Source organism: Vigna umbellata, chromosome 3 (genome assembly GCF_029865625.1).
Source record: "Vigna umbellata cultivar VRB3 chromosome 3, Vumbellata_1.0, whole genome shotgun sequence".
NCBI lineage: Eukaryota > Viridiplantae > Streptophyta > Magnoliopsida > Fabales > Fabaceae > Vigna > Vigna umbellata.
Genome location: NC_142167.1, coordinates 9,852,459 through 9,924,547, shown reverse-complemented (window position 1 = coordinate 9,924,547; position 72,089 = coordinate 9,852,459). Strand labels below are relative to the sequence as shown.

Genomic DNA, 72,089 nt, shown 5'->3' with positions numbered 1-72,089 from the left:
AAGCACTAACTAAATATGTAATTCAATTATATAATAGTATGTAGTAGATATTAGGATATAGTAAATTCTAACTTTATGCTTCTAAGTTGTTTTATGCTTTTGTACATTATTATTAGTTTAACTTTGTACATTGGATTGATTTATATTTCAAAGGTGATTTATGATTACATTGGATTGATTTATGCTTTAAGAAGTTGATTTATGATTACATTGAATGTATTTATGTTTTAATATAATTTTTATTTAAAATATATGCTTCTGGATTGTTCTGAACTGTCATGGCTGTAAAATTATATGCAGGTCTGTTTCTACAGTTGAGAATGTTGCAGAAACAGACCTGTTTATAAAAAAAACAGGGAAATATACCTCGGTTGTGGCCATAACCAAGGCAGAAAATCCACCTACGACATCGTTTCAGGTCCCAACCGAGACATAAAGGCTGGCGAAAAAAAGAAAAGACCATACTGTCTCGGTTTAGGTCCCAATCGAGGCAGTAGAGGTGGACGTACTGCCTCGGTTCAAAAGGAACTGAGGCATAAAGTCCTGCGAAAAAAAAATTGAAAAAAAAGACATACTGCTTTGGTTGACTTTGAACCGAAGAGAAATCGTCTACCTTTTTGCCTTGGTTAAAAACCGAGGCAAAAAGGTCTAAATTTTTTGTCTCGCTTATATATATCTCGGTTCAGGAATCGCTGCCAAAGCATAAAAATAATCGCTTGTTGTTTTCCTAACTGCTGGTAGCAATGGTAGCAATAACAATGAAGGTGTCAACACAGTGATGGTTGTTGTAATGATAACGGTGATGATGAAGTTTATGAGTATATTATAAACACAGAAGTTCTTAACAGCCTTCTACAGAGTAGATCGTTAGATTGTGCACAGCTGTCACTAAAGCAACTCTTATAAATAGATTTCTATAACTCTCATTAAGAAAAAATATAATTCAGTTAATCTCTTTTGTCCTTTTCCTGCTTTTCAGTTTTCTACATAGTATCAGTGCTTAGTGATTCTTATGGCTGACTCGAACCCTAATTCTATCTTATCAAAGATAGCAGCAACAGTAACTAAACCAATTTCACAAATATTTTTCCCTGTTTTTTGAAAATAAATGCAAAATAGATTCCTAATCAAGATAAAAACCATTCCAGCTGCTTTTTTTTGTTGAACACATTTTTGTTTTGAAAATTGCATTTTAAAACCAGAAACTCAACCACCCAAGACCGTCTCCTAACTTAAAGTATCTAGTCAGTAGAAAGAAAACTATAAGAAACTATAAAACATTTGAAATGATACAATATAGGAAATTATTTTCTATATTCAAACTACCTTGATATCAGTTTCACTCCATCATCAATGCTGAGCATAACTAGTTACAAAATAACAACCAAATGGTATATAGTTCAACATAAATGAAAATATGAGATATCAGAGTTCGAAATAATTAACAGATTTTGGGCTAAGAAGAAGGGAGTATTGCACATGCTAAAAATGTTGAACATTAATAATTTTAGCTGTACATACTTGCATGTAACTGTCGGGGTAATACCAAAAGCTATCATTAAACACAATACAGCTTTGAATGTTGGGATTCCTGAAACGCGCATAAGAAAAATAAAAATCAAGTTACTTATCCAAAACAACTATATCTAAACCAACAATTTTTATTACAATATACAAGACAAGCAAATGGAACCCACTTTGATATTTGAACCAAACAACCTTTACTTCATTACACCATATTTATTAGACAAGTACGCAAAAATGAATATCTTCTTTTTGTCAGTATCAATTTATATGCTTGTGTTATTAATAAAGAAAGTCCATTTTAATTTCAATTTGTTTCTTGTTTCTAAAATTTTGCAGAGGAGATGGAGAAACAAGATTTTGTTATTTTCACCATTTCCTTAGCAATTTCCTGAAAGTAGAAAACAAAGTGAAAAAAAAAAGTAAATAATTTTTTAGTAGTAATAAAAACATATAAACTGAAAATGAAAACTAAAAAATAGAGATGCACCCCACGTACTATTAAGTCTTACTAACCAAAGAATGATCTACTCAGAACTATTGATTTATGACACACAGATAAAAATACAACATGTTTATCTGATGAGAAGGAAGAGCTAAACTGCTCTAAAATACAAAAAATCTATAGTTAAAAAGAGTGAAAGGTAACGTTAACAGTTTTCCCCCTTTCCATAGGTAAGAAGAGAAAAAGATTGCATAATTGCATTTATATGACCTAAACATGTAATAAGGCTTAACAATACCCTTACTATTCCAATATATTTCCCGCAGCCTGACAAAATCAGTTCCCTCTAGTTGGGTTTTCAAATGACATCCTTTAAAACCTATCCTTTCTCATTATCTAGAAATCTTCATTTGCTCCTCTATAATAATAGATTTAGAATCTCCATATTTCGGGGATTGAACTTATCTTATAACCAAATTACAGCTACGATACTTGTGAGCATCAGAACATCTATATTTTTAAGTTTGAGAAGCAAGAGGTACTAGAAGAGAGTTAACATGGTACTGTTTGAAAGCACTGACACCCAATGCTGCTGGAATTGCCTGTATCCTCGAATTATTAGACAATAAATATTTAAAATATATTGATAAACAAACCAAGTGCATCAGAATTTGAACTCAAAATATGAAATGCCAAAATAACTCACCTTGAACATAAGCCCATTTGTATCTTGGAAAAATAGAACCCATTTCAGAGTATTCTTTAAATTATTTAGAAACATGTATTGAAAAGATTTTCAAATGTACAATATAGAAAATAAGAAATTGACACATAAGATGATCCTAAAAGATAAATGTACTCTTTTAGTCATACCATACTTTTAGAATCCCGTTTGAATAAAGAAGTGAATGCACGTCACCATGCCCATGACGTTTTGTCTACATAAAGAGAAATGGTCCTTAAATTAATATTAGTTTCAAAATATAACTAAGAGGTTAATAGAATGTACTACATTCATTACTTTTTGCTAAATAAACTTCCGAGTCACAATCATACTAGTACCATGTATACTACTACCTAAATCACTACAAAAAAAGGGCATTATCGAAGGCCAAAATCCTTCGGTAACATCCAAAAGCTATCGATAATGACAATTTATCGAGGGATTAGCGACAGTTATTAAATCATCGGTAAACATGTTGTCGCTAACCATTACCAACGGTCTATGACCCTCGGTAATTACCAAAAGACAGAAGCTTTCGGTAAGCCTTCGCTAATTACCAAAGGGCATAAACCTTCGGTAATTACCGAAGGGTATAAGCCTTCGATAAAGCTTTCAGTAAGTTCCACGCAAATATCAAGCAAAATTGGATTGGTTATCAAACCAAACAAACCTGTATAAATTTTTTCAGAACACAAACAGACCTGCATAACATTTTCTAACAACATACAGACATGCATAATGTGCATCTCAATCATCCAATCATTGATTAAAAAAACAATATAACATCTTAATCATCCAATTATCCATAGAACATGTATTTATAAATAAAACATAAAACAAAAAACAATATAACATAATGTTCTAACATCCAATTGATCTAAGATCCAAATGATCTAGCATCCAAATGTTCTAATATCCAAATGATCTAACATCCAAATGTTCTAATATACAAATCTTTCTGTAACAAATATGTTCAATAACAAAATAAAACTAATAATGTACATAGTTATCATCAGAATGATCTTCATCATCCTGTTCCTCTTATAGATGGCTGGACTGGTGTGGGTTGGACTGATGTGGGCTGCTGAGGGACGGTGGGTGACAAGGAGGGTCGTGGCTGGGTCGCAGGCATAATGAACGAATCTTGTGAAGTTTCAGGTAACAGTCTCATGACCAGGGTCTTAAAGTTTCTAAACTCTGATCTTAATCAGTGATTTTCGGGTCATGTTGCTACACTGCCTACGCAAGGCGGACAACGGCCTCGTCAACAATAGTGGTGGAAGAAGAAGATTGGTGCTTCAGAGTACCTCCTCTCGATGTTGTATAGTTTGCAGCAAGTTGACCTGCACCGTACACTCGTTCCTTTTTCTTTCCACCAACGATGTCGACCCAGCACTGTATCCTACGGATGTTGTCTTTTGCACTACTCGCATCATCCGGTATATGAGCTGACCCATGTTCAAATCTAACCAGTGAAAGTCTCGTAGAAAATTCTTCCTAAACATAAAAATTTTATGAAAGTCATTTACATCAATTTATATATTTTTATGTCTTTTTCATATATTTTATATTATATTCATTTGTCTTTTTTATTAGTTTCTTATTAAGAGACATTGATGTAATTTATTTATTATTATAATTATTAGAATTTTTATTTATTTTATATGTTAATAATTAAATACAATAATAATTTTAATTTTAGTATTATAAATTATAACATTATATTTATTTAAAAATATTGTATCTATTATTTAATTATTTTTTATTACAATCGGCTCAATTATGATAAATAATTCAATAAAAACGATCTTTGTTGAATAAAGATTAGTATGATTTCAAAATATTAATTTAATCTAAAAGGTTAGAAAAAAAAAATCTGATTTTATAACCACTAGGATTACATATAGATCTTGTATACTAACATATATGATATTTATAAGAATTTTGTCTAACAAGGATTTTCACTAAAAAGTTAGTTATTTTATTATGTGAAATTAATTTTAAACTTTACAAAGTTTGTGGTTTAATTTTTTAATGTATATATATCTATACAAAACATTCAACAAAAAAATTTTATATGACAAACTATAAAAAATAAAAATTTTACACCGATATTAAAAATTCATCCAATCAGTAGATTTGAATTTAAAATCTATCCATAATTATATATTTCAAATATTTATATAGATATCAGAATTCAATTATTGAAAAATCGAATTTTCAACTGTGTTACTTTTATAACTTCTGTAACATCCCAAAATTATACAGTCAGCAAACTATATAATTAAATATTAACATGTATTAATATGACAAAACAGTCTTACAATTAAAGTGATAAAATTCATAAGTGGCCGAACGGCCTTAAGTATATACAAATAAACTTGCGAGCGTTCAGTGATAATAAGGACGAACGGTTTACAAAATAAATACCGAACGTCCAAATATTCAATATACAGCAAAAGGGCGCTCGTTCTAAAACGACCTGCTAGCCTAACTAAGCTAACATCTAACCGAACGTTCTACTGTTCGGTCTTCACTTCAACCTCTACAAGATTCTCTTCAGCAATGAGTCCTTCTTCAAGTGTTTCCTCCAGAGAAGCATTTCCCTCTGCTCACATCCACACCGATGATCATTTCAATTTCATTCAAGAGTCGTTCCTCCCTGGAACGCTCGTCCAAAATCCACAATCATAATTTCATCTCTTATATCGTTCGCACATTATAATCTTTCCTCTTAATCACATTTTCATTCTTAGTTCCACTTTCATAAAAAGACGAGCGTTCAATCCTCTTCATAACGAGGACGAACGTCAAGAGCGAGACTGAAGGAACTTCTTTTCCGAAGGAATAAAGCTGACCCATCTTTCATGACGAACGTTATTACAATTTGAATCAGTTAAATGAACTGATTCTAGAACAATTCAACTTATACTTAGAATAATTCACTTGACAAGATTTCAGATTCAATTCAACTGAATGAAGATAAAAATACGAGTACTAAATGTACTAAGTACAATTTAGTTGGAATAACCGACTGCCAGTAAATGACCGAACGCGGTACGAGAATTTACTGAAATTTAGGACGAACGCTATTTAAGTTTACGGACGAACGCTATTTCAGCTCGTTGGTAATTACGGGAAGAACGAACGTTCGGTATAGGACCGAGCGTTCCTTTATAACATACGCATTGGGACGAGCGTTCGGTATAAGACCGAGCGCCACTTAGGACGTACGCTTTTGGGTCGAGACTATTCGCTGATTCAAAATCATAGAAATTTGGGATTTATATAAGATGAGATACTTAAAGTTTATGTCTTAACAATTTGACTAAATGTCCAAAGGTAGATTTTCAAACTTCTCAATTTTTCACACAACACTCATGATGTCTACGTTTGGCCGAACGCTCAAACGTAAAGTTATGTATAAGAGGGCGTTCGTCCTCAAATGGAATCCTTTCCAAATGAAAGGGTTCAGCTATTTCAAAGAATTTACTGAGAATACCGAACGGTCAAAGACCGTTTCGATAACGAACGTTCATTATCATAGAATTTCATATTCAAATTCAACTTACAGTAACACATTTTTCAATATAAACTTTCATAAATTAAATTACTCATATCATAGTTCAATCCATACTTCTCATACATCAACTCATCATCAAAACCATATGCTAAAATCTGATACCATAAATCATAATTAACAAAATTCATAGAACATGCATCCAACACAGTACAACTTCACAGAACAATCATGCAATATAGTATAACTCAAGAATTAAATTTAATAAGCTTCCCTTACCTGGATTCGTGAACGAACGTCCTAACGTGTAAATCTGGATTTGCCCAACTACCACTTCTATCCTCAGATCACTCAACTCTTGTGAACTAAAACAATTTACAGAATCAAAATTTGATTCAGACAAAGCTAATATAGGTAACTAGGTTTGGTTTTTGCATGAAACCTAAGAACAAACGATTTATGGAAGAAACTTACCAGATTCAAAACTCGAACTTGATCGGTTTAATAGAAAGCTTAGGACGTCGGGATCTCTTCTACGTTCTCTAAAATTGGATCGGAGAAGAAGAAAGTGAGTTAAGGTAGAGAGAAGATGGAGGTTCTAGAGAGAAGGTAGAGAATTTGGAAATCAGAAATTTGGGGAAGAAGACGAAGCATGCAGAAGAGTGGGAAGAGAGTTTTTCATAAATTCATTTTCCCTTCCCAAGCAGGACGAGCGTCCATTCTCCTGCTGCCACATGTATTCCACTAACTATTTCGAATGTTCCAAAAGTGACACTTGGCAGTTGCATGCAGAGTGGGTGTGAGTGCGCTTTAATGGCACTGAACGCGTGGCACGGTGCATTAATGGAAGCAAGGAGGTGACTCAGCACCGTAATAAATGAGACGTGATAATCCCCCTAACTACAAAAATTTTCGTCCTCGAAAATTAAGACTTACCCGGAAATAGATGAGGGTATAAGTCCTTCATGGCATCCTCCACTTCCCATGTAGAGTCGCCTGTCTTTTCGTCCCACACCACTTTCACTAACCGAACGTCTTTCTCTTTATAGTACTTGGTGCGGACGTCTTCAACACGAACCGGCTTCATCTCCAACGTTCGGTCTTGACGAAGACGAACGTCCTCTAGCTCCAATATGTGCGAGGGATCCGCTATGTATTTCCGGAGTTGAGAGACGTGAAACACCGGATGAAGGTTGGACAATTGTGGAGGTAAAGCTAGCTCGTATGCAACTGGTCCAATCTTCCTTATGATCTGATACGGCCCCATGAACTTGGGAGATAATTTCTTTGAACGCATAGCTCTGCCTACTCCAGTAGTTGGATTCAGCCTCAGAAAAACGTGGTCACCAGCTTTGAACTCTAATGGTCTCCTTCTCTTGTTTGCATATGAGTTCTGCCGGCTCCTTGACGTCTTCAACCTCTCTTGAATTAACTTCACCTTTTCAGTCGTTTGTTGAATGAGCTTCGGTCCCGTTAATACGTTCTCTCCTTCTTGAAACCAGCAAAGTGGCGTGCGGCACTTACGTCCGTAAAGAGCTTCGAAGGGAGCCATCCCAATGCTGGACTGGAAGCTGTTGTTGTAGGTGAACTCCACTAACGGCAATACTTCATCCCAAACGCCCATGTGATCTAGCACGCACGTTCTTAATAAGTCTTCGAGCGTCTGGATGGTTCTCTCGGATTGACCGTCCGTCTGAGGATGGTACGCTAAACTCATTTGGAGTTTGCTGCCCATTTCACTTTGCAAAGACTGCCAAAATCGAGAGGTGAATCTTGTGTCTCGGTCAGAGATGATGCTGGACGGCACTCCATGTAGACGAACGATCTCTCTGATGTAAAGCTTTGCCAAGTTAGTCATTGACATCTTCAGGTTGACTGCTAGGAAGTGAGCATTCTTCGTTAGACGATCCACTATCACCCAAATGGAATCGTGATTCTTGACCGTGCGAGGCAAATGAGTCACGAAGTCCATTGAAATGCTGTCCCACTTCCATTCGGGAATCTCCAGAGGTTGCAGTAGGCCGCCCGGTCTTTGATACTCAGCTTTTGCACGTTGACAAGTTAGGCATGATGCCACAAAACGTGCGACATCATTCTTCATTCCTGGCCACCAAAACGATTGCTTGAGGTCTTGATACATCTTAGTCATGCCAGGATGCATGCTAAGACGGCTGTGATGTCCTTCTTCTAATATGATTCGTTTCAGATCTCCATCATTTGGAACGCACGTCCTACCCATATAACGTAATAGGTCGTCCGTCCCAGCGTTGAATTCTTTGGCTTGATCTGTGCCGAGCGCGCCTCTTATCTTCATCAACTCTTCGTCTTCTAATTGCTTCATTATAATCCGTTCAAACACGTTACTGGATATCCTAAGGTTACAGCATTTGATGCTGTCCGGTTCCAAGTTGAACTGTAACCTTAGGTCTCTAAAGCTTTCCACTAAGCTTAACTCTCGCACCATCATGGACGAGACATGCACCACCTTTCTGCTCAATGCATCCGCCACAACGTTCGCTTTTCCTGGATGGTAGAGTAACTTGAAGTCGTAGTCCTTTAAGAACTCAAGCCACCTCCTCTGCCTCATATTCAGCTCCTTCTGATCAAAGAGGTACTTGAGACTCTTGTGATCGCTGAAGACTTGGAAAACCGATCCATACAAATAGTGCCTCCAAATCTTCAGAGCAAAGACGACCGCTGCCAACTCCAGGTCGTGCGTTGGGTAATTCCTCTCATGTATTTTCAATTGCCGAGAGGCGTACGCCACTGCTCGTTTATCTTGCATAAGTACACAGCCCAAACCTTGGTGAGATGCGTCACAGTAGACTTCATTTTCCCTTGGGTGGGCCTCGCTTTGTTTCTAGCCACACGACGAAGCTCACGCAATGTAAAAGTAAGGAAGCTTACCTTGATGATGACCAAGAGCGGCGCCATAAACTTTCCATGGGCCTCCGGGACAGTTGGGTTGCTTGAGGGCTTGGGCTAGACTCAGCCCAGCCATCCCTGTGACACCAGCTACTAGTGCCACAAAAGCTTGAGATTCCATCACAGCTGTTCTCCACACCAGGAACAAATAATTTTGTTTTGTTGTGTTTTGGAACAGTTATCGGTTGAATTTAAAGAACCAGATTGGGTTGCAACATGAATACTGTTTTTTTCTCTTTTTTGGGAATGTTGTTCCTAAGTTTATCCAAAAGTAACAAGTTAGATGGAACAAAATTGGCGTTAACTTGGTTTATTTGCGGTATTATGATTAAAAAAAGTATTTTTGACAACATTTTTTATGACATTTTGATAGGTATACATGTTGTTTTTTTTATTAGTTTCTTATTTATTTATTATATGGTGATGTACTTGATGAAAAAATTATATATATATATATATATATATATATATATGTATTATATTATTAAAAAAATATATATTAAAACTATGATTAACCGTAAAAGATTTTCACATAAATAACGAGATAACTTTTGTGTGTGTTTGAGTGTCATTGAGGCGAAAGTTGGATAGATGTTTGATAAAGGAATATGATGTTCTGAAGAGAGTTTTTCAGAAATTCATTTTCCCTTCCCAAGCAGGACGAGCGTCCATTCTCCTCCTGCCACATGTATTCCACTAACTATTTCGAATGTTCCAAAAGTGACACTTGGCAGTTGCATGCAGAGTAGGTGTGAGTGCGCTTTAATGACACTGAACTCGTGGCACGGTGCATTAATGGAAGCAAGGAGGTGACTCAGCATCGTAATAAATGAGACGTGACAATTTCTTTTTTGAAACTTTTTTCATTTTATTTTAAATAAAAATAATAATAATACTTTTTTTTAACTTTCCAAAATAATAAAATTATATATTTAAAATGTACTTATAATTAAAAAATTATTTTAAATAAGTTTTTATAAAATCAATATTTATACATTTATATTTAATTAAAAAGATATTAAATATCATGTAAATTTTGAAAATTATTGAACTTGTAAAGTAAATAAAAGAAATAACTAAAAAAACATTAAAAGTGAATTAATTTAGTTTGGGGGCTAGCCCCATCCTAACCCTACCACAACCCACTTTATGTGGGGCTTTAGGGGTTGGGGCTTTTAAAAAGTCCTCTATTAAGTGGGATAGAAAATTAGAGCTTGATTTTAGAAGGGGTCAGGGTCAACCCATGGGTCAAGGGCTCAAATGACACTTCTAGTACTGCCTTTGGGCAGATGCGGTAGGGTGCTAACACCTTCCTTATGCGTAACTGATTCCTGAACCTAAAATCTAGTTTTCTTAGACCATGTCTTATTTTATGGTTTTCCATAGTTTTTCCATAATAAATTATGGTGATGACTTCCAAAATATTTTTTTAAATCCGTTTGTTTTTTGGCTCGCCATTCCGTCGTGATCCCAGTTGCGACATGATCTATATTTCTTGATTGTTTGTTTGCATTTTCGCAGGCAAACGATACAGTTATAACCAATGATTTTTCTCATAAGCTTCTACGAAAAAACGCAAAAAAGAAACGCATTAATTCCACTGCGAACCTCAGGATTCGAGTTTATATTTCTTGACTTTTGCTTACATTTTCGCAGCAATTTCTGCTTTCACTATTGAACACAGACTAAGAGTCATCTTGACTTGTTACGTCCTAAAACTATTTATCGTAGGATGTAATGATTAAGTTCATATTGATTAATGCTTCTCATTTCTCAATTTTGTTTTTTAGGTTTCATCTCTAAGACTTTGTTCACTTGAATAAAGTCGGAGGAGAGTGATTGAATGGATTTGAAGGTAAATTTTTTATTGTTTATTTGAGTGAATTTTGGAGGTAAGTGAGAGTGGATTTGAAAGTAAAGTTTGTAAGAATTAATGTAGGATTTGATTGATGTGATGGATTAAAAAAATTACTTCCAAATCCTGTCTCACTTACCTCCAAAATCCACTCAAATAAACAAAAAATTTACTTTCAAATTTTCTCAAATCGATTCAATCACTCTCTTCCAAATCCATTCAAGTGAACAAAGTGTAAATCTACTTTTTTTTTTTTAATATAGTCTCTCTATATAATGTAACATTCAAGTGAACAAAGTGTAAATCTACTTTTTTTTTTTTAATATAGTCTCTCTATATAGTGTAATTAGTGTTATCACCCCCCGTTCTACCTAATTTTGTTTACTTGTTAATTTTTATTACGAGTAAAAAAATTAAAATTACTAAAATTGAAAACAAAAGATACTTAAAGACTCAATAACCTGTTTTGTCCCATAACTTTTAATTTAATTTCAATATCGTTTTACTAATTTTAGAATTCTCTATTAAATTTCATTTCTTTTTGAAACGTAATAATTAATCTCTTTCATTAATTGATAAAAAGATAATCATGAAAAAATAGATGCCATAAGTATTCTTAATAAAGAAGTTTTATTATTTTATCTTTCATTTTCTTCTCTTACAAGTTATCATTATTAAGTGTATCCAAACAAAGCCTAAGACTCAAGACATAACACTTAGAAGGCAAAAAAGGAAAGGAAAACAACTTTGTTTTTTTCTTCAGATAAGAACAAGAGATTATTACATTAAGTTTATGCTAATTTATCATTATAGTTCTTTTTAAAAATGACCAAATTAAAGTATATCTACAAGAAATGAAAACGTTACCCTTCCTTACCCTCCAAAACTTAAGTCATATATATACCCAAAGTAACATATTCTCCAGCAATTTGATAATTATGTCTCTTTCATTGCTTTTGGATGTAGTTGACATCCATTGAGATTCTTCTCTCCAATTGAGGAACAAAAACCAGAAAACTATTCTATCAGTTAACAAATATCTTGAACAATCCAACATAAAGAAATCAACTAGTAACTCAGATATACCAAGAGTTTGATCCTGAACTAGCACTGCGGTTGTCAACTAAAAACATTCATTTAAATCCTAAAAGTTCATGATGCTAGCATTACAATTAAGGAAAAAGAAAATCTATATCTGCTACACAAGATCAGATACATATCAGAATAGATAAAGAGAGGAATCATCAGAAATGGGTCATCACATTAGCATGGGACACATACAGTGATTACTAGAAGATAGTGATCATAGTGCTAGCAGTAAGTGGTTATTCTTCTGTTACCATGAGCTTCCTGCAAAGGTGCATGTTATTTACCCTTCCTCATCATAATCTTCATCATCCTCTTCTAGTCTACTAGCGAGGGTTGCCAGTTGCATAGTGTCAATGGCCATCTTGTCGGCATCCGATAGGGACCAGCCTGGAATTTCTTCATGTTTAATGTCCATGTCAGCAGGCTCAGGCAATGGAGCTTCAACAGCTGCACTGGCATTTTTGTCTCCATTTTCGTTTAAGTTAGCATTCAGATCAATGTTACGGAAAGATTGAGCACTTTCCTCATGAGCTGCAGAAGTCTCCTTTGTATACTCCTTGGATTGCACACCATTATCTATTGGCAGACTTGTGTTAGGCATATCATTGCTAATTTGTTGAATAGAGGAGCAAGGCTCAGATTCAACCTGCTGATGAATGATGTCTCTTTCAACAGTTCGAACCCCTCGTCCTCGGCCTCTTCCTTTACCTCGGCCTCTTCCCCTACTAGGAGTGCTGGTGTGGCCCAACTCGCGCTGCAATGAACACAACAAATGTTATTGACCAAAACAATACAAGTCCAAGATTAGGCCGTTTTACACACAACACAACTTCCCTTCCTAACAAGAACAACTTCTAATGAAAAATATTACTCTAAAAACAAAGCAAAACAAATATATCCACTTGATAACACATGCTTTTGCTTTAAACATAAAAAAGATTTAGAATGAAGTGAAACTTCAACATGATAACTAGATATAATTCAATGGTAGAATTAACAAAATATTATGAGATAGTATAAATGTAACGACTTTTGCACCATTGTCAGTGTGTGTGACACTTTACCATTATTTAAGAAATATAATTATGTATTATCACGGATTTTCATGAAAACGCAATTACCATCTTACTCCTCTTGGCCTCTTCATCACTTTCATTGCCCTCAACACCAGCAGCTTTCCTGATAGATATAGCATTCTTAAATGTTTCAATTGCTAATATGGATGGTTAAATCAGACACCATAAGGAAAAATATAACGGTTACTGAACTTCAAACCTTCTCTTTGAAAGGGCACGATCATCAGCTCCAGTCTCGGAATGGCCATGTCCATGCCCATAGTCAGGAACCCTGCTGACAATGTCTCTCAGAAAGTCGAAGACGTTATAACTTTGTACACAATATTTCCTGCAATTTACATTTGCCATTGGTTAGACTAGACTTGTAATGTACTCAAGATATAATTCTGATGGACAAACTGGAAAGAGAAGTGGTATTATGTCATAAATAAACAGGACCTGACTCTTATATAGTTTAATTTAACAATTTGAAAGAGATATCAGAGAAAGAGAACTTGTAACTCCTAGGGTTGGTTACAGTGCTATCATATCATCTTATTCAGGGTTTTCAGTTTAAAAGGAGTTACAGACAAGTAAGTCAACTTATGTTCAAACATAGCAAAAGATACAAAAAAAAAGCACAAAATCTTAAGTATATTTGAAGTCTTAATGATGAAGTAACCAGTTTTACAAGGAAAGGACGTTATTTTTGTACTAGTGGACAGAGTAACAGATTTTGTACATTTTTCCCTTTACCTCATCCATGTTCAGCTGAGGAGGTGGTTCATTGGATGGATTTCCGTTCTCAGTTTTCTCTGATAATGACCCAATTTTCTTGAATCATTTTTGGAAAGAATTGTTTCGGTGATAATGGCCCCCTTCACTTAGCTGGGCTTAATTTTGGCTCACGAACTAAAATTTTTCAAGAAAACTGTCCACTTTTCATGCTATGTGTGGTCAAGAAAACTCCATTATTGCTAAAAGGAGCAACTATTCCATCCAAAGATGATTATGTTAATTGGTTGACCCAACAAAGGGTTGAATTGCTTCATGAGCTACGGCCTATGAGCCTATTTACTAAACACACAAAACCAAATGAGAAATTATGCTCATCAACATAGGACAAACATGTGATTTGTTTTTTGGTTGAACTAAAGGCTCGAGTTAAATGACTTTTTCCAGTCAAAAAGCAGATTTCAAAGGAGTTACAAAAATCAATAAATTATCACATGAAATCATTTAAGAGATATATAAATATATAGTATGATTTTATCATACGTAAAATGGAACTTGACCATCTTTAACCAAGTGATGAGGACTGGTATTTGCTACCTCAGGTGTTTAATAATTTAAACACACCTTAAAAAAATTAAAATAAATTTCAGCACAGGGTAAAATACGCCCAAAAATGAACACACTTCAGTTCAAAAGGTTCATTAATGTAGAAGAAACTTTAAATAAAAAATATTCATTGACTTACAAATGCAATGCATTCATGGTCTTAGCTCCTCTCTGAAGAGTTATTTCATAAGTGCGGTCACAGAGATCTTGCAAAAATAACTCCAGAGCTTTAGCTGTAAAAAAGCCAAGAGTGACATCAACAATGAGGAAAATGACGAAACTGTGGGAAGGTACTGACTAGGTAGTATGTAAAAGCAACTTACATACTAAAACAGGAACTGCCAATGCTATCTTTCCGACGTCCTCATCTGCTTGCATTATCTTCTTTATCCGAGCCTGAAAATTATAGTTTCCATCAGATAAAGCATTCTTTAAAAATATCTCTTTCCTTTAAATTAAATAATGGAACAGAAAAGTGGAAGAATTGAATCTGAATAACACTCCAATTTGTTAAGATAATTATAGTTCAACTGAAAACTTAGTTCCCATTTCATAGAATCTAATTCCCACCCCATCCCCTCCCCCTTCTACATGCTTCAAATTTGGTGATATGGAGATTGGTATCTCTGTCAGCTACCTAACAAAATAAAGGGTACAAGAAGAGAGAAAAATCATGTAAGGACAAGAAGCAAGGCAAGGTAAACAATACAAGTACCAGAGGCAAGGCAAACAATGTAATCAAAAGTATTATTAATCAGACATTACTTCTGTGTTGGGAAAGTATATGGTTAAAACTGATGGATAGAACTTAGCAGTAATGCTATTGTGTCTCTCCCTAATTATAATGACAAGTGTATTTCCTAAAACAATAATTGCATTATGATCATTGTTTTAAAAATTGACCAGTCGTCAACTCAGTAGAGGTACAAAGTTAATGGGTTACAGGTGAAACCAGTGGATAGTGGAACAGCAAGAACAGATGAAAGGCACATAATATTTGTATATAGTAGATATATTATTTGCACATTTTCCAAACAATTAGTGTCATGGTGGTAAATTGAGAAGTTGTAAATATCCCAGCTCTTTGGTTCGATACCTAAAGTGTGAAGTTTAGCCTTTATTTTCCTTAAAATTGAAGTAACAAGTGAGAAGCTGTTGGAGAAAGCTGCTGCCAGCTAGCCAGCATGAGAAGTTGTGCGGATAGGCACTCGAGAAAGCCATTCATGAAGTAGGTGCTCAAGGTTATATCCACAGATCAAGACCAGGTTATAACACAAAAGTAGTAAATTCAAATATGTTGTTCCATTAGACCAATTGTCTTCAAGTCGGGTTTTAAAACACTGATTATCATATATCATGTTATCAGAGGTTATCATATCAGCGTACACATTAAAAGCTTGAGAAATTAGCTAGGTAAGAAAAGTGAATCAAGACTTAAAATATCATGCTATATATTGAACAATAATGTACTTGTCACCTAATCCGAGAATTGAGAGATAAAACAGCAAATACATGGTAGCAGAAAACAATAAAAGGTATAAACATTTAGATAAATCTTCTAGAGCACTTAAAGTCGTTATGATTATAGAGAACATATCCATGGACGATCATTAACCTATAAATAGAGTATAAACTTGAAGTAAAAAATCATGTTCCTGTACATGTGTACAAATATACTTTACAGTCTATATAATATCTTTGCTTCAGCAAAAATCATCAAAGAAACTATCATATTTCTAAACCCATTCCATCAAAGATTCACAAAAAAGGTATTAAATTTCAGCTTCATAAGAACAATTCAAAGGGAAAGAACATTATAACCATCAAATCCAAACCCGCAACACATGAAATGAACCTTTCATCATAAATCTCCTCAACAGTCTCAACACATGCATCCATCAATAACTAAACACACAGAACCCAAATTACGCCAAGCACCCAAAATTAGCATCACAATCTCCAAACAACCCTCATGAGTATGAATCCATTTTTAGTACGTCGCCACGGGCATTCTCCACAAGAGACAATTCTGCTCAAGTCGTGTAGGAGTATTACAATCGACAAAACTCTCCCTCCTAGTTTTAAACACGACCACATGCCCAGAACTCCAACTCAAAGTATACTAAATTACCAACCACAAACAAACAACTTCCTAGAATTAAACCTGGCAGAACTCTTCCTCCAAGTATTAAACTCGGCTACATACCCAAAACTCCAACTCGAAGAGTACTGATTACCAAATCCAATTACCAACCACAAACAAAGAAATTCCCAGAAATTACACTGAATTACACTTTAACCAATGAATTCAACCCCCCTCCCCCGTCCCAGAAACTCCCAATAACCATAAACCCAAATGAGAAACACTCAATTAAAGTCGGAAAAAACATTCCTTTCACTTTCCACAGTTTTCTGAGACCCCAAATAGCAGAGTTACGCGCAAAGAATAAACTTTGATAGCTGAAAAACGAATTTTTACTTACAGCGGGGAAACGGGTGTCGAGCTTCTTCCTCATTGTATCGAATCAGGGGTCACACGAAGAGGAACGAAACTTCCAACAAAAAGAATGAGAAGAAGAAGAAAATCTGGAAGCTGAGAATAGGAAACTACGAAGCAGTAGACAAAATCAAAGGAAGCGAAACGATCTGGTCTCGTCTCAGATCCGAAGGTGGCTGTCTCTGATTCGGAATACCCGACCGTACGAGTTTGACGATTGAAGGAACCTGCAACGTCACACAGCTGTGAGGGAAGGGTTCCGATGGACCAATCGTTGCACAACACCTGACAACAAAAGTTATGATGCAAAACATCATAGGTTCTTAAAGAATGTTTTTTAAAAAAAAAAAACAACTATTCGAAATTTTTTTTATTTATTGAATTGAAAGTGGTCCTTTATATTTTTTAAAAAAGTTTAATAAGATTTTTATATTAATTTACTCTTATTCAAAAGAGGAATTAACATATCCTAATATAATAATCAATTCTTTTTATATATTTATTTTGTAATTTTTACATAAACAAAAAAAAATAACGTTGATTTAACCAAATAAATTATATTGAAGTTTTAAAAAAATATATAAGAATTACATTAAATTTAAAATAATAAATCATTATTATAAATATAAAAAAAAGATGTTAATATTTTTTTAACGACAATTGATTTTAAAGAATGCTACAAATTTATAATATAATAATAGTTATTATTATTATTATTATTATAGGCTTTATATTTATTCAATGTTTGAAACATCATTGGAATATGCTAAAAGTAATTATTGTAAAAATATGTATATTCTACATCCAATTATCATACTTATGTTTGATGTTTTCATAAGACAATCTAGTACAAAATAATGAGTTGTTTATACGACACCTATCACAAAGTAAATTTTATACTTTTTTTAATTTGAATTTGTGACCTAAACAAATCTTTAAAAAAATTGTAAAGGCATGGTTACTTATGTATATTAATTAATTCCATAATATTTTTAATTAACATAGAATCTTTAATATAAAAGTAATATTAGATAAAGTAGTTAGAATTATTTCAGAAAATATAGCCAGTTAATGAGCCTAATAATTTTATTTTCATGAGTAATTCGAATCAATAATTTTGTTACTCTAAAAAAAAATTGGAGTTGATCATGGAATAATTTGAAATATGGGAGTAATTAAATACATCATACAACCTAGTAAAAATTATATTTAAAATTAGTCTGTATAAACTTACTCGTAAGTCTTCAATCTTTATAACTTAATGAAAAATAACATTACAAAGAACGTGAATAATAATTTTTTTTAAATATTATTATATATATGTAACTTATTTTATAGAATAATAAATAAGAAAGAAATGATAACTTAATATAATATGCTTTATTTGAAGCTCATGGTAATTTTTAATGGCAGTTACATATGTTTATTAAAGAGTAAATCAATCAAAAGTTATATACAATTAAATTTAAAAGAGATACAGAAGATTTTAAATTTACAAAGTAAAAACAAAAAATATAAAGCTCTGTTTATTAAAGTTAATGTACTAAAACTACTTTTTCTTTTTTATTTTATTGCAATATAAACCAACTATATCAATATTGATTATAATGAACCAATTATATGTAAGAACAATTTTTTGTGTGATCATAACTTCTTCTTTTACGGTCATATAATATAAAATGATAGTTAACATGATAAACGGTTATTATATTGTCATTTAAGACATTTAAATTTATAGCTAGAATATTTTTTAATTATCTTAATCTTATCCATAATGTAAATTAGCGTCTATTTAAAAGTAACTAATCTCACAATCCTATATATTATTTTTGTATGCAATTTCAACACATTAAAATATATAATATTTAAATTGTTTCGCAATGAATTATTTTTATTTTTTAAATATTTTATTAAGATAAAATAATTAAAATATCTTACATTTTTTTTTATAAATTAGTAACACAAAATTTCATTTTGGAAACATTCATTTTAAAATTAAACTTTACAAAAGAATATTATAATAAAATTTAAATATTTAAATAATATTTAACAATTCTAGTTTTAATATATATATATATATATATATATATATATATATATATATATATATATATGAAGAAAATTTGACAAGTAGTGAAATTGTGATTTGTTTTCTTAACGACTTTTTAAATTTCATTGTTTTAATTTTTTGAAATACTTTTTAGATATTCCAAAATTTCAATCCTTTTTAATATTATCATCCAAGCAACTTATTTTAGTCCAAGAAGTTTTTAAATTCACCAATACATAAATTATTCTCTTAAAGTAACTCAACCAAAATAATCATTATTAGAATAAATTATGAAAAATAATAAGATATATTTTTAATTGTTGTAATTTTTATCCTTAAAATATTCATTATTCAATAGCGTAGTATTCATAATTAATGATTTGTATGCCTAACCCAAATCAATGTTATTAGTATAAATTGATAATGTAGTGAGTATTTAAAAAATATCATAATTATATTTTATGTAAACATTTTTTTAATCATAACCATCAATATTAAAATAAACTATGAATTAATATTTGGTAATATAATATTTAAAATACTTATTATAAAATTAAAACTTACCTTGTATATACGAACTTGTATGTGATCATATGAAAACATTTTATTGTAAATATATATATATATATATATATATATATATATATATATATATATATATATATATATATATATATTACTATTTATGCTAACAATATATAATAAAAAAAAGACATGTGCAATATTGGGTGTAAACCTAGCTATAAATAAAATTCACTTGTTGAATCATCTTTCAATTATTTCTCATTAAAAAAAAACTCTCCTTAGTTATCAGTACTTAAATAGAAAACATTCCTCAAGTTTTAGCATTATTTACTTGTGTGTTATACTTTATTAATTATACAAAATTTTACAAATTTCTATTGTCTCAATTTTTTAATGTTACAAAACTGTGCTCTTCATACAAAATGAACATCCACAAATGTAACTGAAATTAAAAAAAAAATGTGGATTATTTACAAATTAGACCCACTAAAATTGTCATAAGTTCTTCTTTGAAAATCAATGACATGAATATTATTGTAATTAAAATAGGAATTTGTGTGAGTCATTGGAACTAAAATCTACAAATTATTAGGACCATTGAAATTTTGTTCATTAGTCCTTAATAATGAACTTGACAAGAATTTTACTGATTTTTTTTTTAAAAAAAAGGGGGTTAATTCTTGAAACTAAGCCTAAGTAATTACATGTTATGAAATTGTGGTTTAATTGAAACTAAAACAAAAAGATGCATGTTTATTAAAATAATTAGTAGTATAATATGTTATTTAATAGTTTGATATATATGGCTTAGGTAATCATTCAAAATTATGTAAATTAGGGGTTACAAAAATATTTGAAATATTTAAACTTGCTAGGAAATCAAGGGATTGTGTTTATGACAATATCAAGCATTAATGAAGCTAAAATTACATCACAGAATTACTTCCATTAATTTCTCCACCAAAGGAGCTTTTTTGAATGCCCAAGTAATTTTAATTCAACAAGTAAATTCAAAGTTTCCATTTTTGCTTTGACATCAAATTTGAACTACATAGAAGTAGAGATGGTATATTATTTGAGTAATTAGCCACATTCTTGCCCCTAAAAGATTTGAACTATTTAAGTAATTATTCATCATATTAGACTGTGTAATTAAAATCATTAAGCCAAAATTATATCCCAAAATTTTTTCCATATATTCATCTCTTTAAATGGAAACTTCCCAAGTAATTTTATACTTTAAAACAAGTAATTTGCAATTTGGTTTGACTTAAAATTTGAACTACACTGAAGCTATTTCAACAATTAACCACATGTCAATTATATCCTGATTTAAACTACTTGAGTAAATAACACACTACAAGGTGCAGTTAAATCCAATTTAGGAATTTTCTGTGTGCAAAGATCATGCACAAATTACTCAAAACCTTGTTTAAACCTGTTCAAACTTTTTATGCTAAATAGTAACTGCAAAACACATGAGATCTCATTCCTTATTCATTAAAGATATTTGCATTAAGACATATATGTTTAAATAAATAACCATAGTCATGTTTCTCTCTATTCAATCACTTCCACAAATTTCAAAAAGATTCAAAAGAAATATTTCTTTTCCTATGGCATCTTCACGGGATTTGGAAGATTATTCATCCGAAGCCTCAAGCACCTCACAAGACATTCATAAATCTAATGCTGAAGAAGGGAAGAAGCATGAGGTGACAACAATGAAGGAGAAAGGTATCAAATTTGAAGAAAGTAAGGTTTCCAATTCCAAAACTCACATGGTGTTAGATTTTGTTAAGTTTTCCAATGATCAAACACTTTGTGGGTCAAAAGTGGAATTGGATTTTTTCAATGCCAAGGGTTCATCTTCTAGGGCAAATCACACTCAAGGAAGAGATGAACACAATAAAGAGGAGAAGCCATCATCAGAAACCAACAAGACCTTTTCCTGCAACTTCTGTCAGAAAGAGTTTTCTTCTTCACAAGCATTGGGAGGACACCAAAATGCCCATAAACAAGAACGTGCTCTAGCAAAACGAAGACAAGGGATTGATGGTGGTGCTTTTGGAAACCCTCATTTTCTCTATTACCCTTATAATCCCACACACTCTTTCTATGGATCTTACAATAGGGCACTTGGGGTTCGAATGGAGTCAATGATTCACAAGCCTATGTATCCTTCATCTTCTTCACTAGGTTTAAGGTTTGGTCAAGGGTTGTTGAGACAAGAGACGATGAACTCTTCTTCTTGTTCTTCTTCTGCTGTTGGTTTGCAAGCAAATGCTGGAATCAAGATTATGGGGAGTGACACAACTTTTAGGGCACAACGTGATCATGGTAATATCAGACACAGTATTCCATTCCTTGCAGAATCTTCTGCAAATGTTACTGCCAAAACAAATTTGACTCCATTGAATCACGTGGAAGACAATGATAATGATCGCACCAAGAAAGAAGGAACTTCAAATCCTAGCTCTTCAGATGAAATTGATTTGTCACTTAAACTTTAGTTTGATCTTATTTTATTGTGAGTAATCATGGGGGTTACTCTTTTATTTTAATTGCCTTAGTACTATGATGTTTTAGTGTCAAATTATATTTTTAAAAACTTTATAGATGGGTGTATGAGTTTATTGACTCATTAGTTATGATTTTGTGATTTTTCACAATGACTTTTGATCATTATTAAAAGGACCAAACACTCTTGAATTATGAAATTTTAATTTGTCATTTGAACATGTGATCATGGTTATGAAAGGAAAAAGTTGAAGTAATAAGGTCAATAATTCAATGAAAAATGGCAATTGGGTGGGAAGGAAGTAATTTATGTTAATTTTCTACTCTTCTTTTAGCCCCTTGTTAAAAATTCTTTTTAATTATTTTTAAAACGTTATAGTGACATATTTATATAATATCTCTTAATTAATTGAACAATATTCGTATGTATCATGTAAATATTATTGTTATAAAAATTAGAAAAAATCATGAGTATATATGCTATCTTAAAAACATTACTAGACACTAGTTTACTTATTTTACATATATTTTTACACGTAGGCAATGAGTATTCGTATATATTTGATAAAGTATACAATTTTAAACAGTTATTTCTTTTCCATTGTCAAATTTTTGGACATATTGTTTCCTATATTACTCTTTAATTTGTAAAGTTCAATATTACATTGATTATTTTTGTTTATTTACCAACGAAATCATACGTGAAAAATATATATGTATTTACATTTTCATTGCATAAAAAATATGTAATTTTATTACTTTTAAAATATATATAATTTTATGAAAAGAGTGTTAAAGAATTATGTGGCCGTTATTTTTGAAAAAATATTGAATTATTTTAAATTAAAGACAAGTTATTCAATAACTTATTTTAGTAATTAGTATATAAATTATTCTTTATTTATTTATGGGTTAAAATGTTCTATTAAAAAATGATACCAAAAGAAGTTATCAAATGATGTACTTTCTTTATATATTGGTATGAATTATATCTTTATATCTTTTTAAATATTCTATATATTTTCTGATCCGTAAATAATTTATATATTTAAAGAGGAGTCAAATAATAAATTCTGACTATTTTATTAAAATAAAAAACTTATTATATTTCTTAATTCATTCAAAGAAGATTATAAAAAGGAAGGAAAATATTAAAATATCGCACTTAATGGTTGTTCTCTTAATTAGCATTCATTTAATTATTTAGTTTTGTTTCGGGCAGTGTCGTCCAATGTCTCCACGTCCTCCTCTGCTCTTACCTAGTGTGTATAGTTTTCACTATGGGTTTGGGATTAGTGAAAAGTTAATCACGGCCCAAATTCAGCCCAATAGCTCTTAACCTCAACTTACCTTAAAACTGGTTAATTAGTGGTATGGCCTGTCGGTCTCCTGAGATTCGGCTTATGAACCAGCTAATCCCCATAAGCGGCATGTGTAGCAGACGGTACATCCGACCGGCCTTTTAACATATCCGGATGATGGGGTAAGGTCGCATGATCTCGGATGCTCAGGCGTCCGATTTGTTGTGTTGAACCTTTGATGACGAACCAGAGTAGCGTGTTTGGTCTAGTACAGACGTCCGGCCTATATGGCGTCCGGTCCCTACTGGTACAAGTTTTAACCTATGGAGGTTCTTTTTTACTTCCAGCCCTGGACCTCCTAAACTCAATTAACTATTAATCAAATTACTAAAGTTTGATTTGTTCGAATCTGACTGAAAACAGTTATTTTTATAAATTAAAAAATAACGCAAGACCAAATAAATGTCATGTACTCTTCTCATTCATTAATTTGTTTTGAAGAGTTCCTTTAGGAGGGAAAACTGAAAATATTCTGATTACTTTTTGTGATATATTAAATAAAGGATAATAACTACGTATCCTTTTATAAAATAAATGAGAAAATATTGGAAAAAATATAGAAACATATTTCATGAACTGTAAAAACATTAGTTTCACTTTAGGGTAATACTAACTCTCAGTTACTAGACATAAAAACATAAAAAAAATAATAAAAAATCATAATATCAAAAAATAAACACTACCATATAATTTATTGTTCATAATATTTACAAAAATTATTTTCAGTATACTCCATTAAAATAAAAATAGTTTTTAAAAAGTATACAAAGATATAAATATATGACAACTTTTCTATATATTCATTAATATTTTTACATTAGTAAAAAAAAAATTATAGCAACTATTTATACTATAATTCATCATATATAAAAAGTGATGCGGTGGCATAAGTGTAAATATGATAATATTTTTATATCAATTGTAACTATAAATCAGGATAGAAAGTGAATGTGGTGACATTTTTGTAATAAAGAAAAAAAATTTTTATACCAGTTTTAGATATAAACTGAATAGACGTGGTGAAATTTTGTAATAAAAATGAAAACTTTCTATACCAATTTAGAACCAGTATAAAAAGTGAACATGTTAATACTTTTGTAATAAATAAAAAAAACTTCATATACTGAATCTAATTATAACATATATAGAAAGTGAACAATGATATTTTAATAATAAAGAAAAAAACTTTCTATATTGATTTTAATTATAATTCTTATAAAAAAATTATTGCAGCGACATTTTTGTAATAAAGAGGAAAATTTATATATCGGTTCTAATTAATAGTTTCTTATTTTTTTATTTGTAAACAAAGGGATTCCAAAATCTTTAACCCTTATTCTCCACTTTTCCTTTTATCGGTCTCGCCTCCTTCATAATCATTTGCAAAAGTGTTCATCCAACACCATGGTCGTTTTGATCAAAGTAATGTAGTGGGAAGATTGAAGCTTTGTGCCATGCTAGCCACCAAAGGAACGAGAAGTGTAGACTACATGCATGAAAGGGTTTCCCTCAATAGTGGCGGGGACTATGAGTTTGGTCACAAAATTTAAGGTGTGACACTAGAGCTCGAATAGGTAAAGGTGGTGGTAATCAACAACGATGTTGTTGATAAGGAAGAAGTCGACGTCAACGCCGTCGAAGAAGGTGAGGTGACGAGTAGGAACGTGAATGTGGTAGATTTGGACCACCATCACTTTATTCTTCATCCATAATAACTAGCATATGCAAGTTTTTTATCCTATTCTACATTAAAGTAAATTGTAAAGAGGTTCTCGAACCTCATACCTCTACTCCTTGTTGATTTGTGGAAAGTATTTCATAGTGGCATTGAGTGATTCATGGATGGGTGAACCCCTGTAGTATCTGTGTTTGTTGTTTGAAAGATTGAGGAAGAATGTTTTCGCTAGAGCTGTCAAAACGGGTAACCCGGCTCAACCTAGCCCGACCCACCACGGGTTGATTACTCAATGAGCCAACCCAACCCGACTCACTTATTAGCAAGTTGAAAAAATTCGAACCCGGTCCGACCCACCACGAGTTGGTGGGTTAAATGGGTTGGCTCACTAGCTCACTTAATTTTAAGTTTTTTTTAAAATAAAAAGAATTATAATTTTTTTTAATTATCAAATCTAAATAAATTTCACTCTAAAATGGTGTTAAACTCCAAAGACAATTCAAAATATAAAAAAAATTCATACAATCCAAACATAATCTAAAAACAAGCACAAAAGGCAAACAAATAAGTTTTTAATATTGATAATTTTTGTATCACTTGTCCATTTATAATATTAGAGTCTTGAATAGATAAATCTATAATAGTTTTAACTCTTGAAACATCTTTTTTTTATCCCCATCTACAATATAATAAAAAAAATGTTAACTAATAATATTGAAACACAAAATAATAAATAATTAAATTAAATTAGGAGAGTTGGTGAGCCAACTCGGCTCACCACAGATTCAATCTGGTGAGCCGGGTTCTAAGTGAGCCGGGTTGAAAACTAACCCGCATAAAAAAATTACATTCTTTTCAAACTCAACCGACTCAAACCTGTGATGGGCTAGGTTGGTTCGCGAATTATAACCAATTTTAACAGCACTAGTTTTCGCTGTCTAAAATATTTTTTTATACTGGTTGTGTGTTTAACCAATATAAAATGTAGGTTTAATACCCAATTTTGTCCCTAGTTTGATTGGAAAATCTCAATTTAGTCTGTCGTTAGAAAAGTGTTTAAAATAGGTCCTTACTTGTAAATTTGTGAGTCAAGTTAGTCCCTTCTGTTAAATATAACCAAACGGAGTTAATGGGATGATGATGTGACAGTAGTTAGTGGTTACGTGGCAAAATGTAGTTGTGTGCATGCTTACGTGTTGGTTAATTAGAGAAGAAAGAGTTATTAAGAAATTGGGTTTTTTTTAATCGGGGATAAATTGGCAACAGTTAGGGTTTTTAACTAATTTTATGCAATTCAATAGAAACAAAGTTAGGGTAGCTAGAGTTCTTCACGTACTATGCGAACACGGTACAGTGGTGGGTGTTCTTCTTCTTCTTGGTCTTCTTCTCATTTTTGTTGTTGTTGTTGTTTATGGGTCCTGCTTAGCTTAGTGCTTGGTGGTGGTTCGTGCTTGGCGAGTTGGTCTTTCCTCTTTCGCAATTGCTTGGCTTAGTGCTTCGTGGTTCGTGGTTGTCTCGCTTTGGGCTTTGCTTTGAATTCGCAATGTCTTCGAATCAAGGTTGTTCGTCTTGCTCATGGGGGAGCTCTCGTGGTGGTTCATCCAGAGGATTGGTTGGAAGCCAAATATGCCATTGTGGGGAGATTGTTGTGTTGAGAGTGGCAAAAGCAGTTAAGAACGAGGGAAAGCAATTCTGCGGCTACCCTAATTACAAGGTTTGTAGTTTAATGTTTGTGATGAATATTTTTTGTTGATTAATGAAATTTTTACGGTTGGATACTTTGAACAACGGACAAGAAATGAAGAACTTCAAGGATGCAATTTCTTTAAATGGCGTAATGAAGATTATATAGATGATGCTGCTAGTACTATTGCTAGGCAAAGGAGAAAGATTAATAACCTAGAGAAATGTGTTATGGATTGTTAGAAAAGGGAGAAGATGTTAATATCGGTGATATGTTTTATAGGGTTCATTAACATCATTCTTGTATGTATTTTGTTTAAAAGTCTATGACGTGTTCTATTAGACAGTTTATGTGAAGAGAACTTTGGGCTTATTGTAATATGATGTTTTGAAATGAATGTGAAATCTGAATTGAAGCATCTGAAATCCTTTTCAAATCTTTTTTTAATCTTTGGGCAAAGACTACCTTCATATGTAGTTATTTTCTGTCTATTTGTTGCCCATCTCTTCGTAAGGTACATGCGAATGTCTTACATCATAGTGATGATGGACTTACCTCTTGCATGTAATATTACATTATTAAATGCTTCAGACATATTATTGACTAAGGTGTCACAAACAACATTACTCGTAAACCTTGACCGTGACCAAAATCTACTTAAACAAATAAGAAGTGGAATATATCAGCTACGAAAACACACAAAAGTAAATAAGAACAATGGATTTAAAGGCATATGGATTGACATACCTTGGTGGAATGGCTAGCAAGTATTTAAAGGCATCTGGATTCACATCTTTAATTTCTCTCATCACTGCCTCCCATGTTTGAGGGTGTGTTGATGCAGTTGCCTTCCATAATAGACGTTTTAGAATTTGGCCAGGAAACCTCTTCCTGAAATTAGCATAAATGTGGCGCACACAAAACCTTTGCTCCACACCAGGGATAAGTTCTTGTAATACTGGTAAAAGTCCCTATCCAAGTAAAACATAAAGGTTTACAAGTTAAAATAAAACACATGAAGGCTTAAAAGATAAATAAAAAAAGCAATGGGCTACGTTACTCACTTTTTGTTGATCTGAAATATATGTAATGTTGGAGAAAGCTCCACACCACCAAGATCATCAATGAGCAATTGTAAAAACCAACCTCAACTATCCTTATTCTCCACCTCCACAACAACATATGCTAAAGGACACATTTGGTCATTCTCATCTCTTGCTATTGTAGTTAACAACTCACCTCCATATTTTCCTTTTAAGAAACAACCATCCAAACCTATAATAGGCCTACATGACACGAAGTTGTCCTTACAAGCCTTCAAACACACATATAGTCTCTTGAATATTTGAGAGTCCTTACAAGCATTCCATGGACATTTCCCTTTTGCCCCACAACATCTGACACACACTCTTCTTTTGTCATTTTTATAAACTTTTAATTTTCTACCATTCTCTACTCCATACGATCTTATAGCTTTTGTAAAACCTTTTTTCTCAAGGAAGTACATGCCCACTTCCCATTTATATTGTTCCATACTTTTGGGCATTGAAAAAACAACAAAATCCCCATACCCATCCCTATCATCATCTGTGTTATCACTTTCCAGAACAATGTTCAAACTCTCGGATTCCCAATCACTGTCAGATAAACCCCTAGGTCCACTAAATTGGACTTGGTTAGTAGCTTCAAATATATCAAATCCCACTTCATCTCCATGGTCAGTCAATACATCCTCTTCGGACCCATTCCAACTTCTAACATCATACTCATCAGCTTCTGCATCACCCTCACCCTATCCCTACACACCATTACCCTCTACCTCACCCTCTACTTCTACCCGCCCCTCTACATCAACTTGCCCCTCTGCATCACCAACATGCATGTCTCCCTCACCATTTGACTCACTCTCTACCTGACCTTGTGCCTCCACACCATCATCCTCTACATTAACTTCTACCTGAGGATGTACATCAACCACTGCCTCTGTCTGTACTTTTACCACAACCTTTACATCAGCCATTATATCAACCTCAACTTCTATCTCACTTGGTACTTGTAATTTAGCTTCTACCTGAGGTTGTACATCAACCATTGTCTCTGTCTGAACTTCTACCACAGCCTCTACATCAACCTCAATTTCTATCTCACCTGCTACTTCTAATTCAGCTTCTTCTTGAGGCTCTACATGACCCACTATCTGAACCTCTGGTTCACCCATTGCCTCAACATCTGCTTCACCAACCTCTATCTCAACTTGTTTTTCAGCACTCTCTCTCTCAACTTGTCCTTCACCACTAGGTCTATCAATTTGGGGTTAAGAAAAGTATTCCAACTCTAGAAGATACTAAGGTTCACACACCATGTGTATAACATAAAGGTGAGTTTCACCATTCAACATAGCAATATTGATCAGATGACAAGCACCTTTGTCATCAAATAAAGGTTCCAAACAATCTTCAAATACAGGAGCACGACCCAATGAATACTGATGGGTGTCGCACCCCATACAAATTTGATTGCATTAAGAATGCAGTATAGACTAGGAAGTGACTCCTAGGTCGTCTCTCAAACACCAAATGTGGTTCGAGAATTAGGTCAAACACACAGTGGGAGGGTTTGAAAGTGTTTTTGTGATTAGAAATTAACTAAACTAAAACTGGAAATTAAATACAACCAAACATAATTGAAAACATTGACATAAATGAACAAAGCATGAAGACCGAACGGGCCTACAGATGACCGAACGGTTCTACATTCAGACCGAATGGTCTCTAAAGCAAGTGAGGAAATTGGAAATGCAGGAAGATAAAGAAGCCGAACATAATAGACAACATTAAAGTAAATGAAAACAGTAACTGAACGGTCTTAAAACAAGGTGTGTGAACTGATTTAAATGCACTAGAGAAATCTGAAAACTCATCTAACACTATTGAATTGCAAAGCGTCACCCTTTGAAGCCCAATGCAGCGGGAATAAAATGGAATGCTCAAGGTGTGTGACAAATTGAAATACAAGAAATAAATAACAAAATGCATCAATGCTAATGTTGAGCTAACAAATTAAATGCACATTAGAATAAAGCTGGAATAAGAAAGCAATGCGCCGTGCAACTCCAAAAATAAATCACCGTGAGCAACTTGAAGGCAATGAATAAGACAAGTATCCAATGCTATTAGCTTGCAACGTATGAGCTCAAAGTGATAGGAAGTGAAATGAAATGCATAAGGCGGGTGATTCAATTGAATGATAGTGGACAAATCAACACACGCATCTTCCCTTAAATAAAAGGGACGCGTCAGCATAATCACTATGCGGCTAGAATTAAAGAAGCAATGTAAAAGTGTACTTTCGTGATGATGAGCATTGAAAGACGCAAATGAAGAATCAGAAAAAATCAAATAAAAAGTGCTTCTAACATTCCATAAGGATCAGTGATGAGTCGTTATTTTTTGAATTATATTTAGTTTATTGCACTTAAATAAATCAGGGAATTGTGTTTAATTATTTGTTATTTCCCCGTTTTCCGAATTCTGCTTAATTTGGTCGGAAATTTATAATTGTGCTAATTTGGGTTTTCTAAGCTAATTAAATGCATTTTGGATTACAGGAAGAATTTTGGAGATACATTTTGGGACATCAGGAAGAATGCAATTAAATTCAAGACTCTCCACACAGACATTTTAGAATTAATTAAATTGTAATTCAGTAGTTTAGAATTTTTGAATCAACTCTTACAATTTGGGTCAATTTTTGGTAAACTAGATTAGACCCAAAAATTAGAGTTAGTGACTTGGACCCTAGGGTTTTGTTGTGTGGTCCCCACCATTATTAAAAACAGGACACACGGCCTTAGGGCAGCCGCCACTTGCCGCTCTTGGTCTTTTGAGTTTTGGGGGGAGACTCCTGTAGTTTTCGGAACTTTTTCTTAGGGGCTGAACGTTGTTTTTGAATGGAAGGAATGGAATGAATTTTTATCATCTTTATTGAATTCTCATTGCCGCTTCCATTTAGTTACAACACTTTGATTGAATGTTCTTTTTGTCTTTTAATTCCAATATGCTGACGGGTTGGTGATGATGGGATGAAGGGCCTGCTTTCATACGGAGATTGGTTTGGTTTTGGGAGAGACACGCTCAGCTTGCTGCACCCAGTTGGAGCTGCCACGTCCTTAGAGGGAGTTACGCGTCCAGGGGCTCTCGGTTGAAGAAAAAAAAATGGTTGTTGAATAGGGAGAGCTCCAGCCGCCACGCGTTATGAGAAGCACATCTTTCCTTTTCTTTTGAGAATGAAGAGGTGCTGGATGAGAGAAGAGGAGTGACACAACATCACGATTCTTTGGCTGACACGTCCCACAAAGAGGGGATTCCATTTTGGTTTTGATTTGGCTACTGTTATGTCCAGCATGAGGGAACTCTTTTGGACGCTTACGTCCAGCAGTGTGGTGTCACGGAAGGGGCAGCAACACGTTTAGCTTTAGGGAGCACAATGCTAATTCCTTTTTAAAAAGAAGTGCACACTCGGTGATGAAATTCTTGGAGCATCCACATCACGGCTGCTGGAAGAAAAGAGAACTGTCTTTTTCCAGAGAATGAAGAAGTGATTAGTACGGTGGTGATAATTTGGAGAGAAGAAATTTTATTCAATGGCATGGGAGGATGGTGGCTGGAAGAAAAAGCCGTGTAGATGTGACTTTGATTTTTGCATTAGAATAGAATATTTAATTTGGTTTCTAGAGTGAATTGGAGGAGAATGTTTGACCATAGTAGGTGAAGTGGGGCCTGCACCGTTACGTGTTGAAAGAAGTGAAGTGGTTATGTGTTAGGTGTTTGAGGTGTCACGGCCTGGCTGGAGGAAAAGGGGGATGATTCATTTTTCTAGAGAATAGGATGCAGTGGTTTATGGATAAAGGGGTGTGCACGGTGATGGAAGACGGTCAAGGCTAGAGAGTTTTATTTATTTTTTTAGTTAATCATTGAATGAAAACGATGCAGAGGTGTGGGGTTTTTATTTGGGAAAAGCAATGTAGCGAGGGAGAAAAGAACGAAGTGTTGTCACGGCATGGAGAGGTGCACACGGTTTGTTCCAGAAGGTTTCTTGATTTTCCTTCTTCTCCTTGCTTGAACTAAGATACCCAGTTTTTTTTATTCTACATATTAAGTTGCATTCAACATTGTTTTTATTTTATTTCCGCTGCATTGGGTCTCTAGTGTTAACGCATTGTGTTTTAATTTAAGTAGATGAGTTTTCTTATTTATTTATTGCATTGCACTTAGTTTATGCACTTTTACATTGAATGTTTTATTTTAGTGTTTTCATTTAATTTAGTTGTAATGTTAACTTTAGTGACCAATCGTTTTAATTATGTATTTACATTTGTGTTTATATTCGTGTTTTAATGTAGTTCATTTGCATTCACAACCCATTCACAACCCCCCCACTTCGTGTTTGACCTGATTCTCGAACCACATTTGGTCCTTGAGAGACGACTTAGGAGTCACTTCCTAGTACTATACTGCATTAATTTTGCAAACAACTTTTGTGTGAGGTGCGACCCTCTCAACAATCAGCCCGTAAACATTCAAAGAAAGCTCTTAAAATGAGTGTGGCGGCTGCTGCTAACAACGTGCTAGACGCAGCAACTCAAGCAAAGAAAAGGAAAATGAATCCCTAACCGTAACCCTCCATCATCCACGTCTGTTTGCTTCTTTCTTTCTCTCGACGTCAGCCTCCCCTCTCCGCCTGATTGCCCTAAAAAAATGAAGGATCAATCATCTCTTCACGTGCTGCTGGATGCTCCAAGAATGATTTACCCATGGGCCGCTTCCTCCTTCTGAACCAGCTGCTGCCTTTGCTGGACGTAGCACACTAAAGCTGCTCCCCCTTTTATATGAAGCCCCATGGACGCTACATTGTGGATTCCCTCTTCTCCACGTGCAGCAACTCCTTTTTCTTTTGGGTCGTGTGCTTTCCCTCCACCCCGGTCATGACAACACTTCTTCCTTCTCTCCGTGAGTTACATTCCTTTTATCCAAAAAAATGCTTCCTAGGTGGCTACTACTTAAAATCCCCATCCGCGCCTCTTTTCTCACGGATTAGTATAGAATTGTATTGGCGAGACAAATTAAAAAAATTTATTTCCAAATTCATTCTCATTTACTTCCAAATTCACTCAAATAAATGACAAAAAAATTTATCTTCAAATCCTCTCAAATCCCTTCAAATCCACTCCCTCAAATCCACTCAAAAGAACAGAGCCTAAGTATCGGAATACCTTCGATAAGTACATCCCACAACTTCGAAAATAAGTGTTAAGGACTTAGGAAAACTTTTATAACTGAAATGGTGAAAACAACCTTAGAAGACTTGGAAATAAATGTAAAATAAAATGTTTTGATTGTGATCCCAAACCCCACACCCAAAACAAGATTAGAACTAGATATAATATTTAGTTTATTATGACAATTGTATTCTAAACATACATAATACATAATTATATGTTAATTATAATATGAACTAACGTATTAAAATTAAAATTTATTACACAAGTATCATTCATTGCACAATTTATTATGACATGAATTAGGGTCTTCATAATAAAGTTGTAGTGTTCAGTGAACAATTATTTTTACAATATTGATCTCATTTGATAATGTAACATCCCAAAAATACAGTAATAACCATATAATAGAATTAATTACATTTCACAGTGAATAGTGCAGTCTTACACTAATAACAACGTTCAAAAGCCGAACGGCGTTGAGTACAGAGTTAATTACAATTTAACATAAATAAGAAGAGTCAGGATCGAACGGTTTTACAAAACCAATTACCGAACGATCAAAACAAAACAACTAACTTCTAAAATTAACCGAACGACCTAAGGCTCGGCTTTAACTTCAACGTCCACCAGATTCTCCTCTTCAATTACATCTTCCAACAATGCGTCTCCTTCCGCTCACATCCACACGGATGATCATTGCAATTGACAAGACGGACGTACAAATATAGGACAACACAATGAAAACACAGGGTAAGCTTATGTAATTTAATTCATACACCAACATATAAAATAAACATTTCAACACACAAAAGTAATTCCACAATTGTACCAATACGAAGCCTATCACTAGACTGACCGTCCGGCCTGTATGAATCTGCGTAGCTACGACGTTCGTGCACCCGGGTGATGTAGTAACTGGGATACCCTCAACAGTTGCCACCCGAGGTTAGCCCTATCAGTCCAAAGTACCCCTAAGGACTAGGACCTCCTGCCGTTCCCACACATGACCTACCCTCCTCTACGTGAGGATGAGTACTCACGGAACATCAGGATGAACTGTCAATGAAGCCTTGTCCACATTCATACTTTACAATTCTCATAATCATCCAAGAGTCGTTCCTCCCCGGAACGCTCGTTCAAAAGTCACAACGTTTTCCTTCATCTCTTATACTGTTCATTCTTTATAACCTTTCACTTTAATATCATTTTCGTCTTCAGTTCCAAGGACATAAAATACCGAACGTTCAGCCCTCTTCATAACGAGGACGAACGTAAGGAACGAGTTCGAGAATTCTCCCGTTCCAAAATAGAATAAAGTCGACTACAATGACACACCACAAATGACGAACGTCATTTACCACTTGAATTAGTTGAATGAACTGACTCTCGTGAATTCAGATCAATACTCAAAGAATAATTTAAGTACAGAGATTCTAGGCCGGATCCAATGGATATAGACACCTCAAAACGATTAAAGAACCATACTTAGAATAACTCAATTACAGAAACCGAATGCCAGTCAATGACCGAACACGGTAAAAGGAATTTTTACTAAATTTGGACGAACGCTATCTCAACAAGTATGATAATTAAAGACGAGGACGAGCGTTCGGTATAAGACCGAGCGCCACTCATCACTAACGCTTTGGGTCGAGACCTATTACTGATTTAAACTCGTGATAGAAATAAATATAATACTAGATGGTGAAGATAGGGTTTAAGAATGACTAAGTATCCAGATATATGTTTACAAAATTCTCAATTACTCACATAACACTCAGGACATCTACGCTTGGTCGAACGCTCAAACGTAGCCATATTACAAGAGAACATTCGTCCTCAACTAGAACTCTTTCCAAATGAAAGAATTCGCTCTCACAAGAGTTCATAAGAAACACCGAACGATCAAAGACCGTTCAATGACGAACGTTCAATATCATAGGGGTTTTATTATTTAGTATTCACATATATTCAAATTCATTCCTCACCATAATACTTCATAATTTCATACTTACTATTATAGTCCATTTCACATACTCATACATCAACTCAGTTATTTTCACATATCAAATAATCAATCATCACATAATCATGCTTCATACAACTCACGAACGTTCATGCAGTATAGTCAAAAACATAAGAATTAAATTGAATAAGCTCCCCTTACCTCTAGTGTGAATGTACGTCCTTCCGACTAAAACTCAGTTTGAAGAAATAGGATTTCTTCTACCCTCAACGCTAAACCAAACTCTTCAAACTAAAACAATTTACAGAAAACCAAGATTTGTTCAGATAAGGTGACTTCATGCAACCAGAGCTAGGCTTGCATGTTCATACGGACGAACAGCTAAAGACGAGAAACTTACCAGTTTCAGAATCCAGAACTGTTCGGTTTAAGTAGAAGCTTGGGACGCTGGAAATGCTCCTACGGTGCCTGAATGATGATCGGAGAAGAGGAAGGGTGAGTTTTCTTAGAGAGAAGATAGGGTTTCTAGAGAGAAGGAGGAGGAAGATGGAAGATCAGATTTTGGAAAGAGAGTGCATGCAGAGGAGAGTGGAGTGTTTTTCTGAAAATCAAAGTTTTGCTCCACAGTCGAGAACGAACGTCCCCTCTTTAGTCGACACCTGCTTTCCACTAACTGATTTCCGGTTCTCCTTTGCTTGACACCTGGCGTTCGTCATCTGAGTGTCAAGCTCCCCTCTTAACACGTGAATTCCACTAACGACACGTGCTTGGATTTTACTGGTTGCTGACTTTTGATTTTTCTGGTTCTGACATTCCCCCTAACTATAAAAATTTTCGTCCTCGAAAATCAAGGCATACTAAAGGATAGACGGGGGCACTTTGTCCCTGCTTGCAAATCTTCAACTTCCCTTGTAATGTCGTCATTCTTCTCGTTCCAGACCACTCTCACCCATCTGATGGATTTTCTCTTGAAACACTTGGTTGGGGTATCTCCAATACGTACTGGTTGGATCTATACAGATCGGTATCCTTAAATACGAACGTCTTCTAGCTCTAGCACATTAGACGAGTCTCCAATATACTTCCAGAGTGGTGATTCGTGAAAACTAGATGAAGATTAGGTAATTGAGGAAGCAATGATATCTCGTACGCTACCGGTCCAATGCGTCTCAGAATCTGGTACAGTCCAATGAATTTAGGTGATAGCTTCCTAGGACGAACGACTTTGCCCTCACGCACGTCCTTAGCAAATTTTCGATGTTGACCGGTTTCAACTATAACGAACGGTTATGTTTGGGTAAGGACTAAATGTTCATGGGAAGAGAGTAAGTTACAGGAGAACTCTGAAGTAAGGAAACAATTGATAACATTTAAATAAAGAGATAATGGCTTTGAAGGGTTAACAGATCGGTAACATAAATACCGAACGAGAAAATTACTATTAGGAAGAGTCACAAGTCTTCCAAGAGGAAAAGAATTAATATGGGAGTTTGTTACTATTGGATTCGAGGGTGAAGCAGAGAAACAGAAGAGACCAGAGAAACAGTGGAGAGAAAACACAGAAAGAATAATCTGAATATCATAGAATTATTATTGAAAACCAAGACAAGTTATAATATATACCTATATATAGCTAATCGAAATTAAGAACATAAGTGACGAATGCTAAGGAACGAACGAAACCTAGCAACCAAAAGATCCGAACGTTCGTTCATAACCGAACGCTTAGAAGAAAGAGAATGTTTGGCCACAATTGATCAGACAAAAACCGAACGATTAATCACAAGAAACCAAATGAATAAAATTAAAAGCTGAGTCTAACCGGTAGTTACTGTTTGAAGAAGAGAGTATAGGTAATTCTCGAGGGATTGAAAGAGAGTATCAAATGTCTTAGGTTTAGGCAGAGACTGGATTTTCTTGGTCATTGGAGAAAACAATACTTCACCTCTGACCCCAAATCGATTCTTAGCGCTCGTATGTCCAGGTCTTCATGTTTTTTGGTTGTCCTATAAGTCTGGCCGTTCGTTCTGGAGTAGTAAGTGGAACGATTCCTTTACACTAACTTATCAAATCAATGACCATAAAGTGAAAATTCTTGGTTAATCTACTATCAGTAACTCTAATAGTATCTTAGCCTTATGACCGATCGTGAAAGTTAGTGATGAATTTTATGGTAATGCTATAGTATTTCCGTTCGATGCTTGAGGCTCTTCCTTCACATTTTGAAGTGTTACACTATAACACATAAACCGAGCTACTTCGGTATATAAACTCAACTACTAAATTGATTGTGATGACCTTTCTAAAAATATCAATCTCTCAACTTACTACAAAGGACACAATCTTTTAGCTGAATCTTCAAGATACCGTCCATTCCTAACTCAAAATCTTCTCCTTGCTCACTTCCGATCGGTTCTACCGAACGGTTCACTTTCTACATCCAACTGAGACCCTTAATAACGTTCGTATCCTTACTTATAATACTAAGTTCCTGAAACTCTCAACTAAACCCAACTCTCAGTTTATCACGGCTTACACACGCCCTAGGACTTACACTTTTCTCATCCAGTATTTCACACATCGAACAATTCTTCACACAACTCTCATTATCTTTAACACTCCTAAAAATGCTCTCAAAGGTTCCCTCTGATTCATCCTTCTTGTATGCCAGCAAAACGAGCGTACTACATAACGAAACATTCAACTCCCTTAAACTGATTCTTGAGTTCCATCCACTCTGCAAAAGCTACTTGGTAAGAAGTTATTGATGTTAATCTAACACGTGGCATTAACGCAAAAAGAGACTCAACTTTAGATAGCCTTGGCGCCTCTTCCGGAGAACTCTACCATTCAAACGTTTACTATTACCGTTCGGTTACCCCCTTACTACCGAACGGTCTAACTTAATAGATACCGAACGTCGACACTCCATTTTTATCGAGTATCTCCTAGGTTAGTCAATTCTAGAAAACAACACTCACTAAAATAATAATTAACATCTATCTCACAGGTTAGATATCAAAACTAACTCAATTGCTGATGTATACACCACCAGATCAAACGGCTCCCTTATCACAACAATTAAAACGATGCACGTCAAGGCAGTTCATATAATAAGCAAGTGCGGTTGATGAGTGTACCTAAGCTTGCTGTTCCAGCGCCCGTCATGGACTAAACCCGACCGATTGCCTGTGCTCGGCCACCACCCCTTGGTTGATTTCTTCCAACATTTGGAGGGCTCATCACTGCTCGACCTCCCATATTACACTCGCGCTCTAGATGTCCGTTCCTCCTACAACGAGTGCATAACTTTACTCCCAACAACTGAGGACACAACGATCGGTAGTGTGGTCCTCCACACTTAAAACATTTTACGGTCCCTTGCTGCCCAGATCGACCAGCAGTCATCAAAGATTGTGACTGAGACCCACTGGAAGTAGATGATAACAATGGATGAGCGTAAGGTGTCCTCCTTAAATTAGTATTGTTCCTTGAAGATATGGGTCCTCTTATTACCTGCTGTTGTTGCTTCTTGTGCTGCTCCACTTCTGTCACGTTCTTCTCTAATACATTAGCCTTCTCCACCTCATCAGGGAGACACTTCTCATTGAACTTAGCTGGATGATGTTGGAGGAAACTCTCCAAACTCCACTCAGTTCGATTATTCCCAGAGGAAGTGGACGCTCCGGTATTATTCCTAGTGATTTCTATGATCTCCATCAGCTGTCTTCTGGTCACTTCAAAATTGGCACGTGCGGCTTCCAAACTTTGTAAAGCGATCGCAATCTGCTGTACCAGGGCAGCGTTCTGCTGCTGTAGGGCTTCTATTACTGATTCCAACAATCTGGTGTTGTCGGATGCGTCACGTTCGGTGGGTTGAGGTTGAGGAGGAGGTCTTGGTGCCATTAGTTCTCTTTGAGAAGTAGAGAAAACAATCGTTAGTTAAGTTCAACGAGTTTAAAATAACTCATCAAACGAACGTTAAGCACACAACAAAAACATAGTGCACTCATAACCTACAGTGTCCTTAAAAGAACAAAACTGCTATGATACCACTAATGTAACATCCCAAAAATACAGTAATAATCATATAATAGAATTAATTACATTTCACAGTGAACAGTGCAGTCTTACACTAATAACAACGTTCAAAAGCCGAACGGCGTTGAGTACAGAGTTAATTACAATTTAACATAAATAAGAAGAGTCAGGATCGAACGGTTTTACAAAACCAATTACCGAACGATCAAAACAAAACAACTAACTTCTAAAATTAACCGAACGACCTAAGGCTCGGCTTTAACTTCAACGTCCACCAGATTCTCCTCTTCAATTACATCTTCCAACAATGCGTCTCCTTCTGCTCACATCCACACGGATGATCATTGCAATTGACAAGACGGACGTACAACTACAGGACAACACAATGAAAACACAGGGTAAGCTTATGTAATTTAATTCATACACCAACATATAAAATAAACATTTCAACACACAAAAGTAATTCCACAATTGTACCAATACGAAGCCTATCACTAGATTGACCGTCCGGACTGTATGAATCTGCGTAGTTACGACGTTCGTGCACCCGAGTGATGTAGTAACTGGGATACCCTCAACAGCTGCCACCCGAGGCTAGCCCTATCAGTCCAAAGTACCCCTAAGGACTAGGACGAGTACTCACGGAACATCAGGATGAACTGTCAATGAAGCCTTGTCCACATTCATACTTTACAATTCTCATAATCATACAAGAGTCGTTCCTCCCCGGAACACTCGTTCAAAAGTCACAACGTTTTCCTTCATCTCTTATACTGTTCATCCTTTATAACCTTTCACTTTAATATCATTTTCGTCTTCAGTTCCAAGGACATAAAATACCGAACGTTCAGCCCTCTTCATAACGAGGACGAACGTAAGGAACGAGTTCGAGAATTCTCCCGTTCCAGAATAGAATAAAGTCGACTACAATGACACACCACAAATGACGAACGTGATTTACCACTTGAATCAGTTGAATGAACTGACTCTCGTGAATTCAGATCAATACTCAAAGAATAATTTAAGTACAGAGGTTCTAGGCCGGATCCAATGGATATAGACACCTCAAAACGATTAAAGAACCATACTTAGAATAACTCAATTACAGAAACCGAATGTCAGTCAATGACCGAACACAGTAAAAGGAATTTTGACTAAATTTGGACGAACGCTATCTCAACAAGTTTGATAATTAAAGACGAGGACGAGCGTTCGGTATAAGACCGAGCGCCACTCGTCACTAACGCTTTGGGTCGAGACCTATTACTGATTTAAACTCGTGATAGAAATAAATATAATACTAGATGGTGAAGATAGGGTTTAAGAATGACTAAGTATCCAGATATATGTTTACAAAATTCTCAATTACTCACATAACACTCAGGACATCTACGCTTGGCCGAACGCTCAAACGTAGCCATATTACAAGAGAACGTTTGTCCTCAACAAGAACTCTTTCCAAATGAAAGAATTCGCTCTCACAAGAGTTCATAAGAAACACCGAACGGTCAAAGACCGTTCAATAAGGAACGTTCAATATCGTAGGGGTTTTATTATTCAGTATTCACATATATTCAAATTCATTCCTCAGCATAATACTTCATAATTTCATACTTACTACTATAGTCCATTTCACATACTCATACATCAACTCAGTTATTTTCACATATCAAATAATCAATCATCACATAATCATGCTTCATACAACTCACGAACGTTCATGCAGTATAGTCAAAAACATAAGAATTAAATTGAATAAGCTCCCCTTACCTCTAGTGTGAACGTACGTTCTTCGGACTAAAACTCAGTTTGCAGAAATAAGATTTCTTCTACCCTCAACGCTCAACCAAACTCTTCAAACTAAAACAATTTACAGAAAACCAAGATTGGTTCAGATAAGGTGACTTCATGCAACCAGAGGTAGGCTTGCATGTTCATACGGACGAACAGCTAAAGACGAGAAACTTACCAGTTTCAGAATCCAGAACTGTTCGGTTTAAGTAGAAGCTTGGGACGCCGGAAATGCTCCTACGGTGCCTGAATGATGATCGGAGAAGAGGAAGGGTGAGTTTTCTTAGAGAGAAGATAGGGTTTCTAGAGAGAAGGAGGAGGAAGATGGAAGATCAGATTTTGGAAAGAGAGTGCATGCAGAGGAGAGTGGAGTGTTTTTCTGAAAATCAAAGTTTTGCTCCACAGTCGAGAACGAACGTCCCCTCTTCAGTCGACACATGTTTTCCACTAACTGATTTCCGGTTCTCCTTTGCTTGACACCTGGCGTTCGTCATCTGAGTGTCAAGCTCCCCTCTTGACACGTGAATTCAACTAACGACACGTGCTTGGATTTTACTGGTTCCTGACTTTTGATTTTTCTGGTTCTGACAGACAACAATTATATAATAAATGAATTATTACACATACAGTGAATATTAGTAATAATTTTACTTTCATATGTAGTAACTACTATAGATTTATTATAAGATGCCTATCCGTTATCTTATTTATAATAAAATAATTCATTTATTAACTTGTTGGTATTGGGTTAAAAAATATCTACATTTAAAACTAGTGAATATATGTGAAAATTTAAAAGACGTATTTTATAAATTTTTAAAATAAAATTAAAAAAAAGTATAAAATATAATATAAATAAAATTTAATTTAAAATTTAATTTAATAAAATTAACTTTTGTTTTATTTTCTTTTTAATAATGGATACTCACATTACAATAATATAATATTCAAATCAAACTCATTTATAAACCGAAATTAAAATATTCATTACCCATATATAATAAATATTTGAAATACCAACTAGAATAGATTTTATTCACAAACACTCACGTACACAAATACTTTTGTCATCATCTATTTCACATCATACCGTAATAGAGTTTTGATAATTAATAATATAATATTATTTAAACACAATAAAACTAATGAAACAATATAGAATATATTAAATAGCTAGATTTTTCCTAAATTGACATATGTCACTACTTAATAGGTCAGTTTTAATTTTATTCATTTACATTTTATTTAATTTTTTAAAGAAGTTAAAAATCATAATGGCATTTTTGTTAAAAATTTATTGGCCGATTATTGTCGATTTTTATTAATTTTTCAACATTTTCTTTTATCTCTTCTGGTTCTTATTTTTACTATTATGATTCGATCTTGAGGTTTATTTGAACCAAATACTTGGCTAATTCATTAATTTTTTTTATTATGATATATTCATTTAATCTAATCTTAAATGCTAGTTTAATTAACATAATAAATATTTTTTTTAATAACAAAAGACAAGAACCTTTGTTTAATTATATAATTTTAACTTTAATTTTACTTGAGACGTTACACATTTATGCTCAAACTTATTCATTAAGTCTACAAAATAACGTCTCTATTTAAATAACATTGCAGAACGCGTATAAATGGTTGTGCCATCTTTACACACAATATAAAGACCTCTCTACATTTTACAAAGCTAATATACCTTAGACACACCTTTCTTGGTTGGTGAAGTAAAACATAGGTATCAACATTTTTGTGTTTCCTTTTTTCAAGCATGCACTTTCCCCTTTTTCTTTTTTCTTTTGCGAGTGATTTATGGGTTTATGTTTGTAGTGAATTTTTTCATGAAATTTCTTTTATTCTTTGTTCTTTTGTGCTTAATTTGGGGAAAACTAGTATGTTTAAGGTGATTGAGAATAAGCTAAAGGTTTTAGTATTTTTCAAGTTTTAAGATTTCTAGGGTTTACATTCTAATTTGCGTACGTAGAATAAGTCGACATAAGTTATAAAAAAGAATTAAAGATCTAAATCAAATTTTTAGTTAGTGTGTGCATGTTTTCACGATGAACACTCACTTCTCTCTTTTCAAGAAATTAAACATAGCTTATAAAATTTGTTGGATTCATGTTCAATTGAAGCACAATTTTGTGGTTTAAGTATAGTAATTGTAACATTGACTACTACTTTATAAATAGAAAAAAGAGGGAAACTTTTTGCTAGATTTTGAGGTGAAAAAAATGTCATATTATAGTTTCTTCTTTATTCTTCATATGTCAGTATAACTATATATACCTTACATTTTTTTTATGAACTGTTCATATAAGTATTAGGTATTTTCACATGCAAAATGGACACAAACAAAAGGAGAATTATTTCAAATGCAACCACTCTTGAGGCCAATGGATGGAGATCTAGAGACAGTCGTAACATGATGGTAAAGAAAATGTAAGAATTTATTTACAAAATATTACTAATTGTTGATGATATATAATGACATTCGTTAAATAGTTTGATATATTGAAGCTCTTTTTGCCTAGATTGTTGTATAAGCATTGTCTTTGTATTATGAAATTTAGCTTTCTTTGGAACCTAATTGTTTTTTTCATTGTTTTTTCTTTTCTTTGGTAAACTAGATAGACATCAGATTAAGGAGTACAACAACCCTTATATACATGTAAAAAATATGCCTTTATCCTTATCAATAAAATCAATCATAATTTCTTTTACTATAATATTTAAACATATAATACTATATACAACTTTGGTATTTTACTCCTAAAACTCCACGTGGTTCATTAGGAAAATGAGAAATTATTCATAATGTTAGACAATTATATGCATGATATATACTTAGTAGAACACATTTAATGTTACAATTGTCATTCTTAAAATGTACTATAATTTTTTCTATGTCAAACAAATATATTGTTTAAATAAAGATTTATATGATAAATAGTCATAGATATTGAAAATGTAAAATAGAAACTTTACGTGATATTTTGCATAGTACATTATTCTTAAGAACTTTTTCAAGGTGGCTCACAAGTTCTTGAGGATATAACAAGAACCTTTCAAACAAAGTTGAGGCTAAAAAAGGGAGAAATAAAAAACTCAAGAACAAAAAATTGAAAGAGAGAAGACAAACTTAATGGTTTCATTCCCAAAGAAATATTCATTAAAAAGCTTTTCAACTACTTAATTTCATTATATTTCTAGTGCTAAAAACTTTAATTTCATTGATGATATCTAGCTACAATAATTTGCTTAGTTAATTCCATGTAACCATATCACTACCAAGTGTACAAACACATAGTTTATGTCTCATGCCTAAAAAATTTAGTTAGTCTTTCTAGTATATTGGAAAATCCATTATATTGAATACCATGCATTAAATTGTCATATAGAGACTTGCATATAATAACATAGAATTTGATTATTTCATTATACTAGTATTGGTTTCATGAGATGTAAATACAATAATTATGTTCACTTTTAATTCCTAGCAAAAATATTGTTTCGTAGTACTATCGTTTTATGTTTCTGACATTATAATAACAAGCAATAGTAAGTGTAAAGTTGAAAAAGTCAAAATTGAATTCAATATGAAGGATATTAGAGTTTCTAAGAAGATTGTGAGGACTGAGATTGTTAGCTGAAGGACTAGAAACTTTTATACTTATCATAAGAAGCATGCCTTAAAAGCTTTGGCATAACAAACTTGGACTATGTTTTCACACCTTTGAATCAACATTATAACCAATGTAATTAACAATCTCCTTGGATGGTTGAGGACCTAAATTGTATGAATACAATTCCAAATGCAAACATTATTGATTTTGTTATGTATGCAATGGTTTTTAGTTGCCTAAACGTACCATGTGTTGTGAGTATTCTTAGCAAGTTCATGTCAAATCCTAGTCAAGTTCATTGAAAAACTCTTAAATGGATCCTAAGATACTTGAATGGACTACATAGTAGAGTTCTAATTTATAGGGGAGTTAGAACGAAGGTCAAAGACGCTCTTATAGAAAGATATAAAGATTTGAACTATGTTCAATGTTTTGACATCGAAAAATCAACTAATGTGTTTAAAATGTATGATACTATTATTATTTAGAAATTCAACTTGTAGAATGTAGTGCCTACATTAACAACTAAGAGTAAGTATAATTCCTTGTTAAAAGTTATGAAGGAAGCTTTACGATTGAGGAGAATAGTAAAAGAGGTAAGAGAGTAATAGACCATGTTGGCATCATCCACTATATTAATAACAATGTCATACAATTATTGAATCATAAAAAAATTAAGCACATTAATATCGAGTTACATTTTCTAAAATAATATATTGTTTGAGAGTCTATTATGATGATGAAAGTCTCAACATATTGTAAAGCCTATTATATAATTACAAAATTTCTACCCAATAAGTTCTTTTATTGTTTAACTTTAATTCAATTGATTGGTGATTAAGCTTGTAATGGACAATTATGGCTAAAATATTTATGTTGAACAAAGGTGGAGATTTGTAGAGTTTGACTTAGTAAATATTTATAACATTGCACAATTTATACTCCTATGATTTTTTTTGTGAAGATTGTTTGAGACATGTGTCCAAGAAAACCATTTGATATAGACTTCCTTGTGAGAACCAAAAGTGTTTATCATTTAGTAGATTGATTATGTTTTCAGTACTTAGTTTAGGTGTGAATTGAATGTCATGTATTATATTGAAGTAATATTTGGCATTATTCATGGAGTTTTCTATTAATGCAATGTATATATAGTGAGTACATTAACAGCTAAGACTAAGTATAATGTATTGTCAAAAGTTGTGAAAGAAGCTTTATGGTTAAGGAGAATAGTAGAAGAGTAAAGAGAGTGATAGACCAAGTTGGCATCGTTTATTGAAGAAGTAAGTCTATCATAATAAAACCAAACATTATCATCGAGTTACATTTTGTAAAAGAATATGTTGATTGGAAGTCTATTATGGTGATGAAGATCTCAACATATTATAAACCCCCTTACATAATTACAAAAGTTCTATCAATAAGTTCTTTCATTGTTTAACTTTAATCCAATTGATTGGTGATTAATCTTGTAATGGACTTAGTGGTATTTTTTTGAGTTATGGTTAAAATATTTGTGTTGAACAAAGGTGGAGATTTGTAGAGTTTGACTTAGTAAATTTGTATAAAGTGGCACAATTTCTACTCTTATGGATTTTTTTGTGAAGATTGTTTAAGGCATGTGTCCAAGAAAACCATTTGATGTAGATTATCTTGTGAGAACCAAAATTGTTTATATGATCTAATAGATTGACTATTTTTGTAGTACTTGTGAAAACCACATGTCATGTATTATATTGATGTAATATTTGGCATGATTCTTGGAGTTTGTTATAAATGCTATGTATATATAAGTACCTCGGGTTAAAAGAATGTTGATTGGTATTATGTTTGAATGAGCATCCATTTAAGAGAGAAAAGTTGTTGCTGTAATTTTTAAAGTTCTTTTTATGGCTTACTAAGAAAGAAGAACTTGTTTCACTGTGAATTTTTATGGAGATATAATAGACTTGAGTAATAATCTAGTCAAACCTCATCCATTTTTTCATGTCATGTTATTCTTTCCTTCTTACTCTTTATTATTGTTCTCTAGTTCATTTGTAGAGTTTATTGTTTGTGACATTCTTGTCTTAAGTGAACTTGAAAAAATTCACAATTTTAGGATAATCTTTAACACATGTCAATTAATCCTAAATTATTTTTACAATACTCCTTGTTGTACACTAAACTTAAATCATTATATTAGTATTTAAAAAATAAAAAATAATTACATTAAGGAATATGACAAGTGTATAGTTATGTTTTAACTTGTTAAGTATTTGTTATAATGGTTGCTTTTAAGTTTAGATTTAAAATGTAGATGCATTTAAGGATGTTTGCCACTAAACACAAATTTAATTCAATTCAATTATGAGTGTGAAGGTTTGCATCCAAGATAAGAACATGAATATGTAAGTAAGATATAGACTACACAAATATTAAGATTAAATCGACATATAAACTTGGAAAAGTAAGAAGGAATCAAAGAGAAAATGGAAAATTTGAAATTAGGTGATGATGAAAGGTTGTCACACCACTTGAATGATAACCCAAGATAAGTGATGAATGAGTTTCCACTTGATTCAATGATACAAGACAAAGTTTAATCAATAAGAGAACCTACCCTCTTTCAAAGAACTTAATAAACCTTCAATTCATTCTAAATATGTCAAAGTTAACTACAAAAAGAAGTGTTGACTATTTAAGACCATATACAAATTATCACTAAATGACATTTTAATTTATCTAACATGACATATGTATGTAGAATGTAGAAGGCTTTAAGTGTTGGCCAAAACTGCTAAAGAGAATATAAGAGAGAAAATTTGAATTTTTTTTGTAATCATAACTTCTTTGGCTGATAATCATACGTGTGGCTCATGTCATGCTCATGCTTTCTTTTCTTCCCTTTTATCATAATTCTCATGCCTCTGAATGCACATTTCTTGACCAAACATGATGTTTTTCAATCAGACTTCTATTTGGATCTCGAAGATGTTTTTCTTTACTTATTAAATACTATAAATTACAAAGAAGATACTATAAAGAAATACAAAATAAAGAAATGTGGTGTTGACGAAGACCTTAACTTTGTGACATACTCTTAGTAATCCTTTTAAAGACATAAGACTTTGCTTATTTGTTATTGATCCAATAATATACTTAATAGAAAATCCTTAATCTTATAAATAAATCATGTATTGGATGAAAAAAGAAATTAATTTCAAAGAATACTTATAGGAAACAAAAAAAAATATGAAAGAAAATACAATAAGAAGAAAAGTTATAAAGATAGAAAATGGGAGGTATATTACAACTCTAAATTATTACTTCAAAGCATTGTTTCTTTAATAAGGATGGAAAAGATGAAGGATAATGAAATTCTCATTCTCCATTTGTTTTGCTCTTCATATAGCTGAAAAAACATTGTCAATATCAATCCTTACATTGGAGTTAACATCTCATATTGACACTTTAAGTGCATCCAATACTTGTGACTGTTTTTTAGAGGTTTTCACATTTTTAACATTAGAGGCATAAGTCGACACAAGTCGGCTTGGGTCCATTGTTAGATTAAATAGTTTATTAAGTAGCTTGATTTTTATTTTATAGTTTAATTTATGTAAAATTCACTTGAATCTAGTTGCATGAAATATTGATTTTTCAGTGTTGAACATTTTCTCAAACGAGATCCTCTCTCATCTTGGACACAAAATGAAGCTAATCTTTTGAAGTCTGCAGAAAGATTTGAAGAAGAGGTATTTGATACGGCCAAAGACGAGGTACCTTAATTTAGTTTACATGTCTCGTTTTATTGTACTTATTTTGTTTGTCCATTTTTATTTTTGAAATTACATGTTTTTTCTATCTCATATATAAAAATCATATTATTACAAACACTTAATGTTAAAATAAACAATATTTTACACTTAATGTTAAAATAAACAATATTTTACTCGTTTCATATATTTGTAGGTTGAGTACATCACAAGAATATCAACAAAGATGAAAGGAACCATGTCACCATTTCAAAGTGAGGAGTGTAATCTTTTGCCCTCACAAGTTTCTGGCTTGAGTGCTGAATTTGGTGAGATGAACTAATTATTTGTTTAGTTTATATTTTAGAATTGATTTTCATCCTTTAAAAAAAATTAAAAAATTTAAATGAATTAATTTTACTAGATATTTGTACTAAAAGTTTGACTTTTCTTTCAAATGTAGATAATACATGTACATGAGATAATAATTCTCTGTTACTAAATTAACTCGAGGTGAGAATCTAGTCAAAATGATCCACCTAGAAATACAAGAATTTTTTGAGGAACATGGACCTTTCAATTCCCTTTTTAAGTAATTGTAAAATCTTTATTAACAATGATGACTATAAAAGTTACAATTGAATTTATATAAAAATATGAGTAACACACACCCCTAACACACCTATTCATTCTATGAATATTTAAAAAACAAAAAAGACATGAGACATTACAAAGTCTTATTATATAGTCTAATTTTAGTAAGATTTTATAAAACATATGCAAGAGATTTGATATCATCTTTAACCTAAAATTTTAAGATAATGAATTTAGGAATTTTCTTTTTTATATATTGTTTAACTTACTCATTTCTACTCAATTGAGACTTAAGCTCATACTTGAATTCCTAATAAAAGGCACAATTCTCCCCTCCCATGTTATCATAATATAGTTTCCTTTCCAAATCCAACTATCTTCTCCAAACTTGTTTAGTGAATTATGAGGCATTAGTGTTTCTTGATTTCTTTCCTACTTAATCAGTCCCTTCTCCATTTCACATTTCATTTCTAAGTGTCATGGTTCCATTTGCCCACGTTCCATATTTTATCTTCTTTAAAGTTTGAGATGTTATACACTTTAGAGTTCTTTTGGGTAAGATCTCTCTGTTCCACCTATTTTCTCCCAACTTAATAATTATTCTAGAACATATTTTGTATGCTACACTTTAATCAATTCAATTTCTTTTGTTCTCTTTTTTTTGCATATATTTGTTAGATCCCTCGAGCATTTTGAGTCTTATTTTAACATTATCATTTCCATAAGATTTCTTTAGTATTGTTTCATAACTTTTTTTCTTTATTGCTAGTCACCATCTTCACTTTGTCTATAGTGCTTCATTAAAGCATTTTATATCTTTTACCCTACCTAAACTTTTATTGTGTTTTGACTTACAAATTGTTTTCCACTTAACCTACGCAAATTTTCTTCCCTCACTACTTGATCCATAGAGAAATCCTCGTTGTACATCTTAGTTTCTTTCACCGCTAGATAAAACATTTTGAAAAATGATAGAAGAAAGAAGATTAGAAAACTTAAGATAAACTTTATACATGTTACATTTTCTACAAATGATAGGTTTCTTCCTTATGTCTAGCTAGTTTTGTCATATTTTATGTTCTCCCTTCAAGAATCCATATAGATAAAAGATAAATTCATCTCCCTACATTTTAAAATTATTGTCAATCTTTCTATTAGGTTCCTTTCTACATACATCCCTTATACATCCTTTTCTGGACCACGTTGCTCATTATACACACTACATGCATTATTTGCAGTGTCAATCGTTCAGTCATTTTACTGACTTGAGCGTCGGAGTGCCTTTGAGAAGTGCCCGTCCGCCCGGCTTGGAGAAGGGGGAGGGAGTGCAAGCAACGTCCGTCCATCCGGTCTTCAACGCACATCCAGTCTTCAGTACAACCAAGAATGTTTTAGCGGGGGACCTCCAAACCCCACCGGAACATTTTGGCGTCCATTGTGGGGCCCGAACAGGTATTCCCATTGTAGCCACAAGGAACGAGTGAGTGGTGCTTTAAAGGATGTCAACCTTTAAGACTTAGCCAAACTTGGCATCCAGCGTCTGGCCATCCAGCCTCACAGACTTAGCCAAATTTGGCATCCAGCGTCTGACCATCCGGCCTCATAGACTTAGCCAAATTTGGCATCCAGCGTCTGACCATCCGGCCTCAACTTCTCGCCCATCCTGCCTCACAAACTTAGCCAAATTTGGCATCCAGCGTCTGGCCATCCAGCCTCACAGACTTAGCCAAATTTGGCATCATCCATCCGGCCATCTGGCCTCACAAACTTAGCCAAATTTGGCATCAAGCGTCTGGTCATCCGGCCTCAACTGCTCGGACATCCGGCCTCACAGACTTAGCCAAATTTGGCATCGAGTGTCTGGTCATCCGGTCTCAACTGCTCGGTCATCCGGCCAAAAAAACGTATCCAAATTTGGCATCCAGTGTTTGGCCATCCGACCTCACAAACTTAGCCAAATTTGACATCCAGCGTCTGGCCATCTGGCCTCACAAACTTAGCCAAATTTGGCATCCAGCATCTGGTCATCCGGCCTCACAGACTTAGCCAAATTTGGCATCATCCATTCGGTCATCCGGCCTCACAAACTTAGCCAAATTGGGCCATCCGGTCTCAACCTCAACCAAATTTGGGCTCAACAATTCGGCCGTTCAACCGCCAAGGTACATTTTCGACCTCAATCATTTGGCCTTAAGTACTTAGCCAAAATTGGCATCCAACATCCAGCCATCCGACCTCAACTACTCGGCCATTTGACCTCGACGTCTAAGCCAAATTTGGCCTTCAGCATTTGGCCTCCAAGGTACGTGTTCAACCATCCAGCCATCCGGCCTTAGGGACTTAGCCAAATTTGGCATCAGCCATCCCGCCATCCGACCTCAACCTTTCAGCCATCTGTCCTCACAGGTACTTAGTCACCAAAGGAATCCCGGTTGGCCTCACCGAAGGTCGGCGACTGTGGATCTTCATCAATGGAATCCCGATCGGCCTCACCGAAGATCGACGACTGTGGATCTTCACCAATGGAATCCTGGTCGGCCTCACCGAACGACGACGACTATGGATCTTAACCAAAGGAATACTGGTCGACCTCACCAAAGGTCGGCGGTTGTGGATCTTCACCAAAGGAATCCCGGTCGACCTCATCGAAGGTCAACGACTGTGAAACTTCACCAATGGAATTCCGATCGGCCTCACCGAAGGTCGGCGACTGTGGATCTTCACCAAAGGAATCCCGGCCGGCCTCACCGAAGGTCGGCGACCGTAGATCGTCACCAAAAAATCCCAGCCAGCCTTGTCGAAGGATCAGAAGTGTATCCAACTCATCCGACAAAGGCAAGACTCGTTTTTCCAACCATCCCTCGTGATCAACGAATAGGGAGGACATACACAAAAACCACCGAAGAACATATCCCTATCAGGAAGGTCATGAACAAAACCCCTTCGTATAATAACATCATGCTCGAGCTTGGGGGCTTGTGTACCGTACGGTTCTCATTCTTGGTCGTACGGACCTCACACTTGGTCGTCCTCCCATACGGTCCTCCCAGGTCGTCCACCTAGGTCGTGCCAACTGGTAATGACTCATTAAGTCCTTAATGAAGATTAATGCGTGATTGAGCCTTCATTAGGCCGAAAAAAGGTAAAAGTTCATTACAACCAATATAAATAAGAGTCTTAGGTATGATTTCTGGACCACGCAGCTCATTATACACACTACACGCATTATTTTTGGTGCCAAGTGTTCGGTCATTTTACTGACTTGAGCGTCGAAGTGCCTTTGACAGGTGTCCGTCCGCCCGGCTTGGAGAAGGGGGAGGGAGAGCAAGAAACATCTGTTCGTCCGGTCTTCAACACCCATCTAGTCTTCTGTACAACCAAGAGTGTTTTAGCGGGAGACCTTCAAACCCACCAGAACAATTGTTATAAAAGATGCATTACTTACCTTTAACTATTTTCCATTACTAATTTTTATTTTTTACAACTACCTATTCTCTTTAAAAATTTCCTAAAATTTATTTATAAACATCCAAGTAAAATAATGGATCATGTATTTTTATTATTCTTAAAATTTAACACCACCTCTTTGTTAGAATTATATTATCATCACTAATCTTTAATTATTTTATTGAATAGAGTACTTATAAATCTATTATTATTTCACTCTATTTCTCTTAAAACGGCAATGATTTCTAATCATATTTTTCTCATGCATTTTTAGTTTTAATCTATAAAATATTAACTTTTAAAAAGGTATTTTTTTTAATTTGAAATCACTATTTTAGTATAGAATAAGTGAATTTTATTGTTAGTCATTATAAAAAAAAATCATTTCCATCCTTCAAATTTTAAAATAACTTTTTTGACATATAAACATTCATTTTAAGGAAAATAAATTATATTCATATAAGGGATATAAAAAAGATATTTTGAGGTGATGAGAAGGTGTTGTAGAGACTAAAGGGTTATCAAAACATAACTAACCCTTGTTTTCAATTTTAAATGTTGCTTCCACTTGACTTGCAATAATGGCTTTGGATCTTCTAGGCTAATAGAAATTAAGAAAGAAAATATTTCTTTAACTTCGTATTGGTTACATAATTTGATATTTTTCTAAATAAATTAGTTATTAGAACCTAATTAATTGAAATTTTTGGAATTTTGTTAGAAGACTGATCATTTTTTAAGTTTATACCAATCAAATTGTTACATTCTTCTTTTCGGGTCATTAATATTGAATTGTTAGTCTATCAGTTTGTAATAATTCTTGTCTTTTAACTAAATAATATATGTTTTTTCCTCTACTTTTGAACCAAAGGGACTAAATTTGACTAGTATAAGTTTCAATCTTCGTATATAAAAGAGAACATATGCTTATTTAATTAATCATTATACTTATTATAATTACATATACAGAAGTAAGCGCGTAAGTTATTTTTACAAGTTTTTTTTATATATTTACAATTGACTAAATATATGTTTTAATTTTATGTTTTTAGGAGGAGAAAAAGAAGTAAGTGCAGAATGGCAGGAACAAATTTATCAGAAGGTAACATTAAACATTATACTTTGCTTTCATAATTTTTATATGTTAGCTATTGTCTATTAATTCAAAAATATATGAGGTTAGTATTGAATATAAGCATGCTAAAGGGGTAATTTGGTTCGACCCGGTTCGATTCATCACGGGTTGGTCACTTAGTGAGTCAACCTAACCCGATTCATTTATTAGCAAGCTAAAAAAATTTAAATCCGGTCTGATCCACCACGGAATGGTGGATTAAATGGATTGGTTCACTGACTCACTTAATTATTAGTTTTTTTTTTAAAATAAAAAATTATAATTTTTTTTTAATTCAAATCTATATAAATTTCACTGTAACAATTCAAAATAATAAAAAAAACATACAATAAGCGTAATCCAAAAATAAGCACAAAAGGTGAACAAATGAGTTTTTAATATTGATAATTTTTGTACACTTGTCCATTTATAATATTAGAGTCTTGAATAGATAAATCTATAATATTTTTTTCTCTTGAAACATTTTCTTTTATCTCATTTATAATATAATAAAAAAATGCTAACTAATAATATTTAAAAAAATAATAAATAATTAAATTAAATTAGGTGGATTGGTGAGCCAACCCGGCTCACCACGGGTTCAACCTGGATGAACTAAGTGAAAAACTAACCTACATAAAAAAATACATATTTTTTCAAACCTAACCCGGTTGAAACCGTGGTGACTGGGTTGTAGGTTAAAACTCATTTTGACATACTACTAAAGAAGGAACACTACTAGTTTTTGAATATAATAGATGCAATACATTTTATCTAACAATTACGTTTTTTAAGAATAAATTAAATATTAATTTAGATACTAATATTTCATAGTTAGAACAAAATATTGGTAGTTAATATTAGAGATTAATTTAAATTATAATTTATAAATTAAATTATAATTTTTTATTCATAATATATATTATTTTAGATATTAATATCTTTAGTTTCTAAATTGATATTTAAATTAGTTATAATGATTAATTATTTTTTGTTTTTAAAAATAATTGTTATTTTGTAATTTTCTTATACGGATACACAAGAATAAGTTCAAAAAAATTTAGGAGGCTTTATTAAAAAGATTAATAAGATAATAAAAATTATAATTTAAAAATAAATTTCTAAATTTAAATTAGAACATGAATTAGAGTATGAAGCTTAATATTATATTATAAAAGGAGTCATACTTAAGAAAAATTAATATAAATAAGAAAATATCATAAATAAATAAATAAAAAGTGTTATAGAGAATATAGACTATGAGCACTTATTTCCTGTAATAACTTCCTATTACGAAAAATATGGTGTATTTTTCTTGTGTTATGTCCATTAGACTTTTTATAATCTAACACTAAATCATTTGAAGATGTAACACATCCTATGCCTGATATTTTATTTTAGAAGGTTTTGTATAATGAGACTTATTTATAAACATCTTAAATAAAATCATCTAGACTTACATGTAGATTTTATTAGAATTTTAAATGTAAACCTAAGTCTCACATTGAATAAAAATAAGAAATAAACTACTATATAAAGGTGAAAACCCGTTAGTTCATTACTTTAAGGTTTTTGATAGAGAGTAGTGTCAATTACTTATATGATTGAACTCAGGTATCAAAAGTCTTATTGGCAAAGAGTTCTAGGTAAGTGTGTCTAATGTGAAGACTCATTACCTTAAGGTTTTGGATAGAGAGTGATATCAATTCTTTGTATATCTCTCAAATTTTTGCATCTTATAATAAAGTTTCATTTAAAAGTTATAGGAGGGAGGGTGACAAAGTCTAAGTTTCTTATCACATGATGATCCTGTAATTTTTCTTATGGACAAACTTAAAACAAAGATAATAGTTTATCAAAACTAAACTATATGTTATGATCAAAATCTTGGGTCATTTAGACTTTCTTTGTTTACAAAGACTATATTGTCTTTGATAGAATATTAAGATAATATCCTTTTTATCATGTGATTTAATGATTATACTAATTGAGTTTAACAATCTCATTCTTTTTTATTATAACAAATAATATTATTTTTTATTATAACAAATAATATTATTTTTTATTATAACAAATAATATATATCATTGCATATGGTGTTTGTAATGTTTGTCTTTCCCTTATGAGATGTTTTTGCATATTTTAGGCTCATTCTTTCATATTCTCCCTCATTGTATTTTGTTTGCCTCACTTGTTAGTTTGTATTTATCATCTCTTTAATTGAGTATTTTCTTTTAGAATTTCCATCTCTTTTATTATGTCAGACCCCTTACATAAAAGACACCAACTTAATTTTTCATTTCTTAAACAATGCTATCTTTTTCCAATGCAACTCACCCATTTGATTTTAAAAATTATTCTTTTTTATATCATTTTCTTCAAATCTCGTTGTAAAAAAAATGAAAATTTTCTTGTGAACATTTGAAGCTTTACTTTGATTCTGAAAGAAAGTCCATTGATTTTTGGAATTGTTGAAGGAGGTAAGGTGAGGCGAATTTCTTTTTATTTGGATCTTTTTACTTGCATTAAATAAGATAAGTAAGGTTAAAGTTAAAAAAGAGTGAAGATTAAACCAATATGTCAGTGAAGCTTGGAAAAATGAATTAAAAAAGTAAGAATACGAGGGAGATCATTGAAAAATGAAATCTATTTAATAAGTATTATTAATTTTTTGGTTCATTTATATTCATATTTTTGACATTTTTTATCCTTTTTTTTAACATTTAATAAGTATTATAAATTTAGTTTTTGTTATTGATAGTTATAAACAAAGTTGAAGTGTTATGAAATGATAATGTAGTGACACCGTTATTGCAGATCCAAACTGTAAAATGCAAATATTTCACAAAACTCAACATTCTATACAAGGGTTTGAGTAAAAGATATGAGCAGGTAGACAATGTTTTCAAGTTTATGATTAATTTGAAAACTTTCATTTAGAATAACTAATGTTTTCCATTGCACTAAAGTTTCAGTCCCTTCCTCCACAACCAAAGACACCTGACGTGATAAAATGTGAGCATCATATGCGGGCATTGGAATTTACTTTTGCACTCTTCAAAGCAAGCAAAAGTGAAATTACTTCGGATTTCGAGCAAAGAGTTCATAAGATGGAAAAATATATACAAGTTATTGAGCAACATAAAATTGTTACTTCCAAATCAAAAAAATTTCAAGTTGGAGAGACATCTACAGAAAAAGTAGAAGAAGCACATATACAGAAACCAATAACACAAGTATTTGGCTCACATAACTCCTATTTTACAATGCCAATTTTTCAACAAGTGACAGACCAATTATTCACTTCATATCCACATGAAGGTATGATTCTATGCAATTAATATATTCATTATGTATGTTTATATAAGGGTTAATATTAGAAGTCTTACGTCGACTAGAGATAAAGCTAATTTATATTATATAAGTGGATGCAAACCTCACTTTACAAACCAGTTTTGTGAGTTGATTTAGGTTTAAAGTACACTTCTCAACAGTTAATAACAAATATTTTTAATCATTTTTATTTACCAGGATATGGAAATGTTATTATACAAGAAGGTATGATTCTATGCAATTAATATATTCATTTCGTATGTTTATACAAGGGTTAATGTTAGAAGTACCATATCAACTAGAGATAAGGTCAAGTATACAAATGGATGCAAACCTCACATTACAAACCAGTTTTGTGAGTTGATTTAGACTTAAAGTCCACTTCTCAATAGTTAATAACAAATACCTTTTATCATTTTTATTTACCAGGATATGGAAATGTTATTATACAAGAACAAACAAGTGGTGAAACCACACCTGTCATTAGCAATTCTGCAATTTTAGCCCCAGCCTTACTTGAAAACTGCAATAAAGTGAAAGAACATTTTCAAGATCATAGTTCCATTTGTGATGATTCAAGCCCTGCGATGCAACACTTGATTAAAGTGGTTAGATTACAATTCATTACATGATATATTTCATAATAAAGATTGTTATACACATACTGAAATGTTATAATTATGATATATTTATAGTTGACTTCCATATCAACAGAAGCCTTAGTGGCTTCTTGTGGAGAGATTGGAATGATATTCCATTTGAGTGATGACAAGTCAACACTTGAACCACTAAATGGTCAACCAATTGGTGTAATTGACTCAAACTCAAAGAAAGTATTTGTAACAGATTCACAAGCAAGATATTTGACTCGTAGCAAATTTGGTCCAAGAGAAACGAAAATTAATCGTTTTATTAATGCAACTCCTATAGGTGACAATGTTATGCAAGAAACTAATTCAGAGATACATTTCTCAAATTCAAGCATTATTCAGGTAAAATTCCTAAATGCTAATGAGCTATATTTATTTTCTAGTATGTTTATCGAAAATATTGTTTGCTAAAAAAATGCTTCATGTTCACATATATACTTAATTACATTTTTTTTATGACTTTTTTTATCTAATGCATGATTACAATGGGTGCCACATCATTTTCTACGCAAATATATTTTTATCATTTCAGTAAGCTCTTATGGAATGATATTGATGGTAATGTTTAGAATTAAACATTATTTATTTGATTTATTAATATCCATAGTTTAGAATTAAGCACTATTTATTTTATTTATTAATATCCATAATTTTATCAACCGATTCTTATGTATAAAGTTTATGTAATCATTATTTCATTTGAACCTGAGTATTGAAAAAGTTCATAGTAATATTTCTTAGTACTAAATTTGTATGCTAGAACAATAGTTTTTGAAATAACATGTTATTTTTAGAACAAGGATTGAAAAAAAACTTTTAAAAATGTTTTGAAAATTTTCATAATAGAACAATGATTAGACAATAAAAAAAATGATCATCTAAGGATTGGAAAACATCTCAAAAAAGTTATTGCAAAAGCTTTGAAATGACAACCAATACTTCATAAATGAAGCATTGCAACACTCACTTTTATACTTATTCCCTTACAATTGAGATGCATTCATTCCTTTACAATTTGTAAATGATTTCATTGATCAAATTTGGAATTCTTCCTTATTCAAATACATAAATTCATTTAAATATTCCTTTATCTTCTTCTAAGATAAAGAACAAGTATTTTTTACCAATAAGCTACTTCCGACTTTCTTAAGTATTTTATTATTGTCACTTTAAGCTACAACAAAAAGTTTTTTAGAGACTTACAAGGAGAACTGTCTGAAGATAGGATATCAACTATAAACATTTCTTGCTAGATTGAAACATACTTGTGAAAGTGAATGTTTTACAATAAATGTTATTCTCTCTATCCTTTATTAGATTATCTAGTGATCTTTCACTTAACAAACCTTTATAATACTATTGCAAGTAGAGCACTTAATATTGTGTAGAATCACTTAACATCTTGAGTCATTTCTATATGGTTGAGATTCCAAGTATGATAAAGATGGTTGAAGCTTGCAGACAAATCAGTATCCTTGTGTTAATGCTTTAGGAAAGGTTGGTAGCCTTTTTGCATACAAGGTTGGTAGTTCTTATGAATACCTTTTTATATATCTAAAAACTCTAAATTAAGCATACAAACTTAGAAAAAGTTGATCTATCGTGACAAAATCACTATGAGAATTCAAAACTTGCTTTTGATGAAGAAGAATGGACAATCTAGCAAATGAAATTTTCATTTATGATATCTATGTGACTTAATATCTAATGGCTTCAAGTAGACGTTGTCTAGACTATGTGTCTTTTATATACTTTGTATGTTTTCTAGTTGTTTTATTCATCATCTAGATTTTTGTATTTACTTTAAATGGTGTTGTTATAGATGGTTTTGTGTTTTGTGTTTTGTGTTGGTTTGTCTTATTGTCTAACTGACGACTTGTTTATTATGATATATACTTATTATAATTATGATTAGCACTTAAAAAACTAATGTTATCAAATTGTTATGCATGATCTATTTTATTATAGAAAAAGTAATATCTTAGAAATTATCAATGATTTGTAATTTAATGTGAAGAATATTATTCTCATAATTGGTAAAAAGTCTTGTTATTCATATTTTTATATTCATATCAATATTATTTTTCTACAACTTCCAATATTTTATTGTTTGTGTTATTAGAATCGTGAGCTCACCTTATTTAGGAAATTTTATCATTTTGCATATGTATGATGAAAAAAAAAGAAATAAAATTTTCAAAATATAAAATTAAGCTATTCAGATCTTAAAAATAATGATTTTGAGAAGTCATATGAAAAAAAATTGCACATATTAGATTGAAAATAGGTTTTTAACTCATTGAAAAACTTATTTTATTTATTTTTTCCTTTCCTAAGAGTGTTTATAGATAATTTTATCCAAATAAACCTTTACATTTTTTTCTTAACTCGCTGCATCACTTCATTACTTTTTTGTGCTTAAAAAAGTAAAAATTACGAAAATACAATGCTATAGTAAGAATTAATATGGTTATGTGTGTATGTAAAAAAATAACACATTGATAACTTTTGTAGGAAAATCATACTCTTTCAGAAGAAATAAAGGAGATAAACAAGCAACTAATAGACACAGAGGTAGTCATTGACAAAAATAATAAAATCTTTCCAACTACCACTGAAGCACAAATTGCAGTTGGTGGTGAAGGATTAACTGTCAAATTGTTTTTCAATTCAGTGACTGTTAATCTAAACCCAATGCATGATTTTCACAAAAAGGTGAAATTGATTTAAGTTTAATTTTATACATAACCTTAATTTGCTTTGTTTACTTCCTTTTCTTAACTATAATATTGATCATGTAGCCAATAATCAACCCACTTTGGTTGCACATTCCAAGAAGCTACCCAAATTGCTCAATTGTTATTCTAGATGAAACTCCATCAGAAACCAGGTTTGAAAATTGAATTATTTTTTTTTCTATTTCTATTTTTTTTAACATATTATCAAGATATTTTTTAGCAGTTGATTTTATTATAATTCTATTTCTTATGCCACATTGCATTGTTCAAAATTTCTATTTAAAAACTCAAAATTCTTAGTTTCTCTTCTGTTTTTTTCATTTTGAACAGCAAGGGTTTAGATGATTTATCAATTAAAGCCAAGTTGAAGTTAAAACTTTCTCTTAAATTGCTACGTGAACCTTTGTCACTAAAGGATATTGCAATGTCATGGGATCATTGTGCTAGAGAAACAATATGTGAATATGCACAACTTCATGGTGGTGGAACCTTCACCTCAAAATATGGAGGATGGCAGAATTGTCTTCATGATAGTTAAAGAAGTTTACATATTCTTATTAATCAACTTCAAAATTCTCAAAAATCTTTGAGATATCTTTTTATTCAAGTACTTCAACGATGAAGAGTTATTTCTATCAAATATGATACTCTTGAGATATACTTAAATTTAGGCTTTTACTAATAATTTGTTTAAATCTTATTTTAATAGTTTTGGATTTTTTAGTTTGATTTAATAAAGATAAAATAGGAATACATAATTATGATTTTCGGTTTATCTAGGTATAATATTATTTTATGATAGATTAAGCAGATTTTAATTTTAAGATAATTGATATTTTATTTTTAGTGTTTATTTTTATTTCCGTAATATTGTAAGTATCACGGTTATTTAAAACCCTTCAATTATCAATAAATAGTATACTCAATTTCAGGAAAATATTTGAGTATGTAAGATAAGATTTTCATAACAGATACAATATGTTAGATGATAAGTTGTTTGAGTACATTGATAACAAAACCTAATTAATTTAGTTTGAAATCAATTTTTATACATTATAAGAAGTTTAGAAGTTGAACATGTTCATTTGTAATAACTTTATATTCAAATGTTTTAAAATTTATTCTAATTTCATATAATAAGGTAATTATTACTTAATACAATGTTAATATAACGATAAAGCTATTGACTAAATTATAAATGATTAAATTATTTGCAATTCATATCTATTAGTAACTCTCTTCAAAAATCTCTGTTAGTATCTTTAAGTTCCATCATACATTCTACCACATTTTTACTAAAAATAAAATTTTTATACATCACTTTTAAGTACGTCAATGTTAACAATTTTATGATATATCACAATATGTAATTAATCTGTAGGCTCTTGATGTATTTGAATTGAAATAATTTTAAAAAAAATCACAGTCCATTTAATAATGTAATTGTTGTATAAAAGTTATTTAATTATTAAACAATAAACTAATGTAAAATTTAAAAATAAAGTATAAACTTTTAATGATATAAACAAATGTTTTTTAAAGCTAATCTGACTCATAATTATTAGATTATGTGTTGTTAATTATAATTTATTTTTTTGATTTTCAAAGTACCTGGAAAACTGAAAAAGCATAAAATAGTTTAATTGTCTAACTCTTTTTAATGAAAACATTTTCATAATGTTACCACGCATAACAATATTTGAGAGAATGATAAAACTTTGTACATTGATCAAATATTTTTATTTTTCTCTTAAAACTCACATTAGACATGATTGTGAACTTCAAAAACCTCAATTAGGTGACACTCTAAAATTTAATAAAAAAATATAATAACATGAAACAATCCATAAAAAAAGTAAATACAAAAACATAAAAAGAAAACAATAAAAGAATGAGACCAAACTAAATTTATGTTAAAAAACATACATAAAAACTTCTTTATAAAGAATTAAAAGAAAAAAAACAAAAACAAATTGATCTCCATTATGAAATAAGGTTATAATAATTTTAAAATGTAATCCAAGTATATATCGCAATCAATATATGCTGTTATAATGTTCTAAATGCACACATAGGTTTAATATAATATATTATTATTACATTTTTCAATTGAACTTTTATTAAAACAAACTGGTCTTCCTTAAAAATTCTTTTTTTAGTAACATTCTAAGTGAGTGACTGAACGAGAATGACGGATAGGCAAAGACTTTTTCCTTTTCTACAACATTTTTTTGTAGGTTAAATTTGTAATTCAAAACCAAATAAAAAAAAATGAATTTGGTTTATTTCGCTAGACTCGGACCTTCAACTAATTTTTGAGTGAGTCTTCTTCTAGTTTTTTATGCGAATCAAGTTTACTATTTTTCTCTTTTCTTCATATGATTTCCATTTTCATTGTTCATCCTAGAAACTCCCACATTTGACCCTGTTATGTTTGAATTTGTGCCATGTGTAGCAAAGACAAATAGACAAGTGGAAATATTGATGAAGTTTGATATTATAAAATATTGCTATTCAGTTTATTTATGACAAGTCATGTATTGAAAGAAAGACAAGCAACACCAGAAAGCAAAAGGAAAACACACACTAACAACAACATAGGTATGCTTCTGTGATCTGTTGAAGCTTGAACAATGTAGATTGCTCAGTGATCTGGGAATTTATTTTGTTGATGGGTGTCTTGGTTTTTTCTCCATCTTGTTCTTGTGGTGTGTGTGAATCTGAATCTTTTGGTGTGTTGGAGTGATGGAACTGGGTTAAAGTTTGGATTTTGAAGATGGTATTCTTAAACCCATGTCTATTTTTTCTTTTTCAGATGGTTATGATTATGCTTTTAGAGGGTAGAGAAACAAGAAGATGGGATTGTTCATGGTGCATTGTTTGTTTGATGGGCTAGTTCGATAGAGAAAATGAGGGTGGAATGGCTGTGAAATGCAGTTGTTAAAAATCTATTGAAATGAGTACTGGAATAGGGTTCCTAAACCATTGACCTAGAAGAATCAAAAGAACAACTTTGTTATTAGAAATCATATGGCAGTGCATTGATAAATCATAGCACATATTTATGCATTCCAATGAAAAAGCTTTCCACTTTAAACTTATTAACAATGCTCTCCATTCCCCTTAACATTTGTCTTTTGAATATCTATATTATGGACTGTTTTCATGGTTTAATATCTGTTCATTTTCTAACACTAACTGCAAAATTAACCGTGTCATCATCGTTTAAAACCATCTTGGTCTATTCATTCATTTTTCTATCTTTTAGGTTTCAAATTTTCTCTGCATTGATGATTTCGGCTGCGCTTACCTCTTATTCATCTGTTTAAATTGTCGAGGGAAAGCTAGTATCAAACTCTTGAACTTTTTCATTAATTTGATGTGTTTTGATTAGCTTTGTTTTCTAACCAAAAAATTAAGGACCTAAAGAAAGGATTGATGATGCTAACCTTATTTCTGGGGTTTCTAAGTTGTAACTCTTCAACCACTTTGCTTCTCAATGATTCTTCCATTTTCCAGATTATGTATTTTTTTTGGTTCAGTACTTGTAGAAGGAAGTAGACATTTAATTTCTCTATATATAAGTGGCAGGAGTAGAGCAAGACGTCGAAAACTGAATAGATGTCTCCAGTGAAATTGAAATCAAAATCTAAGGCTGGTAAGGATCAAAGGAACACCACTCCAACTACATATGGTACCAGTAATCATGGAACTGATCTAACTGGTACTTCTGCTACTGCATATAATCCATTTTCAAGTGCATCATTTCCTTCCCTGGAAACAGCATTAGTTTCTACTTTCACTCCAACCAATGGCAACAATCATTTTCAAAAGATAGATGACACATATGAGCATCCAAGTAGTCTTCAAGGGACAGTGTCAGAGTGTGACTCGGTTTCTAACAATGGCAGCTGCTCTGGTGAATCAGAAGACCCTAAAGAGAAAGTGAGAAAGTCTTCCTTTGGGCAGGAGGGTGTTCCAGGATCTGAGAACGAAAGAAGGGAGAAGATTCGGCTTAAGAACGAGAGGAAACACCAGCGCCAGAGGGAAAGGAGAGCTCAAGAACTGCATAACCGATGTTGTGGCTATCTGATGTCAAAGAAACTAGAATCACTTGCACAGCTCCTGGTGGCAATGGGGTTCTCTTCTGATAGAGCAATGTTGGCCTTAATGTTAAATGATGGAAAGATAGAGGAATCAGTATCATGGATGTTTGAAGCAAGTGAAGCTCACACCAAGACTACTTCCAATGTTGGAGTCAGGGCTAATTTGAAAATTGATGTGAGTGAGGAGCTTGTGCAAGTATCGGATATGGAGGCAAGGTACAATTGTTCTAAGCAAGAAGTTGAAAGGGTAGTTATTGCCTGTGAAGGGGACCTTCGTAAGGCAGAAAATACTTTAAAGTCTCAGAAGCAAGAATCTTCAGTAAGCCAACTAAAGCCAGAACAGTCTGCTAAAATCAGTGGCCTGATGAGATCACAGAGGCTGCCATCTGTTTCAGTTTCAACCCAGCAAAGACAAACGGGTGAAGGTGATTTCAAGTATTCCAGAGTAGGTAGTTCAGCTTCTGTGTTCCCAGATCCTCAAAGCAAGAATCTTCTGTATCATCAAATGGCTCTGCCAGTTAAAAGATGGGTTGTTTCAGGATCAAGTCCTTCTGCTACGTATGCTATGGCACCCTCCACACAAGTATCATCCCCATCTGTTAAAATAGAGGTTCAGCTTAGTTCCTTTGGGAATAAAGGGAGAATGTTCCACCAAGGAATGGATAGGGACCCAGTAGTCATGATGCAGCAGCATCCACTATTTAGAAATGGTAAGCAAGACCCTATTTCTAGGGGAAATGCCTCACCTTCAGGGACACGAGGTTTGTATGCAAACAATTATCCAGCAGCTGAAAATGTAAGGTCAAATAGGATGTTTCTACAAAACCACACAAGAGGAAGTGTGGCTAATGTGAACATGGACCAGTTTTACCAAGCTTATTATAAAGACCATCCCTATGTGTTTGGACATGTAGATTCCTCATCATCTGGGGTGGGGTTTTTTTGTAAGCCAATGCATACTTCATCACCTTGGCCTTCAATTCGGTTGAGCACAAATGCACCTTCACCTTCTCTTACAGTTCCACCTTCCCTTGGACTATTTTCTGGTCAGACTGGAGCAAGAGCATTCAGCTCACATTCACATGTGGATTGGAACACTGGTGGCATGATGCCAGAGTTCGACTACACCAGAGTTGACTGGACTTTGGATTGCACTTCCTTGTCTTCTAAACAAGGTGGATTGAGGTTAGGGATCTCAGCAAACATTTCAGGAAAAAGAATGAGCAATTCATGCATGGCAGGGCTACAAAATGTTTGCATGAGTAGGAACACTTCATCCTTCAGTGGTTTGAGAGAGTGGACATCCCCTTTTGAAGGGAATGACATATTCAGTCTTCCTAGGAGCTTTGTTACCTCTCCTCCTCTCATGAGACTGTAGGACTCTTGAGTCTTCTATAATTGCTGCAATGGCTATCTTCATGGATTGTTCTTGTTTTCCAATGAAATGCATCAATTACTTGCTAGTGGCTTATGTTCTTTTGTGCCTTGTAGCTGAAACTAAACTCTTGTGTTGTGCCCTCTTAAAAAAGACAAAGCTTCTTTCTAATTAAATCTAACTATGTTGTTTCCAATACATTTTACAAACTAGATTCACAGCAGACATGAATTGTTTTTTCAACCATTCTAGTTGTTCACCAATGGGAGTTGATCTAGCAGAAAAGATTAGTCTATTCTTTTTAATTTTCTTAAAGAAAGGTACTTTAAATAAAATTGACTCGGCAAAAGTATATGGGAAAAAGAATAGAAAACATATATTACCAAAAAAATGTAAATATTAAAATTTTATTTTGGTAACATAACATGTATAACTACCTAAGATAAACTTGATAATTTAGATTATCAAAATAAAAGGATAAATTGAAACTAGAATAGACAGAAAACGTGTCTGTGAGGTCATGCAGGCATAAGTTCGATTCTTACGTATGAATCCAAAGAACTTCGGTACCTTCATTGTGTCCAAGGTGAGACACCTCAAAGGAGAATGAGTACCCAATTCATCACTCTACGCCCCCCACCAATTCCCAACATCACAAACCCAAACACCAGAAAAAGACCAACACCAAATAATTTTTATCCCTTCCCATGTCTACAGACATCCTTCAGTCGTACTCTTAGAACTCTGCACTTCCCTCAAAGAGCTTCACCAGATCCTCCTCCTTGTCATCAAAATCAATTTCTCCGACGAGCACTTTTTCCAGACCAAGCTCATCAGCTTGTTCTGCAAGTTCAGCAGCATCACTGAAGCTGCACGTGTCTTTGAGATTGTGGAACACAAGCTCGACGTGCTTTACCACACCATGCTCAAAGGGTATGTGAAAAACTCAGCTTTACGTGATGCCCTGAAGTTTTATGGTAGCATAAGGTATGATGAGGTGAGTCCTATGGTCTATGACTTCACCTATAGACCTGTCAAATAAGCTCAAATCATATCAAATAAACTCTCGTCATACGACGGGTTAGGCCACAGGATAAAAAATTCTTTTATTAAAAAAGTTCAAAGAGCCAAATATTCCCAAAGAAGCTCTGTGGGTTAGGACTAACACAGGATTATTTTTTTTAGGATGAAAAAAAAAATATAAACCCATTTAAAAAATTTGTAATTTCATAACAGTGAAAGGCATAGGATTGTGAACTTAGAGTGAATTCTTTTGTAATTTCATAGCAGCTATAGGGAAACGTGCGTATGATGTGATAGGATTAGCGTAAGCAATAAGAGTTAGTACAACTGGTTAGTAAAAATTAAAGCTGTTAAGAAAAACAGGTTAGTAAAAACAGCAAATGAATATCAAGTAACCTATCAAACTAGCCTATGAAACTGCAAATAAAAATTCAAAACAGCTATACTACTTTACTTCCTAAAAATAGCAAATGGAATTTAAACTATGATAACGATGATTAAAAAAGAAAAAAATAAAAACAGTAATCAGCACGAGAAAGTATAAAAAGTTAACCAAAAAAGCAAAAAGATTTAGAACATGCTATATCAGAATTGCACATTGTCCTCCATGTCAAAGGGGATCAGAACTGAAACAGCAAATAAGTAAAGAAAATAAACTGAACTGAACAATTGTTTTGATACAAAGAGAATAGAAAGATTGAAATGCTTGGCAGCAACTGGTCCTGACTCAAACTGTTCTTCAACTTTGCTCTTAATTCTGACGTGATGTCCTGGCCTAAACCTTCACAAAACTGCTATAAACCAACCAACCATGCTAAAAAATCATCTCATTATTGGTCGTTCCTACAAACAAACCCATTATGGATAATGATACTTCCACACCCACAAAGTAACAAACTTTTGACACCGTCACATGTCGTCTTGTTAGTGATCCATTTGTCAAATAATAAGAAAAAACAAAATGACGTGTAAATGAATTGAGATAGAAGTTGAAAATGGCGGTTTGATTTTGGCATTCAAAATCAGATTTGGGATTCAAAAAACCTAGAGAGAGAAGGAGCCCACCGTGGAGAAGAGATTTTTCACTTCGACGGTGTTTCTACCGCCACTTTCAAACCTGCGCCGTTTACCGTTTCACCGGAGGACATTCCAGCGCTGTACCGCCGATCGAAACATGCCCAGGCCACCGAAAACTTAGTCGTTCCGCCGTCGTGCCCTGCGTTTCGCGACTCCAAAGCTTTTGTTCGGTGCGCATGAGTTTTTTCCTACATTTTTTTCGATTTAGTTATTTTTGGTGTTCTATGGTTTGTTTTTCTCATGTATTTAGGTTGAATGAACCGTTCTAGGATGTGAGAACTTTTTTCATTGTTTCATTACAGAGACCTTTTTTGGGTGGTTTTATTTTTTAAATATTGATTAAGATTTTTTTTTTGGGTTGTTTGCTATATGGGTTCCGTGATTTTAAGATAGTTCACTTGTGTGGATGCGTTGGTATAAAAATTATTTTAGAATAATTCAATGTTTTAATGATTGATTTCCCGAATTGTAAAGCCAACTAGTGTTGATATATTTCTTTAAATTTTAAAAAGTTTGTCGAACTTTTCGTTAAAGATTTTTTCATTGATGTTGTATTTTGGTGCTTACGTTTTACAATGATGGATTTCTTTAAGAAGAAAGTCGTACCAAAGTAAGTAAATGTGATACATTGTAAATGTCATTGTTGGTAGGGAATCGTTCCTTTTTCCTTCTACTAGAGAACTCATTTGTCACTGTGAAATTGACTAAATTTAAAGGAAATCATTTGGGACGTTTGCAATAATTTTATTCTTGCCCAGTATTGGTGAATATAATTTGAACATTACAATGTCATTGACTTCACATTACTTATTGCACAATACCTGCAAAGTAACTTTGGGAATTTAATGAAGAACAAAGCATTCAGAGAGGTTATGCTCCTTGATTATAATAAGGATCACATCATGTGCAAAGTTTTAGTTTCATAGACTCAAAATTCAACAAAGTTTGGAAAATGATGGAAGAAATTTTACACTCAATATGGCTTGAAGGAAAGAGACGATCTAGTTTTCGAGGTTGACAACCATTGGAAAGAATGAGAGCGGAGTGAAGTGATTGAAGTTGAAAGGATGAGAGAGGAGCAAAGAGCGAGTCTGGAAGTGAAGGTGCGTGGCAAGAGAGAGAAAAAGATGAAAAAGATAGAGAAAAAACTGGATAGCAGAGGAGAGAAGAGAAAAAGTACGGCCACATCAGCATGGATTTAACGTTGTTACTGTCAACTTAACGGACATGACCTTATTCATACATTTTTCATAACATAGAGACCCAATGTTTTCATTTTTAAAACTGGGTACTAAACAGAAATTCACCTCTTAAAATGGGGACGAAGTAAGCATTTAAGCTTTAGATATAAGATAAAAAAATTTATCAGTAAGCTAGTTAAAAAAAAGAATAATCAATATATTTATCATCTACATTACATACAATCACACATAGTCATTCTCTAACATAACAAAACTTTATGCATAACACCACAATGAAATGACCGTCCAGACTTAGAATGAGTGTCGAGCTATAGCGGGTTGTGTACTCGTGGTGGCTTTTACTGCTTTGCAAAGCCATTGGCAATAAGTTTCACCCTACCACACTCACGAGGTTAGTCTAGTTCGGGCCTTGGAGCATACTGGAAACCTCCAAGACTAAGACCTCCTGCTACTCCTCACGACATGGATCAATCCTCTCTACGTGAGAATGAAAGACCATTGGAGTTTCAGGATAACCCCCAAGACTGAGTTCCTGCATTCATTCTAAACATACTAGAGTCTCACCAAGAGATCTCACTTTGAAACTTACTTTCACTTTGAATAACAACTCATGACATTAATACTTACATGACTCAATACACATTCATATATAATTCACAATACATCCAAACCATCATTTAAATCAACCAAAGTCAATGAAATAAAGAGTAAACTAATACTTGGACCAGTCACTCAACGGACCCTCTCGCTAAGCGACCCTAGAGTTTTCTCACATAATGACACAGCTCGCTATGTGAATACACAGGCAGTACCTCCAGACCTCAAACCACTCGCTTAGTGACCCAGCTCGCTGAGCGAATAAATCTCTCAGTGGTACCAGACCCCAACCTCTCACTAAGTGACCTAATTTGCTGTGCGAAAGTTCAGACAGTGATACAGACTCTCAACCTTCTCGCTGAGCGACTCCTCTCGCTCAACGAGTCTGCATAATTCTACAACATGAAAACTGCAAAATTTGCAACATGCACCAACTTGACTAAAAGGAAACAACTTTCCCAACTTCTAACCATCCTAGATTATTTTATACACCTAATTATACTCCACCAAGGGTGTCTAAACCATTTTAACCACAACCTAAACAAATTGATCTCAAGATCTCACCTAAAAACTTACAAAAACTCAACTTAGAGAGTGAAATTGAATTCTACCATTTGTAGCATAATTTTAATTAATTTAGAGGCTCTAATAAGTTCCAAATGACTTACCACTACTCTCCAAACTAACCATTTGCACACAGAACTCAAAATTCAAGTTTTCACTACTACACTTCTTCAAAACAAGTCCTAAAGTAATGTAAACTATTCCTATACAACACCACACCCTCTTAGAACATATTTCAACCATTTTAGATGCTATAACATAACATAACTCAACTCATACTCAATCTCAACTGTACATAAACAATTCACTAACCATTTCTTACCATTTTCTCCATCAAGAACACATTTCTAGACCAAAATACTCTACTATCAAAGTTACCCTTTTCTTTCAACAATTTCAATTAACACCAAATCACTTCAACAGTGTCGTCAATTTCAACATCTCATACACACATACAAACAAATTCATCATTCATATTAACTACTCATCATCATAAAATCCATCAATTTCACTACAATACCTAAATTATCACAAACACCAAATTAACATTGACATCCAAACAATTTTGTCTCCACACACCATCAAATTACACAACATACATACATTTGAAAGTAATTAACTAACTTCTCTTACCTCTATCCAATTTGCACAACTAAAGAAATACCCCAACCGAAGCTTGTACCACAATGAAACTTTAGACAAATCTACAAATCACTGATTGGTGATAGAAAATCAACCTTAGAACCTAAATGGAGTCAAGAATTAAAGGAAATGACTACTTGACACATGCAAACAGAATTTCGTTGCATGAAGAGTAAAGAAATCACTAAGAAAAAGGAAACGAAATTTACCGACTCAAATCACGAAATTGATCGGTTAGAATGATAGCCCTTGACGCTAGGATCGCCTAGACACCTCCTGATTGTCGAACAAATACTTCAAGAATAAGAAAAGTTAGAGAGAAATGAGAGAAAGAGAAGAGAATAATGTTTTAGAGACATAAAAGTATTTTACATAATGAATCGAGCTTTAGAAAGTTCTATTTATATCATAAGATTATTTTATAATAAAATATTCGGTCTCATTATTTTAATACACCTATCTACTATAATACTCTATTTTATAGGTTCTTACAATAATAAAACTAAAAGTAGTAATAATAAAATAATTATAATAATAATAATATAAAATGTTATTCAATATATTATAAAATATTAAATCATATTAAAATAATAAAATAAATTATTTATTTATTAATTTTAATTTTAGAAAAATGTTAAACGGTTTTTGAAAAATTTCTTATAATAATAATATTGTAAAATTTTTGTTTTTTTATTTAAATTTTAAGTAATAATGAACTTATTTTAATATTTTAATATAATATTTTTTAATTTACAATTTTCTTAAATTAATTTTATTATAAAATTTAAAACATATTTAAATTATTTTAATATAATTTAATATATGTTATTATTTTAATAATTATTATTAAAATTATAATAGTAATAATAAAACTAAAAATAAAAAAAAATATAATAAGATTAATAATAATGTAAAATTTGATTTAAGATGGTATAACATATTAAATAATATTAAAATAAATGAATTATTTATTAATTTTAAATTAAAAGTAAAATTTTAAAAATATGTTAATAGTTAATATATTTTCGATGGTTTTTGAAACGTTTAAGCAGTTTTTGAAAACTTTTTAACTTTTTCACAAGTTTTTGGAAAAGCGTTGAAGCTTTAAACGATTTTTGAAAATCGTTTAAGATTTTTAATATATATTTTTGTAGAAATTATTAAAGAATAAAATCAAAATTAGATTTTTAAGAAATCGAATTCTAACATATTTTTTGTGAAAATTTTGAAATAAAAAGTTAGAATCCGATTTCCCTCTTAAACCTAATTTTGAACTGTTACAAAACCGTGTTATTCACGTAAATATTAGCTACATTATGCTATTCGTAAATTAAAAATAAAACCATGTTATATAAGAAAAAAATCACGGTTATGCTTTCAGAGTTGGGTTTGA

At 32.7% G+C, this 72,089-nt stretch overlaps 3 protein-coding genes and 1 pseudogene across 4 annotated transcripts; 3 read left to right on the top strand and 1 right to left on the bottom strand.

Annotated features, from left to right (window-relative positions):
- Window positions 1-12,049: 12,049 nt before the first annotated feature.
- On the bottom strand, window positions 12,050-17,262 carry LOC124826831 (uncharacterized). Of its 2 annotated transcripts, none has more exons than XM_047299772.2 (6): window positions 16,962-17,262; window positions 14,802-14,874; window positions 14,618-14,711; window positions 13,358-13,486; window positions 13,204-13,261; window positions 12,050-12,836 (listed from the first exon to the last, which is right to left on the bottom strand). In XM_047299772.2, exons 1-6 carry the CDS (start codon window positions 16,992-16,994, stop codon window positions 12,363-12,365), a joined length of 861 nt encoding a protein of 286 aa, XP_047155728.1. In that variant the 5' UTR covers window positions 16,995-17,262; the 3' UTR covers window positions 12,050-12,362. The 2 variants fall into 2 exon arrangements, with proteins under 2 accessions (XP_047155728.1, XP_047155729.1); XM_047299773.2 differs by lacking the exon at window positions 16,962-17,262 and adding an exon at window positions 15,575-16,855.
- A 3,904-nt stretch (window positions 17,263-21,166) lies between these two features.
- Window positions 21,167-22,063, top strand: LOC124826832 (uncharacterized). Its single transcript, XM_047299775.2, has one exon. It carries the CDS (start codon window positions 21,167-21,169, stop codon window positions 22,061-22,063), a length of 897 nt encoding a protein of 298 aa, XP_047155731.2.
- Window positions 22,064-43,215: 21,152 nt separating this feature from the next.
- LOC148201613 (mediator of RNA polymerase II transcription subunit 15a-like) lies at window positions 43,216-60,648 on the top strand (annotated as a pseudogene).
- A 2,097-nt stretch (window positions 60,649-62,745) lies between these two features.
- Window positions 62,746-67,979, top strand: LOC148201612 (uncharacterized). The gene has a single exon (XM_088110917.1). It carries the CDS (start codon window positions 63,732-63,734, stop codon window positions 65,592-65,594), a length of 1,863 nt encoding a protein of 620 aa, XP_087967043.1. The 5' UTR covers window positions 62,746-63,731; the 3' UTR covers window positions 65,595-67,979.
- The last annotated feature ends 4,110 nt before the right edge of the window (window positions 67,980-72,089 follow it).

Coding starts and splice junctions, on each gene's coding strand:
- LOC124826831 (XM_047299772.2), bottom strand. CDS start 16,994: ATGAGGAAGAAGCTCGACACCCGTTTCCCCGCT. Junction 14,875..16,961: donor TCGACACCCGTTTCCCCGCT/GTAAGTAAAAAT, acceptor TATAATTTTCAG/GCTCGGATAAAGAAGATAAT. Junction 12,837..13,203: donor AGGCCAAGAGGAGTAAGATG/GTAATTGCGTTT, acceptor TGTTCATTGCAG/CGCGAGTTGGGCCACACCAG.
- LOC124826832 (XM_047299775.2), top strand. CDS start 21,167: ATGGCATCTTCACGGGATTTGGAAGATTATTCATCCGAAGCCTCAAGC.
- LOC148201612 (XM_088110917.1), top strand. CDS start 63,732: ATGTCTCCAGTGAAATTGAAATCAAAATCTAAGGCTGGTAAGGATCAA.